General features: G+C 32.5%; 1 protein-coding gene across 1 annotated transcript; it reads right to left on the minus strand.

Moving 5' to 3' along the window:
- Window positions 1-10,921: 10,921 nt before the first annotated feature.
- Window positions 10,922-59,711, minus strand: LOC134700540 (uncharacterized). Its single transcript, XM_063561923.1, has 11 exons — window positions 59,681-59,711; window positions 48,300-48,560; window positions 47,073-47,180; window positions 46,148-46,597; window positions 33,272-33,429; window positions 31,682-32,902; window positions 27,769-28,210; window positions 16,755-16,912; window positions 15,164-16,384; window positions 11,255-11,696; window positions 10,922-10,959 (listed from the first exon to the last, which is right to left on the minus strand). The coding sequence occupies exons 1-11, from the start codon at window positions 59,709-59,711 to the stop codon at window positions 10,922-10,924; spliced, it is 4,530 nt and encodes a 1,509-aa protein (XP_063417993.1).
- Window positions 59,712-60,705: the final 994 nt, after the last annotated feature.

Genomic DNA, 60,705 nt, shown 5'->3' on the forward strand with positions numbered 1-60,705 from the left:
ACGTCCGTTCTTCGTATTTTCTCTTGCAACTAACGAACCAAAGACATCTAGGGTTCAACGTCCGTTCTTCATCACTGCTCCTGAGACTAACGAACCAAAGACATCTAGAGGTCAACGTCCGTTCTTCATCACTGCTCTTTAGACTAACGAACAAAAGACATCTAGAGGTCAACGTCCGTTCTTCATCACTGCTCTTTAGATTAACGAACAAAAGACATCTATAGGTCAACGTTAGTTCTTCATCACAGCTCCCGAGACTAACGAACCAAAGACATCTATAGGTCAACGTCCGTTCTTCGTCACTGATCTTGAAACTAACGAACCAAAGACATATAGGGGTCAACGTCCGTTCTTCATCGATCATTGCTCCTGAGACTAACGAACCAGAGACATCTATAGGTCAACGTCCGTTCTTCATCACTGCTCCTGAGACTAACGAACCAAAGACATCTAGAGGTCAACATCCGTTCGTCATCACTGCTCCTGAGACTAACGAACCAGAGACATATAGGGGTCAACGTCCGTTCTTCATCTTTGCTCTTGAAACTAACGAACCAAAGACATCTAGGGTTCAACGTCCGTTCTTCATCACTGCTTCTGAGACTAACGAACCAAAGACATCTAGTGGTCAACGTCCATTCTTCGTCTTTGCTCTTGAAAATAACGAACCAAAGACATCTAGGGTTCAACGTCCGTTCTTCATCACTGCTCCTGAGACTAACGAACCAAAGACATCTAGAGGTCAACGTCCGTTCTTCATCACTGCTCCTGAGACTAACGAACAAAAGAAATATAGGGGTCAACGTCCGTTCTTCATCAACTGCTTTTGAAACTAAAGAACCAAAGACATCTAGGATTCAACGTCCGTTCTTCATCACTGCTCCTGAGACTAACGAATCAAAGACATCTAGAGGTCAACGTCCTTTCTTCATCACTGCTCTTTAGACTTACGAACAAAAGACCTCTTTGGGTCAACGTCAGTTCTTATCACTGTTCCGGAGACAAACGAACCAAAGACATCTAGAGGTCAACGTCTGTTCTTTATCACTGCTCCTGAGACTAACGAACCAAAGACATCTAGAGGTCAACATCCGTTCTTCATCACTGCTCCTGAGACTAACGAACCAAAGACATATAGGGGTCAACGTCCGTTCTTCATCTTTGCTCTTGAAACTAACGAACCAAAGACATCTAGTGGTCAACGTCCGTTCTTCATCACTGCTCCTGAGACTAACGAACAAAAGACATCTAGGGGTCAACGTCCGTTCTACATTTGTCGGTTTGTCCATGGTTTTGTCCAACTTCGACTAGCAGTTATTGAAGGGCCCCTTTATATCTTCTCCCTCTTCTAAAGAATCATTTGTCGGTTTGTCCATGGTTTTGTCCAACTTCGACTAGCAGTTATTGAGGGGCTCCTCTATATCTTCTCCCTCTTCTAAAGAATCATTTGTCGGTTTGTCCATGGTTTTGTTTAACTTCGACTGACAGTTATTGAGCGGCTCCTTTATATCTTCTCTTCTAAAGAATCATTTGTCGGTTTGTCCATGGTTTTGTTTAACTTCGACATGCAGTTATTGAGGGGCTCCTTTATATCTTCTCCCTATTCTTAAGAATCATTTGTCGGTTTGTCCATGGTTTTGTCGTACTTCGACTAGCAGTTATTGAGGGGCTCCTCTATATCTTCTCCCTCTTCTGAAGAATCATTTGTCGGTTTGTCCATGGTTTCGTCTAACTTCGACTAGCAGTTATTGAGGGGCTCCTTTATATCTTCTCCCTATTCTAAAGAATCATTTTTTTTTCAATGTATTACTAATTTGTTCTTGTACTGAATATGCATTACATATTTGCCACTTGATTGCTTGTTATACGCTACTTTCAGCCTTATTGTCTATTTTTTGGCGGTGACGTTTTTTCTTGGTGCGTTTTGAGGGAGGGGGGGGTGAGGGTGTGTTCGGAGGTTACAAACGACATTTGGCAGGAAAACTGACAATCCTTGTCAATTAAGATTGCAGAATTTCTAAAAATGTTTATAAAATCATAAATCATTTAAATAATTATGTAATGGTTACAGACATAACTGTTATCAAAACGTAAAAATTTGGCGTGTCAGACGTACCAAATTATAGGTATAAAAACCTTTACAAGTGTGTTTGCGCTCTTCACGAGAATATGAAATTCTTCAAAATTTGCAGAAAGGCTTTATTTAAGCGAATTTTTGCTGATTTTGATTTGTTTTGCAAATATGAATAGATTCCACCATGGTCAGATTTCAGAAAATGTTAATTTATCAAATTTTATGTTTTTTTTAACATACGGTAATATGTTATTTCGTTTTAATAAACTATGTTTGTTAAAGTACATAGATAGAGCTTTTCAAAACCGGCTTTTTGCAACATTCACACCACCAATAAAAACGCAAACGGTATTAAGTAAATGTCTTGCAGAATGGCCAATGTCTAATTTCGGCGTTTTTTACGGGTAAAGTGTCAGTTGCGACATGAATGATTAAACTATTGGAGTTCAAGGATATAACATAGTGCTTTTCCGTAATTGAACAATCCAACTACGAGACAAATCGTGTTGCAACTATGATAATTGTTTCAATGGAATGATCAGCGATTGTGAGAAAACGCAATTTATTTGAAACAAAATAAAATTGAGAATGGAAATGGGTAAAAAGATATTACAATTCAAATTCTGATACAAATGAAGACATTTTTGCGGCATTAATAATAATCTTTATTTTGTCATATAAGTAACATTATACTTGTGACATAAACAAAAATAACAACAACAATAAAATAACTGAGTTGAACACACACATATCTATATATATACAAGTAAAAGTAACTAAGAGTCCCCTGTCCTCAGCTCTAAAGACTGTTTTATAAAGAAACCTGTTTTTTTCACTTGGTTTATATTAGAAGGATTTAGTAGAATTACTAGTTTTTGTGTATCAGATAGATTTGGAAACATAGGATTATCTATTGTCATGTCATTAAAAAGTTTTATACGTAAAACGTTATTAATTTGACAGTGGAGGAGAAAGTGATTTTCATCTTCTAAGGTTTTACAAGTTGGACATGTTCTATTGTCTCGAGGTATTTTTAGATATCTGCTTTTTTCAATGAGCAAATTATGGTCACTAATTCTAATTTTTGTAAATAAACGTCTAGTTTCAAAATTTTGATATTTAAGGTAAAATTCTTGGTCTTGTTTGACTTTAATATTTTTGTAAAGAAAAAGTTTGTTATTTTCGTTCAAACTATTTATTTTATTTTCCAGTAGTTCTGTATAAAATTTACTTCTAATATTCTTAATCCAAGTCTTTAATTTGTTAACTTGTTCCATGTTTTGACAGGACATTACTTTTTGTGTATCAATATTTATTTCTTGTGTTGAGTCTTTTATAAAATTGAACCAAGTATAAACTCCTTGTGAATCAAGGTGTTTACTTAATGTATAACTTTCTTTTAGTAACGGGTTTATGTTTTCAGTATTTAATCTAGCCCAATAAAGAATTGCTTGTGTTTTTATATATTTTTCTATTGGTTGCCTACCAAGTTCAGCTTTAACACCTAAATTAGCAGATGTTTTTTTAGTACCTAGAATATATTTACAGAAATTAACATGAACCTTTTCGAAGGGAGTCTTATCCAAATATTGGAAATTATCTATATCTTTGTTTTGAGATTTTAATCTGCCTTTTGCTCTATAATAAGATTGATATGTATCCATGTATGATATTTCAGCATTATATGTTAAAATTGGTTTTATAAGAGAATCAAAAAGATTACAGGATACATTAACAGGGAAATTTCCCAAAAAGGCTGCATGTGTTTTTAATGAAAACAGAGCTTTCCTAGCTTTTTTGGCTAAATCTGTTAAACTTGCATTTAAATTTCCGTTATTTTTTATCAGAGTGCCCAGAAATTTATATTCAGTAACGTTATCAATTTTTTCATTATTGAACCTTACAATGTATGGTTCCAGTTTTGTAGTTCTTTGTTCAATAATCTTTTTTTTTTGTTTTTTTAGTATTTAGACATAATTGCCATTTTTCACAGTAATTTGATAAATTATTTAAGCTATTTTGAAGACCTTCTTTACTTTCCGATAAAATTATAAGGTCATCGGCAAACAAAAGACTTCCTATATCAGAATTTAATATTCTCAAGGGTGTTGAAACTTTATGGTCAAAATTTTCAACTATATCATTAATAAATAAATTGAAGAGTGTGGGACTAATACTGTCCCCTTGTTTTACTCCTCGGTCAATGGGAAAGAATATAGAATGTTTATCATTATATTTTAAAGATGCTTCAGTATGAATAAACTGTTGTTTTATTATTTCAAACATATGTTTCCCTACACCCATTTTAGCTAATTTATAAAGCATTCCAATTCTCCAAAGGGAATCAAAAGCCTTTTTAAGATCTACAAAACAGACAAAAAGTTTTCTTTTATTTTTATGAATATATTTATTAATCAAAGTTTTAAGGATAAATACACTGTCTGCAGTTCTATGATTAACTCTAAATCCAAATTGGGCATTAGTTAATTTTTTTTCCATAGTTTTAATCATTCTTTGATTTAAGATGCTACTAAATAATTTGGATATACAGTTGATTAAAGAAATTCCTCTGTAGTTGCTTGGGTTACATTTGTCACCAGATTTATGTACTAAAGTTATGTATGCAGTATTCCATGAAGTTGGATAGTGACCTGTTTTTAACATAAGATTAAATAATTTAGCATATGCTTTGGTAGTTACTGGACTACTAAATTTAATTACCTCGTTTAACACACTATCTGGACCACTTGCTTTTCCATTTTTTAAGTTTTTTAAAATACAATTAATTTCAGAACAAGTAATAGGCCTGTCTGTTTCAGGGTTATAAGAAATATTATCTTCAAAATTTTTCAGCTTTTGCTCAATTTTGGTTTGAAAATCATTATTTATTTTTGAAAACTTTCCTTGATTTTGGAAATGTTTAATTGTGCTTTCACTGTCCTTTAACATTTCTTTTAAATCATCATCTCCATCTATATTTTTGTTTTCTAGTGATTTTAGTATTTTCCAGTATTCCTGAGGATTTTTATTCATTGAATCTGAAAGTTTATCAAAGATTTTCTTTTTATATTCTATTTTTTTCAGTTTTATTAACTTTCTAAATGATTTGAGTAAACAAAAATATTTATGTTTCAATGAACAGTTAAAGGGATTTTGTCTTAATTCTTTTCCGACTGCATTTATTGACTTTTTATATTCATATAATTCATTGTCTGACCATTTTTGTTTCTTTTTTTTTGTTTCTTTTAGAGTTTGGTATACCTCTTACATGTCTTAATGTACAAGATTTTTCTGTTAAGTTGCATAAAATTAAATCAAGCTCACTAGCTGCCTGATCTATCCCATTTTGATTTTCACTATATTTCTTTGTTTCAAAGTTTATAATTTCATTTATAAAATTTTCAGAAGATATAGTTTGAATTAATATATTTTTGGAGTTATCGTTCCACTTATAAGATTTCATTGTTTTCCATTTGTCTTCTGGAAACAGATACTGTTTATCACTTATATTACATTTAAGAAATATTTCAATTTGTGCATGATCTGAAAGGTAGTTGATTTCATTAGTTTTAAAGTATATTACTGAGGTCAGGAGACTCTTACTTACAATAGCATAATCTACTGTACTCAAGCCATTGGGCGTGAAACATGTAAAATATCCCAAAGAATCACCAATGTATCTGCCGTTAAGTATACGTAGTCTTGATGACAAGCATAATTCTAAAAGATTGTTACCCTGTGCATTTAGTGTTTTATCTTGGTTATTTCTTTTTAAAAATTGATCCACATCATAATTTTGAGGTAATATATTTTGAGAATGTATATTAAATAGATCTGGGTCATCATTTTCTATAAAATCTGGATGACTGCTAGTGCGGGAGTTAAAAGCTCCTATTAAGGCAATTTGTCCTTTGTTTGAATATGTACTTATTTCTTTTTCTAACTGGGTATAGTCATTTTCATAATGAGTGGAAGTTACAGGGGGGATATAAACAGCACACAAGTATAAGTCATGTGTAAGGCCAAAGAAATTTTTGTCTAATTTAAGCCATAGCCTGTTTTGTGAATTTGTACCTTCTTGAATATGGGAAATCCCTTTGGAGTATATTTTTTTTATAGTATACTAGTATCCCACCACTATGTCTTTTTGCTTTCTTCTTCTTTTTTCTTATTTTAGAAAAGGTATTAAAGCCAGGGATATTATATTCTTTACATTCTCCTTTCCAGGTTTCTAATAAGATATTTATGTCACTTTTTATACTGTTAAGAAAAAAATCATCATTTGATTTGTCACCAAGACCATGTATATTCCATGCAGATATAGTTAGTTGCTTAATTAATGACTTCTGATTCATTATAAATCCAAAATTGAAATATATGGCTGAAAACTAGCTTTAAAGCATAGTGATATATCTATAACATTATTATAATCATGTGTAAGTCTACATTTAAAAACACATAGTAGTATAATACATCTGTTTGAAAGTATACATTAAAAATAAAAAGGCATTCAGCTTATTTAAGCTAAGTACCATTAATGATGATCTTATCGTAAACGTCGTTGAAAAACAATGTTGTTACGGTTTTAGAAGAGGATCTAAATTTTAAAAGTCACAACAAGACCGTATACAATTGAACAAAGTACTTATATGACTTGTGCTGTTCGTTCAACAGAGTTTTCAAAGTTTTCAAAGGGCGCTCTTATGGCCGGATTAAAATATGCCATTTTGTTCCAAACTGTTAGTTTTTCAAATTCTGTTACAAATGAAGACATTTCTGCGGTATTAATGATGATCTTATCGTAAACGTCGTTGAAAAACAATGTTGTTACGGTTTTAGAAGAGGATCCAAACTTTCGTGCGTAACGTCATTGTGTATTAAATAGTGGTCGATAACAATGTTAATCACTGACATGCGTACAATTATATGTATGATAATTGAAATAAAAACACTTTTCGATATAGTATTCAGTGGCATTAGGATTCTTATTCTGGTTAAGGAATCCGAGGTACACAAGTTTGATCCAGGTTTTCTGATTAAGTGTTGCCTAATAAGGGATGTCTGCAGTTGTACAAGATCTATCAAATATGCAAAACAACCAGTTTCCACTGTCCGTTTAGCAAACAACAATTACCCAATAAATCTGACGATGAACCCAAACAAAACAATTAAAAGTAGAAGACAACCTGACAAAGCCATGGTTAACAAAAGGCAGTGGCTATTTGACCGGCACCGGCTAAATAGCAAATTTGCTATTTGACCGGCACCGGCAAAATAGCAAATTTGCTATTTAGCCCACACTGAATAAAATTTTTATTAATATGATTAGCAGAGAATAAAAAAACTTAATAATAATTTAAAATCATTTTATCCCAATATCAAGCATTAAAAAATACACTGAGTACAATAAAAAAAAATGAAGATGCTCATATTGAATAAATAATTTATAACTTTATAATATTAATTAAAAGCATGAAGACACATTTGTATATACATTTTTAAATATTTTATTTTCAAAAATATTTACAAAAAAGTTGATGTCCAAATTTTTGTAAAATCTATGGTTTAACTATCCTGCCATGCTATAAAAACAGTGTTATGTAAAACTACCTACATCTTAAAAAAGTTGTTTGCTACGAATTTCAAGAGGACACATGATTTAACATTTTAATTTGTTACAAAACCAGTTCTTTGCCTTTGAAAGTTGTTTTAATCTAGCACAGGATAAATGTTGCCACTCCAAACAGGAACTACACATTACACTGGCTTCCTTTGAATCTGCATCATGTGTGCATATGGTTCTTTTATTTCTCTTTATAAACACTCTTAATAGCTTCCCATGCATCTTTTTTTTTCTTTATTAAATCAATATTTACAATTGAGTCCAAACAAGAGGCAGTTAAAAGTTCAGGTCTTGCTTCAACTTGTTCTTCGGTTATAAAAATGTTGTTATTAGCAGCATGTTTTGCTAAATCGATTCCAACAAACCGTGTAATAAAAAAAATCTGATTTCTTTGGAACATTTCTTATCAAATGGTCCACAATTGCTTTCGGGTACTCTTTTTTGGAAGACCGATGACTGTTTGTTGTAGTTGTCCATATAATTTCTCTATCACTGCTCCAGTTTTACTTAAGACCGTTGTGAAAACTGTTTCTGGATATATGCCCAAGCATATGATGTCACCAATTCTTGATGTTTATATTCAGATGAATCATTCGAGAATGCTAAAACAGAGTCCTCTTTTGAAATATACCACTTAATAGTCTTGAGGTCTCGTTCTTTTCGCAAAGAATTTAAAGCAATCAGAAAGTGTTCAGCAAAAAACGATACTGTTGTCAAGTCATTAAAGATTGCATATGTTGGCGTTAATATTGAGTCACTGAGAAGGTCTTTGCATCGGAACTAAACACATTTATTCTAAAAACAGTTGTTGGCATGACACGGGTTATGTTCTTCTCATATATGTTATGATGGTATGATACTAAACCCCTAACCCCTGATTGTGCCTGATGTTCATATGATGAAATCATAATCTTTCAGTCAGTTTAATTGAAGTCTGGAGCTGGCATGTCAGTTAACTGCTAGTAGTCTGTTGTTATTTATGTATTATTGTCATTTTGTTTATTTTCTTTGGTTACATCTTCTGACATCAGACTCGGACTTCTCTTGAACTGAATTTTAATGTACATATTGTTATGTGTTTACTTTTCTACATTGGTTAGAGGTATAGGGGAGGGTTGAGATCTCACAAACATGTTTAACCCAGCCGCATGTTTGCGCCTGTCCCAAGTCAGGAGCCTCTGGCCTTTGTTAGTCTTGTATTATTTTAATTTTAGTTTCTTGTGTACAATTTGGAAATTAATATGGCGTTCATTATCACTGAACTAGTATATATTTAGTTTAGGGGCCAGCTGAAGGACGCCTCCGGGTGCAGGAATTTCTCGCTAAAGACCTGTTGGTGACCTTCTGCTGTTGTTTTTTTATTTGGTCGGGTTGTTGTCTCTGTGACACATTCCCCATTTCCATTCTCAATTTTATATACAAATGTGTTTTCATGCTTTTGATTGATATTATAAAGTTATAAATTATTTATATATGAACATCTTCAATATTTGTTTTTTGTTGTACTATATTTCCTGAGTGTGTCATAGTAGTCTCAGATATTTCTAATGCTTCATATTGTTATAAATGATTTTAAATAATTATTAATCCTTTTTATTCTCTGCTAATCACATCAATGAACAGTTTTATTCAGTGCCGGCTAAATAGCAAATTTGCTATTTTGCCGGTGCCGGTCAAATAGCAAATTTGCTATTTAGCCGGTGCCGGTCAAATAGCCACTGCCTTAACAAAAATCAAAATACAAACAACATTCTACAAAACACAATATAGACAACTAAGACTTGGCAACACACTCTACCACAAACCAGTGCACATCTCAGATGCTCAGGTAAACAGATCCTACTCCACATGTGGCACCCGTGGTGTTGCTCATGAGCATACAAATACAAAGTGTAAAGAGTCTTCAACGGGTAGAGACCGTGGCAGTCTCACAACACCAGGCTAAGGGTTCGCTGTTCCTATTCTGACTGAGTATTTATACATCCCACACAGCTAAATGGCAAGGTTTTATTGTTTTTCAGAAAGGAACATATTTCTATACCCCAGTTACCCTTGAGGTAGACAAATGTCTAGCAAACATCATTAATTCGGGCCATTTCAATTGATTTTTTATAGCTTGCTGTTCGGTGTGAGCCAAGGCTCCGTGTTGAAGAACGTACTTTGACCTATAATGGTTTACTTTTACTAATTGTGACTTGAATGGAGAGTTGTCTCATTGGCACTCATACCACATCTTCTTATATCCAAGTATACAAAATCTGTAAATATATTCAATGATGACTAATAAATTGGACCATCTGCATTAGATTCACTTAAGGACAAATACATTAAAATAATTCATACATCTTTCCCATGAAAAATATACAAGATATTTTCCTAAATGTTTTCTTGTTTTGTGTCTTTAATATATAGACACATTTTCTTATATCTGAAAATTTCATATTATTAATAAGACGTATAAAATATATTTAGAAACACATATTAGTTGTTCTGTACATAACGAATTTGGTGTTAGCAATATTTTCATTACAGATTTCCTGCATGTAATGAGAAACTTTGAATAATACGGAGACAGTCCAATATTGGTTCAATTTTTAAGTTAAGTCCAATATTTCGACTTTGGTACACTATTTCATCTAGACCATTATGTTCTATAACTTAACGAATATACATCTTGGTCAACTATTTCATCTTAACCATTACTCTCTTTAATTCTACAAAAAGACAGCTTGGTCCACTATTTCATCTTAACCATTTCACTCTTTAACTGTACGAAGAGAGTGTGGTTCACTATTTCATCTTGGTTATTTCTTTTTATAACATTATGAATAGACAGTGAAATTCACTATTTTATCTTAGCCATTATACGTTCCTAAACTCTATGAATAGACAATTTAATTCAAAATTTCATCTCAGCCATTATGCATCCCTAAACTCTATGAATCGACAGTGTGGTTGACTTTTTCATCTTGGTCATTGTATTCCTGAACTCCATGATTAATCAGGTTGGGTGAATTCTTCATCCGGGTCATTTATTTCTATAACTTTATGAAGAGACAGTTGAAGACGGACTTTAATTGGTAGCAATACATCTCAATATAAAGATGAAGGCCTTCTAGTCAAAATTGATCAGTCTAATGTCAATAAGATGGTAGTATGTATATTTCTAAGAAAGTGCCTAAATAACTGTTTGCAATAAAACTCGTGCGGATGAGCTTATTTCTCTACTGTGTTGGAATAAATTCAACTTCAATATCCATTCCTGAAATGAAAACAAAATAAATCACAACTCACAACTGCACAGATAATTTTAGTTACCGTTTTAAATTCTACTCCAAAAATACAGAGATAAACAATTTTTGGGATCAGTAGAAAAAGAAGCTATAGTGATTATCTTGCAATGGAACACTTTTCTAAAAAGAAACTGTTCTCTAAATACATGTAATTAAGTTTGCATCGCTTATACTGTTTGAATAAAATCATAATGAACTTTGTGAACACATTTTGTTTTTATAAAGGCTAAGAATTTCAACTGTTTAATAATAAACCATATTTACCTAATATTTCATCAACTTCCTCGGCAGAAATGGTTTTAGTTAAAATTGCATTCAGGTGATCTGTATAAAGCCTTGCTGGTTTGTTACATTGATCAAACCGTTTTAAAAGATCACTTAATATGTTACACAACTCATTAAAACGTGTATCTCCAAGTTCAAATTCCCCTGAGTGTTGTAGATCATTCCTTGTTAGTCTTATGCGCTCAATATCATCTCCAATAGCTATGTCTGTAACTTTAAGAGCGTTCCATACCCCTCCCCATCCATTAGTTGGAATATGTTTGTTTAGTCTCCTGTGCTCACTGTACAAGTATGTTATATCACAATCACTCCTTGGACGTAGATGTTGTTTATCTGGTTTTAAAAGGTCGTATAAAACATCAGTAAGAATATTCAGAGCAACCATCCCCATCTTTGTAAAATTTATTTCCTCGTTGGTGAACTGAAAAGAAGATAAAAGTAAAGAATTGTAAAGTAAAATATCAAAAAGGCCAAGATAATCTAGAAAAAGGCTTATTCTAATTTGACGCTCTTCAAACAACTTAACTCCACATGAATATACTGTATGTCAGCTGATCATGAATGTCAAGATTTGTTTAGGCTGTTCCAATATTCATACTTCCACATCGTAGACTTTTTTATTAAATGAGCTATGCCAGTTGACCCGATGTCAATCTGTGTAAGTGATGTCATTGAAAATTTACTCTCACTGTGACATTAGCATTGTGACATTGAAAATGTACAAGAAAATGTATGAAAGTGAAGGTTACCATCCTGATAATTAAACGATGATATGAATTTGTTGAAAGTTCATTTTCTAAAAAAACAAGAGGCTCTCAAGAGCCTGAATCGCTCACCTTAATTTTTGGGGTTAAATCTATCATCAATGATTATTTTGGCTTTTCAATTTATTTAAATGTTCTTTGAATCGTCCTATTTTCTTCAAAAGCAAAAAAAACAAAAACATTTTCTCCTATGTTCTATTTTAGCCATACTATGTTTCTTGACATACAAGGAAATAAAATATAAAATTTATACTAGATACTCTGAAACTCATTTAGCCTAAGTTTGGCTGAAATTGATACAGCGGTTTCAAAGGAGAAGATTTTTTAAAGTGAGTCAACATGATGAACAAATTGTGAAAAAAGTCTTTAAAGGGCAATAACTCCTTAAGGGGTCAATTGACAATTTTGGTCAAATTGACTTATTTGTAGATCTTACTTTGCTTAACATTTTTGCTATTAACAGTTTATCTGTATCCATAATAATATTCAAGATAATAACCAAAAACTGCAAAATTTCTTTAAAATCATCAATTCAGGGGCATTATACCTGAAAAACCAGTTACCCAATTCGGCTGAAAATTTCAGAACAGGTAGACCTCGACCTAATAAATACTTTAACTTCTTGTCTTATTTGCTCTAAATGCTGGAGTTTTTGAGATATAAGCCAAAAACTGCATTTTACCCTGTGTTCTATTTTTAGCCATGACGGCCATGTTTTTTGACAAAATAGAAAATAAAACACAAACTATATTTTATACACCCTACTGATCATTCAGTTGAAGTTTGGTTGAATTTGGTTGAGTAGTTTTAGAGGAGAAGATTTTTAAACGTTAGCAAATATGATGAACAAATTGTGAAAAATTGTCATTAAAGGACAATAACCCGTTAAGGGGTCAATTGACAATTTTGGTCATATTAACTTATTTGTAGATCTTACTTTGCTGATCATTTTTGCTGTTTACAGTTTATCTTTATCTATAATAATATTCAAGATAATGACCAAAAACTGCAAAATTTCCTTAAAATTACCAATTAAGTGGCAGCAACCCAACAATGGGTTGTTTGATTCATCTGAAAATTTCAGGGCTGATAGATCTTGACCTAGTGAACATTTTTACCACTGTCAGATTTGCTCTAAATGCTTTCGTTTTTGAGATATAAGCCAAAAACTGCATTTGACCCCTATGTTCTATTTTTAGCAATGGCGACCATGTTTGTTGATAGATCAAAACTTCGGATACAATTTATAAACTAGATACCCTAAGGAACATTCAGTTAAAGTTTGGAAGTATTTGGCCTAGTAGTTTCAGAGGAGAAGATTCTTGAAATAGTTTACGACGACAGACGACGGATGACAACGGACGCCAAGTGATGGCATTCGCTCACTTGGCCGTTCGGGCCAGGTGAGCTTAAAAAAAAACAAGAGGCTTTCAAGAGCCTGAATCGCTCACCTTAATTATTTTGGTTAAATCTCTCATCAATGATTATTTTGGCTTTTCAATTTATTTAAATGTTTTTTGGATCGTCCTATTTTCTTCCAAAGCCAAAAAAAATAATCATTTTCCCCTATGTTCTATTTTAGCCATAGTAGCTATGTTTCTTGACATACAAGGAAATAAAATATAAAATTTATACTAGATACTCTGAAACTCATTTAGCCTAAGTTTGGCTGAAATTGATACAGCAGTTTCAAAGGAGAAGATTTTTTTAAAGTAAGTCAACATGATGAACAAATTGTGAAAAAAGTCTTTAAAGGGCAATAACTCCTTAAGGGGTCAATTGACAATTTTGGTCACGTTAACTTATTTGTAGATCTTACTTTGCTGAACATTATTGCTGTTTACAGTTTATTTCTATCTATAATTATATTCAAGATAATAAACAAAAACAGCAAAATTTCCTTAAAATTATCAATTCAGGGGCAGCAACCCAACAACAGGTTGTCCGATTCATCTGAAAATTTCAGGGCAGATAGATCATGACCTGATAAACAATAATACCCATGTCAGATTTGCTCTAAATGCTTCGGTTTTTGAGTTATAAGCCAAAAACTGCATTTGACTCCTATGTTCTATTTTTAGCAATGGCGACCATGTTCGCGATAGATCAAAGCTTCGGATACAATTTATAAATTAGATACCCTAAGGAACATTCAGTTAAAGTTTGAAAGTATTTGGCCCAGTAGTTTCAGAGGAGAAGATTCTTGAAATAGTTTACGACGACAGACAACGAACGACAGACGACGGACGACGACGGACGCCAAGTGATGGCATAAGCTCACTTGGTGAGCTAAAAAAAGGAGGAAGGATTGATTTAATTGCTTCACTCATAAAGTAATCAATTATACGAATGAAATTGATATATGTGTACATATTTATTTGTGTTCTGCATACAATACTTGTTGAAAGCATTACAAATCCATCCTCTTTCATGGACAGTGCCATTTTGAATTGTGATAACTTGATAAACTCAAATCTTTTTTTTGTAATGATAAGAAGTTTCCTGGTTAATATTATCTTGCTAGTTTAACTTAAAGAGCTTACAATGACCAGATTGTGGTCACAACTTTTGACAATATGGCCGATATAGCCTACAGCTAGCAAGAGTTTTTTTTTGTTGGGGGGGGGGGGGGTAGATATTGGACTTGTGTGAAAACTTCTTAAACACATAAAACATGCTTAATACTATAATTCTTGAATGCAAATTGTTTATAATTAATTTAAACTTGTATCTTGATTTAAATCGTGCTTACGCATAACAATACCGTTAGAAATATCTATTTATGTAATACATAACAATGAGTCGGTACGTATATATATACATATACAGACTAGGACTATTCCGTAAACCTTATAAAAACTAATCTCCTCTTTGTCTTGTTCTATTTTTAACTTTTTATAAAATGTTGTCTGTTCATATTTGACTTACCATTATTTGCAAATAAATTGAAAATAATGGAATAGTACTCCTCCATTTCAAGGTCCTCCAAAAATCACGAGTAAGTTGACCGTTACTATGTAATTTTAGTTCCGGAAAAAACAGACTATCATGGGGTAAGTTTTTGAAAGGACTAAAAGAGGTGAACCAGTAAACCAGTATACCATATACCTAATCTTTCACTTACATAAGTTATTCTATGTTGTAGATCAGACCATTCATCTGTAAACTCGTGTGTAGTTGTACAGGTCTCACAGTAATATATTGTATCCTCCTCGTCACTAAAGTTATTCGATCCTGTAACAAACTCTGGTTTTGTTTGTCCACATTCCCACTTTTTCTCAAATTTTACATTGGACATCTTAAATCTTGTGCTTATTAACTTTGTCATTTCATCGGTCACATAGTCAGCAATGTATTTGTACAAACCTTTTTTGATATGTTTCCCAAACTGCCAAACCTGAATTTGAATAACATTTGAACATTTCATTACAAGCAATTTTCTTAATTTTTTTGTCTTCTGTAACTCAAAGACAGCAGAACCTCTGAAAAGAGCAATATGCTTTTTCTGTTGCTTAGCGGCAACCTGTGCAACTTTATATTTTCTGGACAGTGCAGCAATCAAATGATTTATTAGAGGTGGTGGTAGAAACCTGAACATGAAACATAACCATGTGGATTTTTTACAGATACCTTCTGTCACATTAAACATTTCATATATGTCACACTCAGGTTCTTCTTTAATCATGCAAGGTACATAATAGCAAGGTTTGTTATCAGCAGTGTCTCTCTCTGATATATTTGGACGTATGATTATATCAAACTTATCCATGACATTCAGTACATGATCTTTGTGTTTGTACAAAATGTTTTGTTCTTTTTTGAATATATCTTCTACAACTTCCCAATGTAATTTCCCTTTACAGAGAAATTCCTTCCATTCTTCTTGATGCTTTATGCTACGAGCTCGAAATTTCTCTGCTGTTATTATACATTTAAAAGCATCAGACAACCATTGTGTATCTAAAATAATAAAATCTGGAAGATCCTTAAAATAAACCAGAGCTCTGATTTCATGGTGAAATAACAAATACAACATGAGTTCCTTGTCATTCAATGGGTTCGGCGTTTCAGAAGAGATAACCCTTATTTCTTGATAGGAAATAATTGGTAACTCCTTCTTCTTCTCTTGAAGTCTTTGTTCGAGCTGAATGAATTTTAAGGGATAATTTATGTTCCATGTTCTCATTGTTCTGGCTAAGTTCACAATATCTTGTCGTATTTGCTGGAATACATTGTTATTATCCTCTGTATTAGAAATTAAGTAGTCACACCTTATATGTCCACGTTCATCTTTTGTCATTTTTTCAGTATATGTAAACAGTTTTTTCCTGCATGCATCTTCTATCTATAAAATAAGATATTGTTTTTTTTGCTTAGTCATGTTAGTATTTGCATTAACCCCCACACACCCTAAAAGAAACATCTTTTTATATATATTGTGATAACGATAATCATATAAATTATATTATTGAATGTTGGAAAATCACAAGTGCAAGAATTCGGTAGTATGTGTTACACTTTATTCATTATTTATAAATTGATCAACCGAAAATTAAAGATAAGCAATACTTTCAAATTGAATTAATATTTTCGATAAAGCTGAGCATTTAGAAAGCTGAGCATTTAGGCGCTTAAAAAAGGAAGGAAAAAATCATCAAGGAAAGAAAAACTAACAAGATCATATTAAAACAAAATGAAAAGGTAAAAATGTAAACCTCTTCTTCATCTGAAGTTACAGCATCTTTCCAAGTGCCAATAATAACTACTGGTGGATCAAGATCATCTGATGTTGTCTTGCTGTCATCAGGACTACTGTTGTCCTCTTCCAGTCTACTGTAGCAATGTATTGAGTCCATCCATAATTGGAATAAATCTACAAAGAAATGTTAAAATGACTTCATATCACCATTTATTCAAATCTCATGAAGATATATAGAAAGTTCTATGTAGTAGATTAATCTGAAGTAGCTTTACCAATATGTAAGTCGGTCTTAATATATAGGAATGACGAAAAACACATCACGAACTGTCTTTCTTTTCACAAACACAGAAATGTTATAAGAACATGTAATAAGTTTACTGTTTCTATTTTAAGGAATACACATTCATGGTACCATTTTATATAATAACTACCAGTACATGTATATGGTATTTCTTAAACTATTCTAAAACAAGATCATGCAATTTTTAAAAAAATTTAAGAATAGGTTTACTATTTTAAGAATTTTTTGTGCAATATTTTAGGTCTGAAATCACTAGTGTTAATGTTTACACATTCTTTAAAACAAGCAAGAGTGCACAATCCGAAATGTCTCTTCTTCTTTACTGTCCATTGGTTTTATATTGTTAGTCCTAAAAATAAAGCTTTACCACAAGTATTACACAAACTTAACACGAAACAAGAAATTGAGGTCAATGTCAGATAAACCAAACAGGAAATACATGTACACCTTATAATCATTCAATACACCAAATATCGTTGACCTATTACTTAAAGTTTCTAAGAAACACTAAACCAGGAAAACTAAACATTGTCCAATAAACCATGAAAATGATGTCAAGGTCAGATGAACCATGTCAGACAGACATATACAGCTTACAATCAATCTATGCATCAAATATAGTTGACCTATTGCTTACCGGGCATAGTATAGAAACAAACTTAACCATGAAAACATAACATTGACCAATGAACCATGAACATGAGGCCAAGGTCAGATGATACCTCCCAGACAGACATATGCACCTTACAACCTAATTCCATACAACACATATAGTTGACCTACTAGTTTAAGAAAAACAGACCAAACACAAAAACGTAACACTGAGCAATGAACTATGAAAATGAGGTCAAGGTTAAATAAAACCTGCAAGACTGACATTATCATCATAAAATATTTACATACACCAAATATAGTTGACCTATTGCATATGATATTAGAAAAAAAGACTAAAACACAAAAACTACACATTTACCACTGAACCATGAAAATAAGGTCAAGATCAGATGACACCTGCCAGTTGGACATGTACATCTTACAATCATTCCATACACCAAATATAGAGACCTATTGCTTATAATATCTGATATATGGACTTGACCTTGAAAACTTAACTGTGTTCACTGATCCATGAAATGAGGTCGAGGTCAGATGAAAATGGTCTGACGGGTATCATATTACTCATAATACGAAAGAAATTAACATTAATTACAAAAAATCTTATCTTTTTTTTTCTCAAATAGTCACGGAACCATTAAAATGAGGTTAAGGACAATGGACATATGACGGACGGAAACTTCATAACATGAGGCATCTATATACAAAATATGCTTTTTAATCTTTGATTTGTTGGTTTACAGATTTTTTATTTTAAAAAGACGGGTCGATTGGTCGATTTTTTTTTCAAATCCTACAAGATACTCATATGCATATGTATATAATAAATGTATTTCAGCTTTGTAACAATATTTTTGATATGCTTTTTTAAAGGGTGTCATCATGTCTTAAATTTATTTCCGAACATTATTGCCCAGCTGTTTTAAACCATCGTCATCTAAGATTGTTAAAAGGAAAATATTACCACAGTTAATAAAATGCTTCGCCGAAAGCAGACTGATAAGACCACAGAGGTGAAACCCTGAATAGTTGGGGAAGTTTGGACACACTATTCAATCTTGATACTGTCTGAATTTGGATTGTGATCAAATTTTTGACATAATATAGGTTTCTCAATAAATGTGGTCAAAGATCTTAAATTTTAAAATGGGACATTTAATTTACCTAGTATGGTCTGATATCCAAAATCTAACAACATGGTTAGATTCAGCATATAAAAAACACCAACTATTTAATTTCACTAGAAATCAAACAAAGTTTAATTTTGGACCCTTCAAACCTTTATATGGACTTATTTGAAAAAAGAGGCCAAAATAAAAATTCTTAATGCACAATAAGAATCAGCATATCATAGAGCCGCAATAATTCAGTTTTTGATGAAATCAAACAAAGTTTAATTTTGGACCCTTTGGACCTCAATGAAGACCAATTTAAAAATGGGGCCCAATATCCAAAATAGTAATACAAGGTTATAACCCCCAACATGTAAAGACTTTAAATCAATCCCATTGGAATTGGTTAAAAGATTTGTATTTATTTTCAATTGAAGATTTCTTGCTATTGTGCAATACTGTGTTATTGCTCAATACTATGCTATTACGCAATACTGTGCTGTTGCACAATACTTAGTTCATCTGTTATATATACATAGATTCTACCACTGCATCGAGTGTGATACAATATTTATCCACTCGAGACAGTTAAATTTTCAAATTTAAAACACAAGGCTCGCCAAGGTTTTAAATATTTAAAATTTAACTGTCGAGAGTGGATAAATATCGTATTACACGAAATTTGGTGGTAGAATCTGTTTCTCTAATGATTTTCAAACGATATGCAGGCAAACGTATTCCTTCTTTTCGAATGATCTGCAAAAAGATGTGTTCTTTCTATGTGACGTCATCAGGCATGGTCGCCTTTTTTCATGCCGTCGCAATAGGATTCAGAGGAAAGCAAGAAAATTCGACGTCATAATCGGATTTTAACCAATGAAAAACTGAGATCAAACGAATCACACATTGATTAAATTTTTTATACAACGGGTGCAGAAAGGGATAAATTGACGAAGAATTAGAGAAAATAATTTACACACCCTGTTTGGTGTTTATCTCATGCCATATCAGTATTTGTTGCGTTCATATATAAATCAGAAATAATCAATGTGAAAATGGAAAAATTTTGGGGAAAAAAATAAAATTATGAAACCCCCCTCCCCCCATAAAAAATATCAACCCTCAAAAAAAATTGAACCCCCCCCCCCCCCCAACTTTTTGTGAACTCCATTTTCTTTTTTAATTTTGAAAATTATTTTCTTTTCAGGAAAAATACTTGTTTTTTGCCCCTAAATTCTAAACGTTTGGGCCAATTACCCAAACGCAATCCCAGCCTTCCCTTTGTGGTATGGAACCTTGTAGTACAATTTCAGAGAGATCCATACACTTAAACACAAGTTATTGGCTGGAAACTAGAACACTTAGGAGATAACTGTATTGTATTTTAAGCTCTGACAGCATCAATTGGGGATTTGGTGGTCGCAAATTAAGTTTACTGGCGACGCGCAATTGATGCCGTCAGAGCTTAAAATACAATATTTTTATCTCCATTCTAATATAATGAAACTGACAGAAATCAACGTTAAAACATGTAATTTGTCGTCTGCGCTTGCGTGTACGTCCCACAGCATCAATTGTCAATTGATGCCATGTAAAAAAGTGACGTTATCCAATCAAAATGAACGTTACAAACGTTGTTGCATTAGAATGCTTGTTAATGGCCCCTATATTGCCCTAATTCCTGGACCTTTGGGGCAATTACACCCAAACTCAATCCTAGCCTTTCCGTTTTTGTATGGAATCTTGTGGAACAATTTCAGAGAGATCCAGTCACTTACGCACAAGTTACTGTCCTGATACTACAGAAATGCATGTTTTTGGCTCCTTGTAGGCTTCTTATTCCTAAACTGTTGGTACCATAACCACCAAAATCAATCCCAACCTTTCTTTTGTGGTATTGAATCTTCATTCATAGAGATCCATTCACTTAAACTGAAGTTATTGTCCGGAAACCAAATGTGTCTTCAGACGACAACGACAACTTGATAGCATTATACAAATACATTTTTTTTGCAGTCGTACAAAAAGAAAAGAAAATGGTAATTTCACGAATGATTAAAACTCAGCTTGACCTCGCTTTTGATCAACTTTCAGGAAACAAGGTGAATGATGGGTTTCAATGACAAAACACTTGAAATAAGAATTGCAACCTATCGCACGAAAATAATTTTCCATCTGTTCATAAATGATCATGAAGTAGCGTCCAAAGAACAAACACGGATATAATGTCTTCCTTTGGCAGGCTATCCAGCTTTTGATATTCAATAGATAAACATTCTTTTTCAATCTATGAAAGAAAAAAATTTCCAATTGTTTATAAATATCTGTTATTTTCATCTTGACTTCTTTCATGTTTGGAAGTGTCCATCTCATATTCGAGATAAAAAATCAACAGTATTGTGACTATAAAATGAAAACAAACTTGTTTCAATGGGCTTTTATTAGTGTTCGTTAAACTATTTGAGCAACAATATTTCAAGATCTGTTTTGAAACAAAAACGCTACAGATCATTTATATAGATTTTTAATTTTTTTTTAACACCACTATGTTTTTCTATAAGCTTAAATAATGCATTTAATTTCTCGAAAACGCCACTGCACATGTATTTCTACCTATATTTCAGGAATAATGTATTTGTAAGGGCTGGCAGGAACAAACAAACATGAAAAGTCCATTTTTTTTCTAAAAATCCGAAAAATAGGGTGTCGGCTGATCTGTTAACTTGTGTATAAACAATGATTAACAAATTTGTCTGGATAGGGGAAATCTGATGTAAACAACTGACATTTAGATTATTCACCTTTTCATGAAAATACTGACCAAGTGTTTTACAGTATTATTAAAATAATATATATACTTGAATTGTTTTACATGTCTTATCGGGGCCTTTTATACCTGACTATATGCGGTATGGACTTTGCTCATTGTTGAAGGCCGTACGGTGACCTTTAATTGTTAATGTTTGTGTCATTTTGCATGTTTTGGTCTTTTGTGGATAGTTGTCTCATTGGCAATCATACCACATCTTCTTTTTTATATATATATATTCAAAGAAATTATTTTAGAAAATTAAAGGAAAAACAACTGGTTTTATTTAACTAGAGGCTGTCAAGAGCTTGTGTCGCTCATCTGTATTTACTGTGGTTTTGGAAATCATGCAAACTAAGGTCAAAATCATAAGAAATAGTATGATATACCCTAACAATAATTGAGGCCAAGTTTGGTTTAAATTAAAGCATCTCATCCCACTAGTAACTAGTCTTACAATAGTTACTGAAGACCTCTAATCATTATTTAAACTAGTTTTTTTAAAAGATGTGACCATTTGAAATTGTTGGGTTTTTTTTACAATTTTCCCATAGACTTCCATAATAAATCCCTATGTTCCATTTGAGGCCAGGTTGCATGGATGGCAGGGTAATCGGATACATTTTTCAATCAGTAAAATTGTGGCTAAGTTTAATTCTATTTGGCCCGGTAGATTAAGTGGAGAAGATAACAAAAATTTAGAAACAAAATTGTTAAAAATTCACTATAAAGGGCAACAACTTCTTAAGGGGTGAATTGACAAATTTGGTCGTATTGACTTATTTGTAGATCTTATTTTGCTAAACATTCCTGCTGTTTACAGTTTAACTCTATCTATAAAAATATTCAAGATAACCAGAAACTCCAAATTTCCTTAAAATGACCATATCTGGGACAGCAATCTAACATCGGGTTGTCTGATTCGTCTGAAAATTTCAGGCAGATATATCTTAACCTGATGAACCTTTCTACATATGTCAGATTTGCTCTAAATGCCTGAGTGTCAGACATATAAGACATAAACTGCATTTTACCCCTATGTTCTATTTTAAGCTATATTGGCCATCTTGGTTGGCAGGCGGGGTTTCTCATTTCTCAAACTAGATGCCCTAATCCCTGCTAATGATGACTGTGGCCATGTTTGGTTAAATTTGTCTCAGTAGTTTCAGAGAAGATTTTTGTAAAAGATTACAAAATTTACGAAAAATTGTTAAACAAGAGCATGAAGAGTTCACACACTGAAATGTCTCCCCTTCTTTACAAGTCATTGATATTATGTTGAAAGTCCTAAATATAAAGCTTTATTACAACTGTCACATAAACTTAACATTTACCAAGAAAATTAAAATTGACCAATGAACCATGAAAATGAGGTCAAGGTCAGATGAACCATGCTATGCAGACATGTACAGCTAACAATTCTTCCATACAACAAATAAAGTTGACCTATTGCTTATAGTATAAGAAAAACATACCAAAATGCAAAAACTTAACACTGAGCAATGAACTGTGAAAATGAGGTCAAGGTCAAATAAAACCGGAGCGACCGACATATAGATCATAAAGTATCTCCATACACCAAATTAAGTTGACTTATTGCATATAGTATTAGATAAAAAGACAAAAACTCCAAAACCTAACTTTGACCACTGAACCATTTAAAAATGAGGTCAAGGTCAGATGACACCTGCCAGCTAGACATGTAGACCTTACAGTCCTTCCATACACCAAATATACTACACATATTGCTTATAGAATCTGAGATATGGACTTGACCACCAAAACTTAACCTTGCTCACTGATCCATGAAATGAGGTCGAGGTCAAGTGAAAACTTTCTGACGGGCATGAGGACCTTGCAAGGTAGGCACATACCTAATATAGTTATCCTATTACATATAATAAGAGAGAATTTAACATTACAAAAAATCTTAACTTTTTTTCAAGTAGTCACTGAACCATGAAAATGAGGTCAATTACATTGGACAATGAACGACGAAAACTTCTTAACATGAGGCATCTATATACGAAGTATACAGCATCCAGGTCTTCCAACTTCTAAAATATCAAGCTTTAAAGAAGTTAGCTTACGCCGCCGCCGGATCACAATCCCTGATGTCAAGCTTTTGTCGCAGTCTCGACAAAAAATGACTAAAAAGGGAAATAACTCCCTTAGCGGTCAATTGACAATTTTGGTCATGTTGGTTCATATGTAGATCTTTGTTTGCTGATCATTATTGCTGTTTACAGTTTATCTCTATCTATAATAAGATTCAATATAATAACCAACAAGAGGCTATTTAGCCCACACTGAATAAAATTTTTATTAATATGATTAGCAGAGAATAAAAAAACTTAATAATAATTTAAAATCATTTTATCCCAATATCAAGCATTAAAAAATACACTGAGTACAATAAAAAAAAAATGAAGATGCTCATATTGAATAAATAATTTATAACTTTATAATATTAATTAAAAGCATGAAGACACATTTGTATATACATTTTTAAATATTTTATTTTCAAAAATATTTACAAAAAAGTTGATGTCCAAATTTTTGTAAAATCTATGGTTTAACTATCCTGCCATGCTATAAAAACAGTGTTATGTAAAACTACCTACATCTTAAAAAAGTTGTTTGCTACGAATTTCAAGAGGACACATGATTTAACATTTTAATTTGTTACAAAACCAGTTATTTGCCTTTGAAAGTTGTTTTAATCTAGCACAGGATAAATGTTGCCACTCCAAACAGGAACTACACATTACACTGGCTTCCTTTGAATCTGCATCATGTGTGCATATGGTTCTTTTATTTCTCTTTATAAACACTCTTAATAGCTTCCCATGCATCTTTTTTTTTCTTTATTAAATCAATATTTACAATTGAGTCCAAACAAGAGGCAGTTAAAAGTTCAGGTCTTGCTTCAACTTGTTCTTCGGTTATAAAAATGTTGTTATTAGCAGCATGTTTTGCTAAATCGATTCCAACAAACCGTGTAATAAAAAAAATCTGATTTCTTTGGAACATTTCTTATCAAATGGTCCACAATTGCTTTCGGGTACTCTTTTTTGGAAGACCGATGACTGTTTGTTGTAGTTGTCCATATAATTTCTCTATCACTGCTCCAGTTTTACTTAAGACCGTTGTGAAAACTGTTTCTGGATATATGCCCAAGCATATGATGTCACCAATTCTTGATGTTTATATTCAGATGAATCATTCGAGAATGCTAAAACAGAGTCCTCTTTTGAAATATACCACTTAATAGTCTTGAGGTCTCGTTCTTTTCGCAAAGAATTTAAAGCAATCAGAAAGTGTTCAGCAAAAAACGATACTGTTGTCAAGTCATTAAAGATTGCATATGTTGGCGTTAATATTGAGTCACTGAGAAGGTCTTTGCATCGGAACTAAACACATTTATTCTAAAAACAGTTGTTGGCATGACACGGGTTATGTTCTTCTCATATATGTTATGATGGTATGATACTAAACCCCTAACCCCTGATTGTGCCTGATGTTCATATGATGAAATCATAATCTTTCAGTCAGTTTAATTGAAGTCTGGAGCTGGCATGTCAGTTAACTGCTAGTAGTCTGTTGTTATTTATGTATTATTGTCATTTTGTTTATTTTCTTTGGTTACATCTTCTGACATCAGACTCGGACTTCTCTTGAACTGAATTTTAATGTACATATTGTTATGTGTTTACTTTTCTACATTGGTTAGAGGTATAGGGGAGGGTTGAGATCTCACAAACATGTTTAACCCAGCCGCATGTTTGCGCCTGTCCCAAGTCAGGAGCCTCTGGCCTTTGTTAGTCTTGTATTATTTTAATTTTAGTTTCTTGTGTACAATTTGGAAATTAATATGGCGTTCATTATCACTGAACTAGTATATATTTAGTTTAGGGGCCAGCTGAAGGACGCCTCCGGGTGCAGGAATTTCTCGCTAAAGACCTGTTGGTGACCTTCTGCTGTTGTTTTTTAATTTGGTCGGGTTGTTGTCTCTGTGACACATTCCCCATTTCCATTCTCAATTTTATATACAAATGTGTTTTCATGCTTTTGATTGATATTATAAAGTTATAAACTATTTATATATGAACATCTTCAATATTTGTTTTTTGTTGTACTATATTTCCTGAGTGTGTCATAGTAGTCTCAGATATTTCTAATGCTTCATATTGTTATAAATGATTTTAAATAATTATTAATCCTTTTTATTCTCTGCTAATCACATCAATGAACAGTTTTATTCAGTGCCGGCTAAATAGCAAATTTGCTATTTTGCCGGTGCCGGTCAAATAGCAAATTTGCTATTTAGCCGGTGCCGGTCAAATAGCCACTGCCTTAACAAAAATCAAAATACAAACAACATTCTACAAAACACAATATAGACAACTAAGACTGGGCAACACACTCTACCACAAACCAGTGCACATCTCAGATGCTCAGGTAAACAGATCCTACTCCACATGTGGCACCCGTGGTGTTGCTCATGAGCATACAAATACAAAGTGTAAAGAGTCTTCAACGGGTAGAGACCGTGGCAGTCTCACAACACCAGGCTAAGGGTTCGCTGTTCCTATTCTGACTGAGTATTTATACATCCCACACAGCTAAATGGCAAGGTTTTATTGTTTTTCAGAAAGGAACATATTTCTATACCCCAGTTACCCTTGAGGTAGACAAATGTCTAGCAAACATCATTAATTCGGGCCATTTCAATTGATTTTTTATAGCTTGCTGTTCGGTGTGAGCCAAGGCTCCGTGTTGAAGAACGTACTTTGACCTATAATGGTTTACTTTTACTAATTGTGACTTGAATGGAGAGTTGTCTCATTGGCACTCATACCACATCTTCTTATATCCAAGTATACAAAATCTGTAAACATATTCAATGATGACTAATAAATTGGACCATCTGCATTAGATTCACTTAAGGACAAATACATTAAAATAATTCATACATCTTTCCCATGAAAAATATACAAGATATTTTCCTAAATGTTTTCTTGTTTTGTGTCTTTAATATATAGACACATTTTCTTATATCTGAAAATTTCATATTATTAATAAGACGTATAAAATATATTTAGAAACACATATTAGTTGTTCTGTACATAACGAATTTGGTGTTAGCAATATTTTCATTACAGATTTCCTGCATGTAATGAGAAACTTTGAATAATACGGAGACAGTCCAATATTGGTTCAATTTTTAAGTTAAGTCCAATATTTCGACTTTGGTACACTATTTCATCTAGACCATTATGTTCTATAACTTAACGAATATACATCTTGGTCAACTATTTCATCTTAACCATTACTCTCTTTAATTCTACAAAAAGACAGCTTGGTCCACTATTTCATCTTAACCATTTCACTCTTTAACTGTACGAAGAGAGTGTGGTTCACTATTTCATCTTGGTTATTTCTTTTTATAACATTATGAATAGACAGTGAAATTCACTATTTTATCTTAGCCATTATACGTTCCTAAACTCTATGAATAGACAATTTAATTCAAAATTTCATCTCAGCCATTATGCATCCCTAAACTCTATGAATCGACAGTGTGGTTGACTTTTTCATCTTGGTCATTGTATTCCTGAACTCCATGATTAATCAGGTTGGGTGAATTCTTCATCCGGGTCATTTATTTCTATAACTTTATGAAGAGACAGTTGAAGACGGACTTTAATTGGTAGCAATACATCTCAATATAAAGATGAAGGCCTTCTAGTCAAAATTGATCAGTCTAATGTCAATAAGATGGTAGTATGTATATTTCTAAGAAAGTGCCTAAATAACTGTTTGCAATAAAACTCGTGCGGATGAGCTTATTTCTCTACTGTGTTGGAATAAATTCAACTTCAATATCCATTCCTGAAATGAAAACAAAATAAATCACAACTCACAACTGCACAGATAATTTTAGTTACCGTTTTAAATTCTACTCCAAAAATACAGAGATAAACAATTTTTGGGATCAGTAGAAAAAGAAGCTATAGTGATTATCTTGCAATGGAACACTTTTCTAAAAAGAAACTGTTCTCTAAATACATGTAATTAAGTTTGCATCGCTTATACTGTTTGAATAAAATCATAATGAACTTTGTGAACACATTTTGTTTTTATAAAGGCTAAGAATTTCAACTGTTTAATAATAAACCATATTTACCTAATATTTCATCAACTTCCTCGGCAGAAATGGTTTTAGTTAAAATTGCATTCAGGTGATCTGTATAAAGCCTTGCTGGTTTGTTACATTGATCAAACCGTTTTAAAAGATCACTTAATATGTTACACAACTCATTAAAACGTGTATCTCCAAGTTCAAATTCCCCTGAGTGTTGTAGATCATTCCTTGTTAGTCTTATGCGCTCAATATCATCTCCAATAGCTATGTCTGTAACTTTAAGAGCGTTCCATACCCCTCCCCATCCATTAGTTGGAATATGTTTGTTTAGTCTCCTGTGCTCACTGTACAAGTATGTTATATCACAATCACTCCTTGGACGTAGATGTTGTTTATCTGGTTTTAAAAGGTCGTATAAAACATCAGTAAGAATATTCAGAGCAACCATCCCCATCTTTGTAAAATTTATTTCCTCGTTGGTGAACTGAAAAGAAGATAAAAGTAAAGAATTGTAAAGTAAAATATCAAAAAGGCCAAGATAATCTAGAAAAAGGCTTATTCTAATTTGACGCTCTTCAAACAACTTAACTCCACATGAATATACTGTATGTCAGCTGATCATGAATGTCAAGATTTGTTTAGGCTGTTCCAATATTCATACTTCCACATCGTAGACTTTTTTTATTAAATGAGCTATGCCAGTTGACCCGATGTCAATCTGTGTAAGTGATGTCATTGAAAATTTACTCTCACTGTGACATTAGCATTGTGACATTGAAAATGTACAAGAAAATGTATGAAAGTGAAGGTTACCATCCTGATAATTAAACGATGATATGAATTTGTTGAAAGTTCATTTTCTAAAAAAACAAGAGGCTCTCAAGAGCCTGAATCGCTCACCTTAATTTTTGGGGTTAAATCTATCATCAATGATTATTTTGGCTTTTCAATTTATTTAAATGTTCTTTGAATCGTCCTATTTTCTTCAAAAGCAAAAAAAACAAAAACATTTTCTCCTATGTTCTATTTTAGCCATACTATGTTTCTTGACATACAAGGAAATAAAATATAAAATTTATACTAGATACTCTGAAACTCATTTAGCCTAAGTTTGGCTGAAATTGATACAGCGGTTTCAAAGGAGAAGATTTTTTAAAGTGAGTCAACATGATGAACAAATTGTGAAAAAAGTCTTTAAAGGGCAATAACTCCTTAAGGGGTCAATTGACAATTTTGGTCAAATTGACTTATTTGTAGATCTTACTTTGCTTAACATTTTTGCTATTAACAGTTTATCTGTATCCATAATAATATTCAAGATAATAACCAAAAACTGCAAAATTTCTTTAAAATCATCAATTCAGGGGCATTATACCTGAAAAACCAGTTACCCAATTCGGCTGAAAATTTCAGAACAGGTAGACCTCGACCTAATAAATACTTTAACTTCTTGTCTTATTTGCTCTAAATGCTGGAGTTTTTGAGATATAAGCCAAAAACTGCATTTTACCCTGTGTTCTATTTTTAGCCATGACGGCCATGTTTTTTGACAAAATAGAAAATAAAACACAAACTATATTTTATACACCCTACTGATCATTCAGTTGAAGTTTGGTTGAATTTGGTTGAGTAGTTTTAGAGGAGAAGATTTTTAAACGTTAGCAAATATGATGAACAAATTGTGAAAAATTGTCATTAAAGGACAATAACCCGTTAAGGGGTCAATTGACAATTTTGGTCATATTAACTTATTTGTAGATCTTACTTTGCTGATCATTTTTGCTGTTTACAGTTTATCTTTATCTATAATAATATTCAAGATAATGACCAAAAACTGCAAAATTTCCTTAAAATTACCAATTAAGTGGCAGCAACCCAACAATGGGTTGTTTGATTCATCTGAAAATTTCAGGGCTGATAGATCTTGACCTAGTGAACATTTTTACCACTGTCAGATTTGCTCTAAATGCTTTCGTTTTTGAGATATAAGCCAAAAACTGCATTTGACCCCTATGTTCTATTTTTAGCAATGGCGACCATGTTTGTTGATAGATCAAAACTTCGGATACAATTTATAAACTAGATACCCTAAGGAACATTCAGTTAAAGTTTGGAAGTATTTGACCTAGTAGTTTCAGAGGAGAAGATTCTTGAAATAGTTTACGACGACAGACGACGGATGACAACGGACGCCAAGTGATGGCATTCGCTCACTTGGCCGTTCGGGCCAGATGAGCTTAAAAAAAAACAAGAGGCTTTCAAGAGCCTGAATCGCTCACCTTAATTATTTTGGTTAAATCTCTCATCAATGATTATTTTGGCTTTTCAATTTATTTAAATGTTTTTTGGATCGTCCTATTTTCTTCCAAAGCCAAAAAAAATAATCATTTTCCCCTATGTTCTATTTTAGCCATAGTAGCTATGTTTCTTGACATACAAGGAAATAAAATATAAAATTTATACTAGATACTCTGAAACTCATTTAGCCTAAGTTTGGCTGAAATTGATACAGCAGTTTCAAAGGAGAAGATTTTTTTAAAGTAAGTCAACATGATGAACAAATTGTGAAAAAAGTCTTTAAAGGGCAATAACTCCTTAAGGGGTCAATTGACAATTTTGGTCACGTTAACTTATTTGTAGATCTTACTTTGCTGAACATTATTGCTGTTTACAGTTTATTTCTATCTATAATTATATTCAAGATAATAAACAAAAACAGCAAAATTTCCTTAAAATTATCAATTCAGGGGCAGCAACCCAACAACAGGTTGTCTGATTCATCTGAAAATTTCAGGGCAGATAGATCATGACCTGATAAACAATAATACCCATGTCAGATTTGCTCTAAATGCTTCGGTTTTTGAGTTATAAGCCAAAAACTGCATTTGACTCCTATGTTCTATTTTTAGCAATGGCGACCATGTTCGCGATAGATCAAAGCTTCGGATACAATTTATAAATTAGATACCCTAAGGAACATTCAGTTAAAGTTTGAAAGTATTTGGCCCAGTAGTTTCAGAGGAGAAGATTCTTGAAATAGTTTACGACGACAGACAACGAACGACAGACGACGGACGACGACGGACGCCAAGTGATGGCATAAGCTCACTTGGTGAGCTAAAAAAAGGAGGAAGGATTGATTTAATTGCTTCACTCATAAAGTAATCAATTATACGAATGAAATTGATATATGTGTACATATTTATTTGTGTTCTGCATACAATACTTGTTGAAAGCATTACAAATCCATCCTCTTTCATGGACAGTGCCATTTTGAATTGTGATAACTTGATAAACTCAAATCTTTTTTTTGTAATGATAAGAAGTTTCCTGGTTAATATTATCTTGCTAGTTTAACTTAAAGAGCTTACAATGACCAGATTGTGGTCACAACTTTTGACAATATGGCCGATATAGCCTACAGCTAGCAAGAGTTTTTTTTTTGTTGGGGGGGGGGGGGGGGTAGATATTGGACTTGTGTGATATCTTCTTAAACACATAAAACATGCTTAATACTATAATTCTTGAATGCAAATTGTTTATAATTAATTTAAACTTGTATCTTGATTTAAATCGTGCTTACGCATAACAATACCGTTAGAAATATCTATTTATGTAATACATAACAATGAGTCGGTACGTATATATATACATATACAGACTAGGACTATTCCGTAAACCTTATAAAAACTAATCTCCTCTTTGTCTTGTTCTATTTTTAACTTTTTATAAAATGTTGTCTGTTCATATTTGACTTACCATTATTTGCAAATAAATTGAAAATAATGGAATAGTACTCCTCCATTTCAAGGTCCTCCAAAAATCACGAGTAAGTTGACCGTTACTATGTAATTTTAGTTCCGGAAAAAACAGACTATCATGGGGTAGGTTTTTGAAAGGACTAAAAGAGGTGAACCAGTAAACCAGTATACCATATACCTAATCTTTCACTTACATAAGTTATTCTATGTTGTAGATCAGACCATTCATCTGTAAACTCGTGTGTAGTTGTACAGGTCTCACAGTAATATATTGTATCCTCCTCGTCACTAAAGTTATTCGATCCTGTAACAAACTCTGGTTTTGTTTGTCCACATTCCCACTTTTTCTCAAATTTTACATTGGACATCTTAAATCTTGTGCTTATTAACTTTGTCATTTCATCGGTCACATAGTCAGCAATGTATTTGTACAAACCTTTTTTGATATGTTTCCCAAACTGCCAAACCTGAATTTGAATAACATTTGAACATTTCATTACAAGCAATTTTCTTAATTTTTTTGTCTTCTGTAACTCAAAGACAGCAGAACCTCTGAAAAGAGCAATATGCTTTTTCTGTTGCTTAGCGGCAACCTGTGCAACTTTATATTTTCTGGACAGTGCAGCAATCAAATGATTTATTAGAGGTGGTGGTAGAAACCTGAACATGAAACATAACCATGTGGATTTTTTACAGATACCTTCTGTCACATTAAACATTTCATATATGTCACACTCAGGTTCTTCTTTAATCATGCAAGGTACATAATAGCAAGGTTTGTTATCAGCAGTGTCTCTCTCTGATATATTTGGACGTATGATTATATCAAACTTATCCATGACATTCAGTACATGATCTTTGTGTTTGTACAAAATGTTTTGTTCTTTTTTGAATATATCTTCTACAACTTCCCAATGTAATTTCCCTTTACAGAGAAATTCCTTCCATTCTTCTTGATGCTTTATGCTACGAGCTCGAAATTTCTCTGCTGTTATTATACATTTAAAAGCATCAGACAACCATTGTGTATCTAAAATAATAAAATCTGGAAGATCCTTAAAATAAACCAGAGCTCTGATTTCATGGTGAAATAACAAATACAACATGAGTTCCTTGTCATTCAATGGGTTCGGCGTTTCAGAAGAGATAACCCTTATTTCTTGATAGGAAATAATTGGTAACTCCTTCTTCTTCTCTTGAAGTCTTTGTTCGAGCTGAATGAATTTTAAGGGATAATTTATGTTCCATGTTCTCATTGTTCTGGCTAAGTTCACAATATCTTGTCGTATTTGCTGGAATACATTGTTATTATCCTCTGTATTAGAAATTAAGTAGTCACACCTTATATGTCCACGTTCATCTTTTGTCATTTTTTCAGTATATGTAAACAGTTTTTTCCTGCATGCATCTTCTATCTATAAAATAAGATATTGTTTTTTTGCTTAGTCATGTTAGTATTTGCATTAACCCCCACACACCCTAAAAGAAACATCTTTTTATATATATTGTGATAACGATAATCATATAAATTATATTATTGAATGTTGGAAAATCACAAGTGCAAGAATTCGGTAGTATGTGTTACACTTTATTCATTATTTATAAATTGATCAACCGAAAATTAAAGATAAGCAATACTTTCAAATTGAATTAATATTTTCGATAAAGCTGAGCATTTAGAAAGCTGAGCATTTAGGCGCTTAAAAGTGGAAGGAAAAAATCATCAAGGAAAGAAAAACTAACAAGATCATATTAAAACAAAATGAAAAGGTAAAAATGTAAACCTCTTCTTCATCTGAAGTTACAGCATCTTTCCAAGTGCCAATAATAACTACTGGTGGATCAAGATCATCTGATGTTGTCTTGCTGTCATCAGGACTACTGTTGTCCTCTTCCAGTCTACTGTAGCAATGTATTGAGTCCATCCATAATTGGAATAAATCTACAAAGAAATGTTAAAATGACTTCATATCACCATTTATTCAAATCTCATGAAGATATATAGAAAGTTCTATGTAGTAGATTAATCTGAAGTAGCTTTACCAATATGTAAGTCGGTCTTAATATATAGGAATGACGAAAAACACATCACGAACTGTCTTTCTTTTCACAAACACAGAAATGTTATAAGAACATGTAATAAGTTTACTGTTTCTATTTTAAGGAATACACATTCATGGTACCATTTTATATAATAACTACCAGTACATGTATATGGTATTTCTTAAACTATTCTAAAACAAGATCATGCAATTTTTAAAAAAATTTAAGAATAGGTTTACTATTTTAAGAATTTTTTGTGCAATATTTTAGGTCTGAAATCACTAGTGTTAATGTTTACACATTCTTTAAAACAAACAAGAGTGCACAATCTGAAATGTCTCTCCTTCTTTACTGTCCATTGGTTTTATATTGTTAGTCCTAAAAATAAAGCTTTACCACAAGTATTACACAAACTTAACACGAAACAAGAAATTGAGGTCAATGTCAGATAAACCAAACAGGAAATACATGTACACCTTATAATCATTCAATACACCAAATATCGTTGACCTATTACTTAAAGTTTCTAAGAAACACTAAACCAGGAAAACTAAACATTGTCCAATAAACCATGAAAATGATGTCAAGGTCAGATGAACCATGTCAGACAGACATATACAGCTTACAATCAATCTATGCATCAAATATAGTTGACCTATTGCTTACCGGGCATAGTATAGAAACAAACTTAACCATGAAAACATAACATTGACCAATGAACCATGAACATGAGGCCAAGGTCAGATGATACCTCCCAGACAGACATATGCACCTTACAATCTAATTCCATACAACACATATAGTTGACCTACTAGTTTAAGAAAAACAGACCAAACACAAAAACGTAACACTGAGCAATGAACTATGAAAATGAGGTCAAGGTTAAATAAAACCTGCAAGACTGACATTATCATCATAAAATATTTACATACACCAAATATAGTTGACCTATTGCATATGATATTAGAAAAAAAGACTAAAACACAAAAACTACACATTTACCACTGAACCATGAAAATAAGGTCAAGATCAGATGACACCTGCCAGTTGGACATGTACATCTTACAATCATTCCATACACCAAATATAGAGACCTATTGCTTATAATATCTGATATATGGACTTGACCTTGAAAACTTAACTGTGTTCACTGATCCATGAAATGAGGTCGAGGTCAGATGAAAATGGTCTGACGGGTATCATATTACTCATAATACGAAAGAAATTAACATTAATTACAAAAAATCTTATCTTTTTTTTTCTCAAATAGTCACGGAACCATTAAAATGAGGTTAAGGACAATGGACATATGACGGACGGAAACTTCATAACATGAGGCATCTATATACAAAATATGCTTTTTAATCTTTGATTTGTTGGTTTACAGATTTTTTATTTTAAAAAGACGGGTCGATTGGTCGATTTTTTTTTCAAATCCTACAAGATACTCATATGCATATGTATATAATAAATGTATTTCAGCTTTGTAACAATATTTTTGATATGCTTTTTTAAAGGGTGTCATCATGTCTTAAATTTATTTCCGAACATTATTGCCCAGCTGTTTTAAACCATCGTCATCTAAGATTGTTAAAAGGAAAATATTACCACAGTTAATAAAATGCTTCGCCGAAAGCAGACTGATAAGACCACAGAGGTGAAACCCTGAATAGTTGGGGAAGTTTGGACACACTATTCAATCTTGATACTGTCTGAATTTGGATTGTGATCAAATTTTTGACATAATATAGGTTTCTCAATAAATGTGGTCAAAGATCTTAAATTTTAAAATGGGACATTTAATTTACCTAGTATGGTCTGATATCCAAAATCTAACAACATGGTTAGATTCAGCATATAAAAAACACCAACTATTTAATTTCACTAGAAATCAAACAAAGTTTAATTTTGGACCCTTCAAACCTTTATATGGACTTATTTGAAAAAAGAGGCCAAAATAAAAATTCTTAATGCACAATAAGAATCAGCATATCATAGAGCCGCAATAATTCAGTTTTTGATGAAATCAAACAAAGTTTAATTTTGGACCCTTTGGACCTCAATGAAGACCAATTTAAAAATGGGGCCCAATATCCAAAATAGTAATACAAGGTTATAACCCCCAACATGTAAAGACTTTAAATCAATCCCATTGGAATTGGTTAAAAGATTTGTATTTATTTTCAATTGAAGATTTCTTGCTATTGTGCAATACTGTGTTATTGCTCAATACTATGCTATTACGCAATACTGTGCTGTTGCACAATACTTAGTTCATCTGTTATATATACATAGATTCTACCACTGCATCGAGTGTGATACAATATTTATCCACTCGAGACAGTTAAATTTTCAAATTTAAAACACAAGGCTCGCCAAGGTTTTAAATATTTAAAATTTAACTGTCGAGAGTGGATAAATATCGTATTACACGAAATTTGGTGGTAGAATCTGTTTCTCTAATGATTTTCAAACGATATGCAGGCAAACGTATTCCTTCTTTTCGAATGATCTGCAAAAAGATGTGTTCTTTCTATGTGACGTCATCAGGCATGGTCGCCTTTTTTCATGCCGTCGCAATAGGATTCAGAGGAAAGCAAGAAAATTCGACGTCATAATCGGATTTTAACCAATGAAAAACTGAGATCAAACGAATCACACATTGATTAAATTTTTTATACAACGGGTGCAGAAAGGGATAAATTGACGAAGAATTAGAGAAAATAATTTACACACCCTGTTTGGTGTTTATCTCATGCCATATCAGTATTTGTTGCGTTCATATATAAATCAGAAATAATCAATGTGAAAATGGAAAAATTTTGGGGAAAAAAATAAAATTATGAAACCCCCCTCCCCCCATAAAAAATATCAACCCTCAAAAAAAATTGAACCCCCCCCCCCCCAACTTTTTGTGAACTCCATTTTCTTTTTTAATTTTGAAAATTATTTTCTTTTCAGGAAAAATACTTGTTTTTTGCCCCTAAATTCTAAACGTTTGGGCCAATTACCCAAACGCAATCCCAGCCTTCCCTTTGTGGTATGGAACCTTGTAGTACAATTTCAGAGAGATCCATACACTTAAACACAAGTTATTGGCTGGAAACTAGAACACTTAGGAGATAACTGTATTGTATTTTAAGCTCTGACAGCATCAATTGGGGATTTGGTGGTCGCAAATTAAGTTTACTGGCGACGCGCAATTGATGCCGTCAGAGCTTAAAATACAATATTTTTATCTCCATTCTAATATAATGAAACTGACAGAAATCAACGTTAAAACATGTAATTTGTCGTCTGCGCTTGCGTGTACGTCCCACAGCATCAATTGTCAATTGATGCCATGTAAAAAAGTGACGTTATCCAATCAAAATGAACGTTACAAACGTTGTTGCATTAGAATGCTTGTTAATGGCCCCTATATTGCCCTAATTCCTGGACCTTTGGGGCAATTACACCCAAACTCAATCCTAGCCTTTCCGTTTTTGTATGGAATCTTGTGGAACAATTTCAGAGAGATCCAGTCACTTACGCACAAGTTACTGTCCTGATACTACAGAAATGCATGTTTTTGGCTCCTTGTAGGCTTCTTATTCCTAAACTGTTGGTACCATAACCACCAAAATCAATCCCAACCTTTCTTTTGTGGTATTGAATCTTCATTCATAGAGATCCATTCACTTAAACTGAAGTTATTGTCCGGAAACCAAATGTGTCTTCAGACGACAACGACAACTTGATAGCATTATACAAATACATTTTTTTTGCAGTCGTACAAAAAGAAAAGAAAATGGTAATTTCACGAATGATTAAAACTCAGCTTGACCTCGCTTTTGATCAACTTTCAGGAAACAAGGTGAATGATGGGTTTCAATGACAAAACACTTGAAATAAGAATTGCAACCTATCGCACGAAAATAATTTTCCATCTGTTCATAAATGATCATGAAGTAGCGTCCAAAGAACAAACACGGATATAATGTCTTCCTTTGGCAGGCTATCCAGCTTTTGATATTCAATAGATAAACATTCTTTTTCAATCTATGAAAGAAGAAAATTTCAAATTGTTTATAAATATCTGTTATTTTCATCTTGACTTCTTTCATGTTTGGAAGTGTCCATCTCATATTCGAGATAAAAAATCAACAGTATTGTGACTATAAAATGAAAACAAACTTGTTTCAATGGGCTTTTATTAGTGTTCGTTAAACTATTTGAGCAACAATATTTCAAGATCTGTTTTGAAACAAAAACGCTACAGATCATTTATATAGATTTTTAATTTTTTTTTAACACCACTATGTTTTTCTATAAGCTTAAATAATGCATTTAATTTCTCGAAAACGCCACTGCACATGTATTTCTACCTATATTTCAGGAATAATGTATTTGTAAGGGCTGGCAGGAACAAACAAACATGAAAAGTCCATTTTTTTTCTAAAAATCCGAAAAATAGGGTGTCGGCTGATCTGTTAACTTGTGTATAAACAATGATTAACAAATTTGTCTGGATAGGGGAAATCTGATGTAAACAACTGACATTTAGATTATTCACCTTTTCATGAAAATACTGACCAAGTGTTTTACAGTATTATTAAAATAATATATATACTTGAATTGTTTTACATGTCTTATCGGGGCCTTTTATACCTGACTATATGCGGTATGGACTTTGCTCATTGTTGAAGGCCGTACGGTGACCTTTAATTGTTAATGTTTGTGTCATTTTGCATGTTTTGGTCTTTTGTGGATAGTTGTCTCATTGGCAATCATACCACATCTTCTTTTTTATATATATATATTCAAAGAAATTATTTTAGAAAATTAAAGGAAAAACAACTGGTTTTATTTAACTAGAGGCTGTCAAGAGCTTGTGTCGCTCATCTGTATTTACTGTGGTTTTGGAAATCATGCAAACTAAGGTCAAAATCATAAGAAATAGTATGATATACCCTAACAATAATTGAGGCCAAGTTTGGTTTAAATTAAAGCATCTCATCCCACTAGTAACTAGTCTTACAATAGTTACTGAAGACCCCTAATCATTATTTAAACTAGTTTTTTTAAAAGATGTGACCATTTGAAATTGTTGGGGTTTTTTTACAATTTTCCCATAGACTTCCATAATAAATCCCTATGTTCCATTTGAGGCCAGGTTGCATGGATGGCAGGGTAATCGGATACATTTTTCAATCAGTAAAATTGTGGCTAAGTTTAATTCTATTTGGCCCGGTAGATTAAGTGGAGAAGATAACAAAAATTTAGAAACAAAATTGTTAAAAATTCACTATAAAGGGCAACAACTTCTTAAGGGGTGAATTGACAAATTTGGTCGTATTGACTTATTTGTAGATCTTATTTTGCTAAACATTCCTGCTGTTTACAGTTTAACTCTATCTATAAAAATATTCAAGATAACCAGAAACTCCAAATTTCCTTAAAATGACCATATCTGGGACAGCAATCTAACATCGGGTTGTCTGATTCGTCTGAAAATTTCAGGCAGATATATCTTAACCTGATGAACCTTTCTACATATGTCAGATTTGCTCTAAATGCCTGAGTGTCAGACATATAAGACATAAACTGCATTTTACCCCTATGTTCTATTTTAAGCTATATTGGCCATCTTGGTTGGCAGGCGGGGTTTCTCATTTCTCAAACTAGATGCCCTAATCCCTGCTAATGATGACTGTGGCCATGTTTGGTTAAATTTGTCTCAGTAGTTTCAGAGAAGATTTTTGTAAAAGATTACAAAATTTACGAAAAATTGTTAAACAAGAGCATGAAGAGTTCACACACTGAAATGTCTCCCCTTCTTTACAAGTCATTGATATTATGTTGAAAGTCCTAAATATAAAGCTTTATTACAACTGTCACATAAACTTAACATTTACCAAGAAAATTAAAATTGACCAATGAACCATGAAAATGAGGTCAAGGTCAGATGAACCATGCTATGCAGACATGTACAGCTAACAATTCTTCCATACAACAAATAAAGTTGACCTATTGCTTATAGTATAAGAAAAACATACCAAAATGCAAAAACTTAACACTGAGCAATGAACTGTGAAAATGAGGTCAAGGTCAAATAAAACCGGAGCGACCGACATATAGATCATAAAGTATCTCCATACACCAAATTAAGTTGACTTATTGCATATAGTATTAGATAAAAAGACAAAAACTCCAAAACCTAACTTTGACCACTGAACCATTTAAAAATGAGGTCAAGGTCAGATGACACCTGCCAGCTAGACATGTAGACCTTACAGTCCTTCCATACACCAAATATACTACACATATTGCTTATAGAATCTGAGATATGGACTTGACCACCAAAACTTAACCTTGCTCACTGATCCATGAAATGAGGTCGAGGTCAAGTGAAAACTTTCTGACGGGCATGAGGACCTTGCAAGGTAGGCACATACCTAATATAGTTATCCTATTACATATAATAAGAGAGAATTTAACATTACAAAAAATCTTAACTTTTTTTCAAGTAGTCACTGAACCATGAAAATGAGGTCAATTACATTGGACAATGAACGACGAAAACTTCTTAACATGAGGCATCTATATACGAAGTATACAGCATCCAGGTCTTCCAACTTCTAAAATATCAAGCTTTAAAGAAGTTAGCTTACGCCGCCGCCGGATCACAATCCCTGATGTCAAGCTTTTGTCGCAGTCTCGACAAAAAATGACTAAAAAGGGAAATAACTCCCTTAGCGGTCAATTGACAATTTTGGTCATGTTGGTTCATATGTAGATCTTTGTTTGCTGATCATTATTGCTGTTTACAGTTTATCTCTATCTATAATAAGATTCAATATAATAACCAACAAGAGGCTGTCGAGTGCCAGCAAACCGGATTTTCCTGCAGAGGTCGAACCCCGAACTGTTGAGCAAGTATGGACACAACATTTAAGCTTAAAACAGCTCTAAATTTGAATTGTGATTGAAGATTTAAAATAGATTATTATCTAATTAATAATGAAAATGATATTTGCAAATCTGAACCCCAACCAGGAGCATGTAAAATTAAAAAATTAACACACACAACAAAAATAAGATACCTTCATAACACACATGACTTAAAAAAATTAGTTAACATTTTTATACTCGTCAAGATTTGCTCTAAATGATTTAGTCTCAGAGATATAAACAAAACTGCATCAACCCCCCTCCCCCATATTCTATTTTCAGGGCGGATAGATCTTGACCTGATAACCATTTTTACCCTGTCAAATTAGTTATAGAGATATAAGCCAAAAACTGCATTTTACACCCATGTTCTATTTTTAACCATGACGACCATCTTGATTGATAGGCGGAGGTATCGGATACATTTTATAAACTAGATACCCTACGGATGATTTGGTTTTAATTTGCCCAGTAGTTGCAGAGGAGAAGATTTTTGTAAAAGTTTACGGACGACCACGACAACGGACGACGGACGCCAAGTGATAAGAAAAGCTCACTTGAATTTTTGGGTCAGGTGAACTAAAAACATTCTTCCATCATTGGAAAAAGTTCTGAGAACAGTCCCAATTTGTCTGAAAATATTTTAATTCTTTTTAAAATTGTCTAATAATAATACAGGAAAAATGTCTATTTTTTTCTGAATCCTGATATGAAAATAACACAATAAATTGTGAGCGTGTGAGGCGCATTTCTAGATTAAGATGATAAATAAACATTTGAAACCCACAGATATTTTATCAAAGGAACATTTAAGGACAGTCAGTTATAAATAATGTGAGTACCTGATATCTCTTTTCTAATTGAATCTTACAAATCTGAATTTCTGCTGTATTTTTCTGACTGCATAAAATTTTTAATCCAGACAAACACAGAACTTTTGAAAATGTCTCAATCTTTATATGCATGCTTGAACTATTTTCATGAATGTATGTGTAGGACTCAAATCTATGGTGGGTTCCAAATCTATGGCAGATTCCTAATCTATGGTAAATGTGTTGTCATGCCATACCAAATCTATGGCAGATTTTTTACAATCCTAATCTATGGCAAGTTTTGTAATTTCCTAATCTATGGCGGATTTATGTTCACGGTTTCCAAATCTATTGCAAATGTTGTGCAAATGGAAAATAAAGCAGTACCTATACGACCAATGATTTGTCTTAAACAAGTGGACATGTACGACAACAGTAGCATGTCTATAAACATTTGTGAACTAAACATTCCATGATGGTCAACCAAATCGTGGTGGCAAAAATAAAACGTAAATGATGAATTCATATACAGACTTCAAGATTGGAATGATGTGCCCTGTAAAAAAAGCATTTTCTAATCTTTGCATGGTACCTGTTCAGCCCATTCATTAAAGGCAGTGGCTATTTGACCGGCACCGGCAAAATAGCAAATTTGCTATTTAGCCGGCACTGAATAAAACTGTTCATTAATGTGATTACGTAGTAGAGAATAAAAAAGCTAAATACTAATTTAAAATAATTTAATCACAATATCAAGCATTATAAATCGTGACGGTACAATCAAAATTAAAATATTGAAGATGTTCATAAATAAATAATTTATAACTTTATAATATTAATTTAAAGCATGAAAACACAAAAAATAAAATGTTTATTAAAAAGATGCACATCTGTGTAAAATCTATGGTTTAAATATATTGCTATACTATAAGAATAGTGTTATGTAAAATTACGTACATCATAAAAAAGACAATATTAAAAGATGTTTGCTACAAATTTTCAAAACACACATGATTTCACATTTTCTAGATCGCTATAAAGAGCGTATATATAGAGAAGAAAAAGAACCCTATCTATATATGCACACATGATGCAGATTCAAGGAAAGCCATTGTAATGTATAGTTCCTGTTTGGAGTGGCAACAATTATCATGTGCTAGACTAAAACAACTTCCAAAGGCAAATAATTGGTTTTGTAACAATTGCAAATGTAAAATCATGTGTCCATTTGAAATTCGGAGCAAAAAACTTTTAATATTGTCTTTTTTATGATGTACATAGTTTTACATAACACTATTTTATAGCGTGGCAGGATATTTAAACCATATAAATTTTACACAGATTTGGACATCTTTTTAACAAATATTTTAGAAAAAAAATATATTTAGTAATGTATATACAAATGTGTTTTCATGCTTTGAATTAAGATTATAAGTTATAATTTATTTATTTATTTATTTATGAACATCTTCAATACTATTTTTTTTTATTGTACTGTATATTGTGATACAATGATTTTAAATTATTATTAAGCTTTTCTACTCTCTACTTATCACATCAATGAACAGTTTTATTCAGTGCCGGCTAAATAGCAAATTTGCTATTTTGCCGGTGCCGGTCAAATAGCAAATTTGCTATTTAGCCGGTGCCGGTCAAATAGCAACTGCCTTCATTAAACTAACTAGTCTAGTAAGTCCCTTAACAAACAAGACGGTGTTTTATTTTATAAAACAGAAATGATAAATAATAAAAATGAACAGTTTCAATTTTCAAATAATATTTATTTCTTCGTTAATGCATCTTTTTTTTTATTTAATGAAGATTTCAATCAAATTGGTATCCGGTTATTTTATCTTTCACTTTATAAACTTCGCCAGCCGTAGACAGTAATATGTTTTCTATAATTCCTTTCTCGAAAAAATCGATGAAAAATGCGGTCCCGTTGCTCATCGCGGGCTCTGGCCGGTACAGCACATTTCGTGCGCCTTATGGATAATAGGTCACATTTTCCTTTAAGACCCAGTCACAACAGATCGTACGATTTTTTGTCGTGGAAGATCGTTAAAATAGTTGTCGTGCATGCAAAATGTCAAAAAAATATGTCGAGTGGTCACATCGGCTACGGCATGTCCACGATGGGTACACAACAGAAAAAAAGAATTGTAATTGTACTGTCGTAGGTCTGTCGCAAGTCGGTCATGCGACAGTCGTACGACAATCATGAGTTGTTTAGGGCTATTTCTCAGGTTTTCATGTCAAGGAATGCGTGTTTTACTGTCGTGTCACTGTCGTACACCTGTCGCACAACAATCGTGGGTCACTCGCCCGTTTGGCTCCGACCTACTGGTATATAAAGAAGGCCCGATTTATTGTGTGCCATTTGCCATTTGCTTTCACTATTGTTCAGTGTTATAAGTTCGGTCCAAGTAAACGACGTTCTTCGTATTAGTTTATATTATAAATGTTCCGCGAATTTAAACCAGGATGCCCACGAAAAGAAAAATTAACAAAAGAAAGGTGGTAGCAGTAAACGTGGATGATGTAGACCAGACGGAGGACCCCCTACCATAAGCTGAAGCATATGAAGATTCGGAAACTACTGGAGACGTCACTGGGGTCGGGGACGAAAATATGTTGCACGTCGAACATATAACTGTCGTACGGCAGACAATCTATGTTGTGTGAGCATCGTACGAAATTTGATATTCGTGAAACAATCGTGCGACTGTATCACGAGTGTCTTGCGACAGTCGTGAGATTGTCATACGACAGTCGTTCGATTGTTAAATATTAAAATGGTTTATTTTGGTACCCACAACAATGTGTTTATCGTGCGACAGTCGCACGGCTGTGGTAAGACACTCTCACGACAGCCACAAGACAGTGACACGACAAAAAAATCGCAGAGCAAAAAAGGTGCATGTCCAATTTTTGTCCCACGACACACGACAGCGCCACCATGCTCAAAATACGATATCGTGCGCCAGTCGTACGACGATGATGACCCATGATTGGACCAAAATTCCTGCCGTGGCGCTTCATAGATGTGTCGTGGGCTCGTTGTGACCAGGGCTTTAAACTCTCTGCAAATTGTTGTCGAGGGAAATGCCTATATCTGAAATAGTGTTCAAATCTATAGGTTCTGTCAACGTTTGCGGGGCAGACGATGTAATATGGCGTAATTCAATTGTGACGCAATTCAAAGATCTGCCATAGATTTGGGAAAAACAAAAATCTACCATAGATTTGAGTTGTTAGGCGTTTGTAACGTCACACTTGCCATGGATTAGAAATCTACCATAGATTTGGAACCCGCCATAGATTTGAGTCCTACATATGTAAGACAGATTAAGAAATTTTTATCAAGTCTTAATGTATCTGAACAATCTAGAAAGTTGCTCAATTTATTATATATATAAAACAATTATTAGAAAGCATTTGAATGGTGCTATAAGCACAAGGATTAACAAATGTGTATACATCACAATTGCAATGATTACAAAAAGTTTAAGTTATATAAAAATAAGATTCCAAAGCCTGTAAAACAATTTAATTTAAAAAAAACCACTTCATTGGTTTTGTGCAATCTGAACTATTTAATCTATTAAGAAATCATGATTTCGATGAGTAATCACTAAACGAAATCCACAGATATCTAACGTTGAGAAAACCATATAAGCAATATGTATGGCAAGGGTGAGTACAATTGAAATAATTCTATCATTTTATAACTTAATCAATAACAAACAAAATATAAAAATTATATAACAGCACATCAAATTTGAACATTGAAAATTGCTTATTGATTCACAGTCACTGGACCATGAACTAGGGGACAAATTTTTTTTTTTTTTATGTAAAATTATCGAAATATTCTTTTTTTAAGCTGAGGACAACCCATGCTTTGCAAATTTTAGGGGGGCAGACGCCCGTCACGCCCCGGCCTGAATCCGCCCCTGATATTTATTCCATTAAAATGCTACTTGTCAGTACTTGAACATTTGGAAATCGTTAAGCAAACTTGAAATCACTTACAGAATAGAAATGTTAAAAAGAACTGACATCAATATATTTCCAAAATCCTGCTGACTGCATAACAAATTTGTGTACAAGATTTGAATTTTCCAGGTTTTCTACCTTATGAAAGATTGAGAACAACTGACGGGTGATATATAAACAGTGATATTGTTTGCCTTAAAATAACGGGAGAATAAAGGCTTTTTCCCCTGTAAAAGAATCTCAATTTGAATAATGGCGTAAAACTATTCCCTAAAAGACAACTTTTTTCCCAAACAGTCCAGTCTTAGTAGTCATTGTGCATGAATACAAACTGAAAAACACTCATTTAAACATTTTTCATGCATACAATGACTATATGTGCAGATTTGAGGGTCTATTTATGTATCATCACTGACAATAAGGGGTCTTATTTCAAATGAGGGTTTACCTCTTGAAAGGGGGTCAGCAAATTGAAGTTCCAGTTAAATTCATGGTTTATTATAAATTTCCCAATTTGATAAAAATGACGCATATTTTCCCAAAAGAAAGGGTAGAGGTAGTTTTGAATAAGGTCAACAATATCACTGATAAATATGACATATGTGAGACAGATAAATCTGTCTTTTAAACAAAAGCTATATTTAGCTCATCAACATTTTGGCATCGAGCATTACTGAAGAGACATTCATTATTTGGTAAAATTGGAACAGTTAATGCAATTAATTGACTGATTGCCTCGCATATTTTCTTTTTTACTTGGAGCATAAATGGGGATCTATAGTTCCAGACAACAATTTGTCTTTTCAGTAAAGAAAAAGTTGTTATAAATAAAATATTTTAAATCTCATTTATCTTATCTCTATGAAATGTTACCTTGTGCTTTTTTGTCGTCAGCTTCATTGAGTTTTGTTACAACAAGATAAATTGCATCTGAGGACAAAAAAGTTTGATGGGTGTGGTAAAATTCTTCATCTCCTGCAAAATCCCATAACAATAATGTGGCATACTCCTCTTTGTCATGGAAATCAACATTAGATTTAAGCATGGTTTCAATATCCATTTTTGCCTGTTCTAATGCTTGATTTCGTTGCTGCGAGGTTACTGGAAGTTCAACTTGAGATTCAGTAGTTACTTGATGTTTCCTTTTATTAGGCTGCTGGGTTACTGTCTCTGATTCTTTTGATTCCTCAATACGGTTGTACAGAATGGTTATGCCAGTGTTTTCCTTGACAGCTTCATGTGCTCCTTCTTCCACTGTTGCTTCAATTGTTTCTTTGTATTGTTTCAAGAGTCTTGCATGAATTTCAGTTTTTTTATTAGTTCCTATCATTAGAAAATTATAATAATATTAAAGAAATATTAAGTAAGATCCCATAAAAAAATAAGCAATAAACAGTTACAAAATAGATGTTGTCCATCATTTTTTTTTATTTCAACCCTTAGCTAGTTCTACAAAAATACACATGAACAGTAATCACAATTGAACAGGGAGTTTCTTTAGTTGGTTGTAATATTGATATAACAGATTTGATGAAAACTAGATGCATATTCTACACATACAATATTATCATAATGATGCTAAATAAAGTTAAGATATTCATCAAAATAAATTTAAAAAAAAGCATGCATTAAGATTCATCATGAGATGATGTGGTTGACAAATAATTTGAAGGCAAACAGTGAATTGTAATTGTTTAATTGTAATTCGAGCGTCACTGGTGAGTCTTTTGTAGACGAGGCGCACGTCTGGCGTATATACTAAATTTAGTCCTGGTATCTATGATGAGTTTATTTACACCCTCATCCTTTGGTCTTTGTTGGAAAGCTGTCTCATGGGCAAACATGACACATTTTGTATCCATGTCTTCACATGTCAAAACAGCATTAGCTACCAAATCTTCATAAACTGTATTGATATGGAACTTTCAGATTTGATTTATACGTGTATATACAATGTACCATATTTAAAAGTATATCAGTAGTAAAAAAAAGTCCACAGAAAACAATAGAAAAGGCGAACAATTTTCATGATGTATTAACATTTTTACGACTGGAAAACTTCTTATTATCCTTCAACATAAGCTCTAATAAAAAAGGCAGGTGACAAAAAGGCAATTTAAATAGATAAATATAAAAAACACATGAAATAGTGTTATAATGTTATTCCTCTTTTCTGTGTGATATCATACCAAAGATAAAAACAATGATCATCATCTTTTTAATTAAAATTTAAATCAGGCAGGTGTTACCTGTGAAAGGGGATGAAGTAACTGAACATGATTAGCACATGCACAATCAAAATTTTGACTGAGGTCAAACCATGTGTCGCATGCATATTGATGCAAATGTGGTAGATCTCACAAAACATGTTTAACCCCACCGCATTTTTGTGCCTGTCTCAAGTCAGGAGCCTCTTGTATTTTTTTTAAATTTATTTCATTTATATGTTTTGGAGTTTAGTGTGACGTCTATTTTCATTGAACTACAATGTAGTACACATTTTGTTTAGGGGCCAGCTGAAGCCCGCCTACGGGTGCGGGAGTTTCTCGGTGTGTTGGAGACCCATTGGTGGCCGTTGGCTGTTTTTTGCTGTTTGGTTAGGTTGTTGTCTCTTTGGCACATTCACCATTTCCATTCTCAATTTTATTGTAACAATAATGTAACAATGAACTTTTGGGGTCATAATTTGACAAAATCAAACCAATCTTTAGTTATTGTGTTCCCCTTTTCTAATACTGTTACTATGTCTATTGAATTAGAAATGCACTTGTACCATAAATATCTCTTCACATAGTTTCTGACTGGATGAACTATTTATGAAAATTCTTGACCTGGATTCATTGAAATGTATCTTTGAATTGGATCTTGTAAGACATATGCTTTGAAAACTGGAGATTGATAGATCGTAACATAATAAACCAAATAATATTGCTGAATAATAAGTTATGTAAACTAGAAATCGAAAAAATTATAAATACTTTCTTAAGAAAGGAAAAACATTTGTGTTTAAGCTTCTACTTCATACCATCTAATTTATTCCATATTCCATCATCAGTCATGGCTTTGCATTTTATTGTGTGGATTTCTATTCCATTTGTACTTGTTACATCTATGATGTCTTCACCAAACAATCTTCTAATCAATGATGTCTTTCCAGCACCTTTTTTCCCAACAACTACTAAACGTATGTCTCTCTTTTTCTCAGAGCCTGACTCAAGTAATTTGAGGTACAAATCAATAGATCTTTTGTCAGCCATTACCTTTATTTCAGTTGGAACCATATCACCTAAAACAATATTTTTCATAAATGTTTTATTAAAGCATAGCATAACTTTACTCATCTATACACATATAACTATTCTTTTGAGTGCCTGTTTTTTATTGTATGTTAGTTTTAGAATTTTTTTTTAAAGTTTTAATTGGAAGTCTTAGTGAGTTGAATTGTCATGATTCTTTCAAAAATTTAATATTTAAGACCTTAGCTCGGACATACAGATAGACACGAGTAACACATAATGCCCCCTTCTCTTCTATTTGGGCTCACAAATCATAACAAAGTAAACAGCTATACAGCAAGATTTGTCCTTTTTATTCATATCAAAATTGGTGAAAAAATCAAACAGAAAATTAAAGTAGCATATACTCTAAAAAAAAAATTCGTGATTTGTCTCCTTGTTATAAAAAAATCTTTTTTTCACACAATAAATTCTTTGATAATTTAATACTTTGTATACATATACTACCACTTAAGTTTTTACACATTCATTATATGGTTATCTACTTTTTAAATCCACACAAATGATTAAGCTCAGTCACTTGTTGAAAAAAGAAACATATGTCCGATATCACTACACAGAGATTCCCAAACAACTATTTTTTCGCAAATTGGCCCAAAATAGACTTAGTAAAATCAAAAGCACTTATATTAATATCCAATAACTTATATTCCATATGATCTGCATTTTTGTTTCATATACTGTGGAATAAATAAGCATTAGCACATCTCATTTCAATGGAGATTAGTTTGTCCCGCCCCTTTCAAATGTAGTCAATTGGTCCGAGTACACAGTTATCGTCCCTTGATTTTTGTTGTCGATTTTCGTTGTCCACAAATAAAGTCCCTAGTGTGGACAATGTGTTACTTGTCAATCTTTTTTTATACCCCTTCCAAATTTATTTCTTCATGTTTTATGCCTCAAATGGCAAGTAGTGGGGTAAAATTACACTGTGAACAAATTTAATTCATGAATTTTAAAGTAAAGTAGTGATTTGATCCAGCTGAAAAAGGTTAAAAATAAGCATTTCTGAAGCTGTCAAAAGATTTCAAGACCAATGTAACAGAAAATTGTCCATATTTTGAGTTAGAGCCGATGAATTTTCTATAATTTTGATTTAATTTTTCCCAAAAGTAGTATATTTCAAAAATTCAGATACCTTTCATAAATTAAAGCCCCTTGTTGCGTTAATATTTTCGACTGTTTAAAGACACCTGCTACAAGTGAATCAACACCTATCATTTCTTCTTGTAAACATAAAAAAGGAAAAAGGAGCACATGTAAGACATGTGATATGTTAATCACGACTCCTGATTTTACTAGTAATTTAAAACATCTAAAACATATTATACTAAATCTTTCGAGCCTCTGGACTGTTCCACGGACAATGTCGTGTACGGAATCGAATGTACTTTGTGTGGACTACTTTATGTTGGTGAAACTCGTCAAACTTTGCGTAAAAGAATGAATCAACACCGGTCTGATAATAAAGATCCTCAATTTAGGGTTCTTTATAACCATTTTAATCAACCGGACCATGATCCTTCTTTATCTATCACTGTCTATGAAAGTACGCATCATTGAGAAAATTTATCACCACACAAATAGCCCTGTACTTAGTACTCCTTTCCTCAAAGATAGAGAAAATTTCTGGATAAGGGACTGTAATGCCATATGGTTGCAATGATAATATTGAAGGAGTAAGAAATTTGTCAAGTCCTGCCTGCAGTGATGTTAATGTAATGAGTTTATTTAATACTACCATACGACAACAACGTAGTCATGGGCAAAAATATTACCATCGGCCTAATGTAAAAAAGTCTTCCAAATCTAGATCACTCTCTAGGAGCTTTGATGACCTTCTTTCACATCTTCATCATCCACTAGGGTTACATTACATAAGAACTATTCTCTTTTCACTGCCAGTTACTTTTCTAAATAATTATGAATTCCATTGAGGACTACGCCAGAGCATGAAATTGACCTGGACACTTTGTCAGAATGGGTTAAAACTATCAGGTCTCTGATAAAACGTCGCATTCACAAGTTGAAAAACTGTGTAAACGATCGACCAAAGTCTGTTTTCAGAGACAAAGAGGCCATGAAATGTCTATCATCTCTTCATGATAAGTATGTTGTTGTTCCTGTCGACAAAGCTTCAAATAATATTGTCTTTGTATGCAAATCGTATTTCTACGAATGTCTTGTAAAAGAATTGGGTATAAAGAAGCAATCAGGTAATCCCACATACAAAGACATATCATTTGACAAGGATGAGATTTTAGCAAATCATAAGTCCTTCATGGCTTCAATGAACATTACATTGAACACCAAATCGGAGGACTTACCTTGTTTGTATTTGATACCAAAGGTTCATAAAATTCCGTACAAACAACGGTATATTGCTGGCTCATCTTCATGTTCCACTAACATGACTAAAGAATTGTCTATTAGATTGACTAAAATTCTGTCCGCAGTTAAAGAGGGTCTTCAGAAATATTGTGAAACTGTTTACTCGCGTAGTGGTATTAACCATATGTGGATTCTTAAAAATTCTAAAGAACTTCTAGACAATTTTAAATCTCGGCCTTTTTCTGAAATTAGTTCTATCAAAACTTTCGATTTTTCAACCCAGTATACCACCATTCCCCATGTAAAATTAATAAAATCGCCTTAAAGAAATAATCCACAATGCCTTTCAACATAAAAATGGTAGCATACGCTATACATTTATTACTTTGGGATTTCATCAGGCATATTTCGTTAATAGTGACAAACAAAAAGGTAAAACATGCTACACAGAAGGTCAGTATGCTGGAGTTTCTTATCAACAACATATTTGTTGAGTTTGGAGGTAGACTTTTCCAACAAATTGTCGGCATTCCTATGGGAACAAACTGTGTGCCTCTTCTTGCCGACCTCTTCTTATTTTCTTATGAATCAGAGTTCCTCCAGACACTTGTCAAAAACAAGAAGATCAAAGAAGCCAGATTATTTAATTTCACTTTCACATATATTGATAATGTTCTTTCCATAAACAATCCGAACTTTTCTGATTGGGTTCCATTAATATATTCCCCAGAACTAGAGATTAAAGAAACAACAGACACGGCTTCCTCCGCCTCATCTTTAGACTTATATCTCGAATTTGACTTACAGTCATCTCAGTACCAGAATCTATGACAAACCAGCCGATTTTAATTTTGAAATTATAAATTTCCCCCACCTTAGTAGCAATATACCAACTTCACCTGCATATGGGATATATATTTCCCAACTTATTCGATATTCAAGACCTTGCAGCTCCTACTCAGACTTTGTAAAACGTCATCAATGTCTGAGTAGAAAGTTAATGAAGTAGGGGTATGTCAAAGAACGTCTCGTCCTTTTTCTAAAAAAGTTCATCGGAAGGTACCAAGACCTTGTTGATAAATATTTCTTATCAACTTCACAAATAATACACGATGGTCTTGGTGTATAGATTCTGCGTACTGATGTTGTTTATCATCTTAACAACGTGTTTCATAGTTCTTTCATTTGTCTTTGTTCGAGCTATTATTGATGTTACTTTTACTGTCGAATGGTTTTATGTGATATCCGTTTGGCGTGGCTCGGTACTTGTACATCTCGTCAGTGTGTTTGTATTATATTTCAACTTGTGGTGTCGTGCTTTGTATATACAGCTTTTTGTATTTCTTTGGTTCTTATAACGTGACTCTGTACTTCAGAAGATCCCGTAAGTATGATATTGTTCTAGTTTATGTCATTATGATATATTTCTATTATGAATTACAAAATACGTTGAACCATAAACGTCAAAATTATTCAATCACGTAGTGGAATTTACTATTTATGTATTCTTATATAATTATAAATTCTATAAATAACTTTTGAACTATTTTCAATCTCGGTCTATCTCTGAAATTTATTTTTACATTCTTTTGATTTTTTAACCCTAAAGCTAACGTTGCCTATGTAAATTTTATAATTGATTGTATGCACATTGAACGACAAATTTATGTGACATATAAAATTTTCTGACGCCAGACACTCAAATCAATTGTTTCTATAAACGCTATAGTGAACCTTTATACATTGGGATGAACGGAAATTTATGGACAACTTCTCCAAAACAGGCTAATAGGTTTTATATCTGTTTCCCTTTATTTTCACAATAGCAGCAAACAACTGCTTAAAATGTGGGAAACACATTGGATCATTTATGGAAAAAAACTTGTACAAGCTGCTGTGTTTTTTGCAATTTTTGATATTAGGATCATACATATTGTCATTTCAAATGCCTTTTACTAGATTCCCCCTCCTGGCATGGTCTTCAACAATAACCATTGTTTATTAAACATCGTCATTACTGATGAATATCTCTATGAATAATTAGATGATAATTTAAATCATGTTGACAAATGGGTGGATCGTATCCTGCTGAACATTTTTTCTTTTTTTTAAATTTCTATTTATATTATATGTTAGAATTTTTAAGATAATGGACAAAACTATGTTTAAAGATATCATTACATATGTATGTTAAAGAACAATTACTTGATTAACAAGTCGACAGAAAGGCAATTCTAGCTTATTTGCAGATTTTTACTTGCTGGTCGAAAGTGTGTTTTTTTTTTTTTTACAGTTTTCAGAAAAACAGACAAAAAAATGTGCAAACAAATCATCATTAAACGGCAATAACTTCAATAAATAGTCGTAAACAGTTTTGGTCATGTTGACGTATTTGTAGATCTTGTCTTGCTAGGAATTTTATATTAAAGATTCAATATATTTATTGTTCATTTTAAGATATGTCGAGGCAAAACCGCAAAAATGGTAAAAATTGTCATTACACTTAATTACGCTGACTCTAATAAGAAGTCCACTAAGATTTCAACACTGTTTAATTATTTTTATAACTTGCATTGCTGATCATGTTGCTGTTTTAGGTTTCTTTCTATCTATTATAGTTTAAAGTTAATCATGTAAATTGGCAAAACTAGTAAAAATAGTAAAATTCATATTTTAAGGGTAATAACTTCTATAAGCAATCGACAGTTATTAACAATAGATAGATAAAATTTAGAATTCAAATTGGTAATGTGTCATAGGGATTACAATCCGAACAAAAAGCAGAAAACAGTTGAAGGCTCAATATTCTGAACATTTGAGCCAAAGTCAAGTTTCTATTTTAAAAGCAGTTTTCCAAATAATGTTCTTTTGAAGCAATGTCAGGCGCAACTTGGTTGGCAAGCCGGGTCATCAGACATATATCTTAACTAGATAGATACCCAAATAATGAAAAATCATATAATGGTGTCCAGTAGTTTGAACTTGAGAAGAGGATAACTGACCTAGATGCTCTCAAGAGACCTTCGCTCACCGTGGTCTGTGAGCATATTAAACAAAGGACACTCTCTAACATTGTAGACAAGAATATACCATGCCAAAAATCTCTATTTTGTTGATCTTGTATTTCTGATCTTTTAGTCTGTTAGGTTATTGGACTTATTAATAGATCTTGTCTTGCTGATCATATATGTGATTTAGAGTGTTTATTTGTCTAGATCTTGCCTTGCTGATCATTTTTGTGATTTAGAGTGTTTATTTGTCTAGATCCTGCCTTGTACACTCTAAATCTAGTAACTACAATCCCCTTCCCTTTCATGAATTTGACATACCGAATTAGACTATTTACCGGATTTGTAATCACATAAGCAACACGACGGGTGCCGCATGTGGAGCAGGATCTGCTTACCCTTCCGGAGCACCTGAGATCACCCCTAGTTTTTGGTGGGGTTCGTGTTGTTTATTCTTTAGTTTTCTATGTTGTGTCATGTGTACTATTGTTTTTCTGTTTGTCTTTTTCATTTTTAGCCATGGCGTTGTCAGTTTGTTTTTGATTTACGAGTTTGACTGTCCCTTTGGTGTCTCTCGTCCCTCTTTTGCTGATCATTTATGTGATTTAGAGTTTATTTGTCTAGATCTTGCCTTGCTGATCATTTATGTGATTAAGAGTGTTTATTTGTCTAGATCTTGCCTTGCTGTTCATTTATGTGATTAAGAGTGTTTATTTGTCTAGATCTTGCCTTGCTAATCATTTATGTGATTAAGAGTGTTTATTTGTCTAGATCTTGCCTTGTTGATCATTGTTGTGATTTAGAGTTTATTTGTCTAGATATTGCCTTGCTGATCATTTTTGTGATTTAGAGTGTTTATTTGTCTAGATCTTGTCTTGCTGATAATTTTTGTGATTTAGAGTGTTTATTTGTCTAGATTTTGCCTTGTTGATCATTGTTGTGATTTAGAGTTTATTTGTCTAGATATTGCCTTGCTGATCATTTTTGTGATTTAGAGTGTTTATTTGTCTAGATCTTGTCTTGCTGATAATTTTTGTGATTTAGAGTGTTTATTTGTCTAGATTTTGCCTTGCTGATCTTTTTTGTGATTTAGAGTGTTTATTTGTCTAGACCCTGCCTTGCTGATCATTTATGTGATTAAGAGTGTTTATTTGTCTAGATCTTGCCTTGTTGATCATTTATGTGATTAAGAGTGTTTATTTGTCTAGATCTCGCCTTGTTGATCATTGTTGTGATTTAGAGTTTATTTGTCTAGACCCTGCCTTGCTGATCATTGTTGTGATTTAGAGTGTTTATTTGTCTAGATCTTGTCTTGCTGATAATTTTTGTGATTAAGAGTGTTTATTTGTCTAGATCTTGCCTTGTTGATCATTGTTGTGATTTAGAGTTTATTTGTCTAGACCCTGCCTTGCTGATCATTGTTGTGATTTAGAGTGTTTATTTGTCTAGATCTTGTCTTGCTGATAATTTTTGTGATTTAGAGTGTTTATTTGTCCAGATTTTGCCTTGCTGATCTTTTTTGTGATATAGAGTGTTTATTTGTCTAGATCTTGCCTTGCTGATCATTTATGGGATTTAGAGTGTTTATTTGTCTAGATCTTGCCTTGCTGATCATTTATGTGATTTAGAGTGTTTATTTGTCTAGATATTTCCTTGCTGATCATTTTTGTGATTTAGAGTATGTATTTGTCTAGATCTTGCCTTGCTGATCATTTTTGTGATTTAGAGTGTTTATTAATCTAGATCTTGCCTTGCTGTTCATGTATGTGATTAAGAGAGTTTATTTGTCTAGATCTTGCCTTGCTGATCATTTATGTGATTTAGAGAGTTTATTTGTCTAGATCTTGCCTTGCTGATCATTTATGTGATTTAGAGTGCTTATTTGTCTAGATCTTGCCTTGCTGATCATTTATGTGATTTAGAGTGTTTATTTGTCTAGATCTTGCCTTGCTGATCATTTTTGTGATTTAGAGTGTTTATTTGTCTAGATCTTGCCTTGCTGATCATTTATGTGATTTAGAGTGTTTTTGTCTAGATTTTGCCTGCTGATGGTTTATGTTATTTAGTTTATTTGTCTATCATATTGAGGCTTAACAGAAAAAGGTCTCTCTCTATATATCATGTCTCTCTCTAAATAGCATGTCTCTCTAAATATCATGTCTCTCTCTAAATATCATGTCTCTCTCTAAATATTATCATGTCTCTCTCTAAATATCATATCGCTCTCTAAATATCATGTCTCCCTCTAAATATCATGTCTCTATCTAAATATCATCTCTCTCTCTCTAAATAGCATGTCTCTCTAAATATCATGTCTCTCTAAATATCATGTCTCTCTCTAAATATTATCATGTCTCTCTCTAAATATCATATCGCTCTCTAAATATCATGTCTCCCTCTAAATATCATGTCTCTCTCTAAATATCATCTCTCTCTCTAAATATCAAATATCAGTTCTCTCTCTAACTATCATGTCTCTCTCTAAATATCATGTCGCTCTCTAAATATCATGTCTCTCTCTAAATATCATCTCTCTCTCTAAATATCAAATATCAGTTCTCTCTCTAACTATTTAGAGGGAGACATGATATTTAGAGAGAGACATGATATTTAGAGAGAGAACTGATATTTGATATTTAGAGAGAGACATGATATTTAGAGAGAGACATGATATTTAGAGAGAGACATGATATTTAGAGAGAGACATGATATTTAGAGGGAGACATGATAGTTAAAGAGAGAGACATGACATTTAGAGAGAGGCATGATATTTAGAGCGAGACATGATATTTAGAGAGATACATGATATTTAGAGAGAGACATGATATTTAAAGAGATAACTGATATTTGATATTTAGAGAGAGACATGATATTAAGAGAGAGACATGATATTTAGAGGGAGACATGATATTTAGAAAGAGACATGATATATAGAGAGAGACATGATATTTAGAGAGAGACATGATATTTAGAGAGCGACATGATATTAAGAGAGAGACATGATATTAAGAGAGAGAACTGATATTTGATATTTAGAGAGAGACATGATATTTAGAGACAGACATGATATTTAGAGAGAGACATGCTATTTAGAGAGAGACATGATATTTATAGAATATTTAGAGAGAGACATGATATTTAGAGGGATAAATGATAGTTAGAGAGAGACATGACATTTAGAGAGAGGCATGATATTTCGAGCGAGACATGACATTTAGAGAGATACATGATATTTAGAGAGAGACATGATATTTAAAGAGATAACTGATATTTGATATTTAGAGAGAGACATGATATTAAGAGAGAGACATGCTATTTAGAAGGAGACATGATATTTAGAAAGATACATGATATATAGAGAGGGACATGATATTTAGAGAGAGACATGATATTTAGAGAGCGACATGATATTTAGAGAGAGACGTGATATTTAGAAAGAGAACTGATATTTGATATTTAGAGAGAGACATGATATTTAGAGAGAGACCTGCTATTTAGAGAGAAACATGATATTTAGAGAATATTTAGAGAGAGACATGATATTTAGAGGGAGACATGATAGTTAGAGAGAGACATGACATTTAGAGAGAGGCATGATATTCAGAGCAAGACATAATATTAAGAGAGATACATGATATTTAGAGAGAGACATGATATTTAAAGAGATAACTGATATTTGATATTTAGAGAGACATGATATTAAGAGAGAGACATGCTATTTAGAGGGAGACATGATATTTAGAAAGAGACATGATATATAGAGAGAGACATGATATTTAGAGAGAGACATGATATTTAGAGAGCTACATGATATTTAGAGAGAGACATGATATTTAGAGAGATAACTAATATTTGATATTTAGAGAGAGACATGATATTTAGAGAGATATGCTATTTAGAGAGAGACATGATATTTAGAGAGATATGCTATTTAGAGAGAGACATGATATTTAGAGAATATTTAGAGAGAGACATGATATTTAGAGGGAGACATGATAGTTAGAGAGAGACATGACAGTTAGAGAGAGACATGAGTTTTAGAGAGAGACATGATATTTAGAGAGCGACATGATATTTAGAGAGAGACATGATAGCATGTCTCTTTCTAAATATCAAATATCAGTTTTCTCTCTAAATATCATGTCTCTCTCTTTAAATATTATGTCTCGCTCTAAATATCATGTCTCCCTCTAAATATCATGTCTCCCTCTAAATATCATGTTTCTCTCTAAATATCATGTCTCTCTCTAAATATCATGTCTCCCTCTAAATATCATGTCTCTCTCTAAATATCAAATATCAGTTCTCTCTCTAAATATCATGTCTCTCTCTAAATATCATGTCTCTCTCTAAATATCATGTCCCTCTCTAAATATCATGTCTCTCTCTAAATATCATGTCTCTCTCTAAATATCAGGTCTCCGTCTAAATATCATGTCTCTCTCTAAATATCATGTCTCTCTAAATGTCATGTTTTTCATGATAATAAACAGGTGTGCTATTAGCGCATGATATGCCGTCACATTTTCAGAGAATACAGTTCAATTACTTCTCAATGTCATATTAGAAATTTATGAAAATCAAAGGGAACCTTCATCAATAGATATAAATATACATTAAAGTTTAATGAGAATTACTGAAAGCATTTTAGAGTTAATCATGTTATAATTAGTGTCCAAATACTGGGAAATCACCCCTTTGTTCAGAATAAAACCCCAAAACTCGAAAACATAAAATTTAAAATTTATCAAATTCTAAAAGAAGTTTACATAAACGGATTTAAACATTAAATTACCAAATTTTTATGAAAACTGCTGAAAGAATTTTTGAGTTATTGTCCAAATACTGGAACATCCCCGCTTTTTTATGAGTAACTCGAAAACATCAAATCAAAAATGTCTTAAACTTGAAAGGGAGCTCATATCAATAGATATAAATAATTCACAAACATTGCTTGCAAGTTGGTGAAGGCATTCTTGAGTTATTGTCTGAAAACTGGAAAAATCCATCTTTTTTTTAATGAAAAAAAACAAACTAAAGGGAGATCACGTCAATGGATATAAACAATTTATCAAAGTTTTATGCAAATTTGTCAAAGTGTTTTCGAGTTTATATCCGACATGTTGAAGACAGATGGACAGACAGACGGACAACGGTATACCATAAAAAGTCCTGTAAACAGGCGTATGAAGATGGAGAAAAAAAAATCGTAAAATTTGCCATTGATGGGCAATAACTTCTATAAGAATTTTTCTAACAGTTTAGACGTTTATATGGACAATTGGTAGAGTTCATTATTCTGAACAAATGTTTCTTTTCAAATTTTCTCTATTTATATATAACGGTTAAAAAAATACTAGACACAACTTTTTATTCCTATGTTAATTTTTTAGCAATGATAGCCATTTTGGTTGGTAGGCAGGGTTATCTGACACATTTTTTACTAGATACATTGATGATGATGTTGGCCAAGGTTGGTTAAAATTGTCTCAGGGTTCAATTGACCATTTTGGTCATGTGAACTTATTTGTAAATCTTATTTCGCTGTTTACAGTTTATCTCCATCTATTATAATATTCAAGATACTAACCAAAACTTTAAAATTTCCATAACATGACCATTCTAAGGCAGCAACCCAACAAAAGGTTGTCTGATGCATCTTAAAATTTCAGTTCAGAATATCTTCACCTGATATACATTTTTATACATGTCAGATTTTCTTCCAATGCTTTAGTTTAATTCAGAGATATAAGCCAAACACTGCATTTTACCCCAATGTTCTATTTTAGCCATGACCGTCATCTTGCTAGATGTGCAGGGTAATCGGATATTTTTTTACTGCACACCCTGAGGATGATTGAGGATGATTGAGGCCAAGTTTGATTTTATTTGGCCTAGTAGTTTCAGAGGAGACATTATTTAAAAAGAAATCTAGAGGCTCTAAATAACCTGTACGGCTCACCTGGATTTATATGCATCTTCAACAATGGACACCCTTTAACATCATAGACCCAGGGATGGGGTAATCATAATCTGTAATCGTAATCGATTGTAATTGATTACATTTTTTCCAGTAATGGTAAGTCATCTGTAATCGAAGACATTTTCGATTACATGTAATCCTAATTTTCATCGATTACAGCAAAAATCATGATGAAATCATCGAGTACTTTCGATTACTTTTCGATTACTTAAGTAAAATAGTTTGATGAAATATAATATAATATATAATATAACCTTTTTTAAATAAAAACATGTATGTATTTATCACTTTGAAGTAATGATATGACTTAACAGCTGCCTATATATTTATATCTATTGTCTCAAGCTGCATTATGATCACCCAGATCCCCTACCATAATTTACTTTATATCTAGCTTTTGAAACAAATGGATTTATGTGCTTGTCAATAAGTCAACTCCTTTTAAATCAAAATAACAAAATAGATTTGAAATAAGAAATGTGTCTTAAGTAAAGTTCTGTACTTCCTTAAAGTAGTAAGCTTAAGCTTTGAATTAAATTTCCTAAAAGCATAATTTTCAATAAGATCTTGGCAAAGAATAGATACACAGTTGATTTCTTAAAATGTTATGATATACATGTATGTAAAAAGTAAGAAGGTATTAAAACACAAAATCCTTTTAACAATGAACAAATGCTAATGCATTTAAACTCTTTTCAGAAAAAAATACATGTATCCTTCTTTGACACTTTAAATTTTTACTGTTTATTTGAGACACCTGTCTGAAAAAAAAATAATTGTATAAAATTCTTAAGCTGAACTAAACTAAAGTAA

Source organism: Mytilus trossulus, unplaced genomic scaffold, assembly GCF_036588685.1.
Source record: "Mytilus trossulus isolate FHL-02 unplaced genomic scaffold, PNRI_Mtr1.1.1.hap1 h1tg000158l__unscaffolded, whole genome shotgun sequence".
Lineage (NCBI taxonomy): Eukaryota > Metazoa > Mollusca > Bivalvia > Mytilida > Mytilidae > Mytilus > Mytilus trossulus.

Coding starts and splice junctions, on each gene's coding strand:
- LOC134700540 (XM_063561923.1), bottom strand. CDS start 59,711: ATGACGGTCATGGCTAAAATAGAACATTGGG. Junction 16,913..27,768: donor GGAAGTTGATGAAATATTAG/GTAAATATGGTT, acceptor ATTTCTTTGTAG/ATTTATTCCAATTATGGATG. Junction 11,697..15,163: donor TACAACATAGAATAACTTAT/GTAAGTGAAAGA, acceptor TCTTCTTTTCAG/TTCACCAACGAGGAAATAAA.